Here is a 71,531-nt window from a genome sequence, read left to right as displayed (position 1 = left end):
AACGCTTTTCCCTCTAAAAACCTAGACAAGGGTAAAGAAAAGGAAAAAGAGAAAAAAACAAACACTTTACACACTAGCACTAAGACTAGTCACATAAAGTGCTTTAAGTGTCTTGCGAGAGGCCACATTGCTTCTCAATGCCCTACTAAGAAAGTTATGATTTTAAGGGGCCAAGACATTTATAGTAGCCAAGATGAAGCTACTGCTTCTTCATCTTCAAGTGAGGATGAAGAAGAAGCAAGTGAAGGAGAATCATGTGAGGTCACTTATCCTTATAATGGGGAACTTCTTATGATGAGAAGGGTCCTCAATAACCAACCTAGTGATACACAATCCCAAAGAGAGAACATCTTTCATACAAGATGTAACATTTCAAACAAAGCTTGTTCTCTCATAGTGGATAGTGGATCTTGGTGCAATTGTTGTAGCACTAGGATGGTTGAAAAGTTGGGTTTGACTACCACTCCCCACCCAAAACCTTATCAACTTCATTGGCTTAATGATGATGGGGATATGGTGGTCAACCAACAAGTGGAAGTAGAGTTTTCTATAGGGAACTATCAAGATAAAGTTAAATGTGATGTAGTTCCTATGGAGGCTTGTCATATTTTATTGGGTAGACTATGGCAATTTGATAAACAAACTCATCATGATGGTCTAACTAATAAAATAACTTTCACACATAAGGGTAAGAAGTTTGTACTTCATCCTCTATCACCTTCACAAGTGATGGAAGATCAAGTTCAAATGAAGACCAAACGTGAGCAGAAAAACAAAAAAAAAATTGAAAAAAAAAAGTTCTAAAAAATAGTGGAAAAGAGGATTCTAGAGAGACCAGTGTTCCCTCTCTAGAGATAGTTCAAGAAGAGAGTTTTCAACCAAAACCTTTACACAAAAATTCTCTCTTTATTGAACCATCTTCTCATATCCTCATGTGTAGAGGAACATTAACTTGCACTGCCACATCTTCTTTGAAAACTTCTCTACCTCTTGTGGTTAAAAATATTTTAAAAGAATTTGATGATATATTTCCCAAGGAAGGCCCAATTGGACTTCCTCCTTTTAGGGGAATAGAACATCAAATAGATCTTGTGCCTGGGGCTAGTCTTCCAAATAGACCAGCCTATAGGACTAATCCACAAGAAACCAAGGAGATAGAGAAGCAAGTCCAAGAGTTGTTGGAGAAGGGCTGGATTCAAAAGAGTCTAAGTCCTTGTGCTGTACCTGTCATCTTGGTGCCAAAAAAAGATGGAAAATGGAGGATGTGTTGTGACTGTAGAGCCATCAACAACATCACCATCAAATATAGGCACCCAATTCCTAGGCTTGATGACATGCTTGACGAATTGCATGGGTCATCCATATTTTCCAAGGTAGATCTTAAGAGTGGATATCACCAAATTAGAATCAAAGAAGGTGATGAGTGGAAAACCGCTTTTAAGACTAAGTTTGGATTATATGAATGGTTAGTAATGCCATTTGGGCTTACTAATGCACCTAGCACATTCATGAGGTTGATGAATCATGTCCTTAGGGATTGCATTGGTAGGTTTGTAGTTGTTTATTTCGATGATATCTTAATCTATAGCAAATGTCTAAGTGATCATGTGGATCACCTAAGGCAAGTCTTTCTTGTCCGTAGAGACAATCACTTGTTTGCCAATGTGGACAAGTGCACTTTTTGTGTAGATAATGTTATTTTTCTAGGGTTTGTGGTAAGCAAAAATGGGGTTCATGTCGACCCCGAGAAAATCAAAGCCATCCAAGAATGGCCTATTCCTACTAATGTAAGTGAAGTTAGGAGCTTCCATGGTTTGGCAAGCTTTTATAGGAGATTTGTTCCTAACTTCTCTACATTAGCTTCACCTCTCAATGAGTTGGTGAAGAAGGATGTGGTCTTTGAATGGAAGGAAAAACATAACTTAGCTTTTCAAGATCTAAAGCATAAACTTACTCAAGCACTTGTTCTAGCTCTGCCTGATTTTTCTAAAACCTTTGAGCTAGAATGTGATGCTTCAGGACTTGGCATAGGAGCTGTGTTGTTACAAGGTGGCCACCCCATAGCTTATTTCAGTGAAAAACTTCATGGGGCTGCCTTGAACTACCCTACCTATGACAAAGAGTTATATGCTTTAGTTCGTGCTCTTCAAACTTGGGAACATTATCTTGTGACCAAGGAATTTTTCATACATAGTGATCATGAATCACTTAAATATTTGAAGGGTCAACATAAATTAAATAAGAGGCATGCAAAATGGGTTGAGTATTTAGAACAATTTCCTTATGTCATCAAATATAAAAAGGGCTCTACAAATGTAGTAGCTGATGCTTTGTCAAGAAGACATGTGTTATTGAACACCCTAGGTTCTCAAATACTAGGGTTTGATGACATCAAGGAGTTGTATGAGAAAGACCTTGATTTTGCTAACTTTTATTCTTTATGTATTCAAAAACCTTACCAAGGTTACTATATTTCTGAGGGGTTTCTTTTTAAAGAAAACAAACTTTGTATATCCCAAGGATCTATTAGAAAACTTTTGGTTAGGGAGAGCCATGAGGGTGGACTCATGGGGCATTTTGGAATTGAGAAGACTCTTTCACTTTTGAGAGAGAAATTCTTTTGGCCTCATATGAAGAGAGATGTCCAAAGGTTTTGTAGTTGCATTGCTTGTTTACAAGCAAAGTCTACCACTAAACCTCATGGGCTATATACCCCCTTGCCTATATCCTCTTCTCCTTGGGTAGATATTTCCATGGATTTTATCCTTGGAATTGCCTAGAACCCAAAGAGGAAAGGATTCCATATTTGTGGTAGTGGACCGTTTTAGCAAAATGGCACATTTTATTCCATGCCACAAAGTGGATGATGCAAGTCACATTGCTAAATTATTCTTTCAAGAAATTGTGAGACTACATGGGTTACCTAAGACTATAGTCTCAGATAGAGATGTTAAGTTCCTAAGCCACTTTTGGAAAACTCTTTGGGCACGGTTAGGAACTAAACTTCTATTTTCTACCACATGTCATCCCCAAACTGATGGGCAAACTGAGGTAGTCAATAGGTCTCTAGGGACTATGTTGAGGGCAATCCTCAAAGGCAATAAAAAGTCATGGGATGACTATCTCCCTCATGTGGAGTTTGCCTATAATAGGGTGGTTCACAAGACCACTAACATGTCTCCTTTTGAGATTGTTTATGGCTTTAATCCTCTTACCCCTTTGGATTTATTACCTCTCCCTGATGTGGCTTCTTTTATTCATAAAGAAGGTACATCTAGAGCTGAGTTTGTTAGGAAATTACATGAGAGGGTTAGAGATCATATTCAATCCCAAACAGAAAAATACCAAAAATACAATAATACGGGTAGGAAGGAAGTTATCTTCAAGGAAGGTGACTGGGTTTGGCTACACCTTAGGAAGGATAGGTTTCCTTCCAAAAGAAAGTCAAAGCTTAGTCCTAGAGGAGATGAACCCTTCCAAATCCTTAAGAAAATCAATAACAATGCCTATGTCCTAGATCTCCCTTCTTAGTATGGTGTTAGTTCTAGTTTCAATGTTTCTGATCTCTCTTTGTTTACAAGACTAGCTACCCATGAGGAGGATGCGTTGGATTTGAGGACAAATCCTCTTCAAGAGGGAGGGGATGATGGAGGAGGCCCATGGGCTAAGGGCCCAACTATTAGGGCAATGGCAAGAAGGATGCATGAAGAGTGGGCCCAAGCCCAAGAAAGGCCCATCACTTTATTTTGTTGGGCTTTAGTTCAAGCCCAAGTAGCTTAGAGTAGTATAGGATTTGGGCCTTAGTGCCTTGTATTTTGTTTGGGCCTTGTATTTCCGGCCTTGTAGCATAGGATGTGCATTTAAAGGTCATTAGAATTTAGGGTTAATTAAGGTTGCATGTTCATTGTCATTAGCATGTAATTAGCTTTGCATTTGACTAGCATTTCGGCCATGTGCACACATGCACATGGTGTGACCTAAATGCAATTCAAATGAGAAGCTAATCACATGCCAAATGACAAGCACATGGGCGGTTCCGGACTTGGCTCCCAAAATTTGAATTTGAATTCAAATTTTGGGCGCCTAAGGTTAAGTAACCATACCATGGTTTTACTTAACCTTAGGCTAACCCAAGTAATCCTTTAACCTAATTTTCCCTATATATTTTAGATGGCCGAGAGTTTGTAGTCACTTTTGGAAAATAATTGAATGAGTTTCTTCTCTCTAGAAAACTCCCTCCAAAAGTCACCTTCCCTAACCTCTACCCTACTTGAGCTCCTCTCTTTGTAGAGTTAGGATTCTCTAATCTTCTCCGAATTTAGCTAGAAGCACTCCTAGGTCACATTGGTTCTTCTTGGAGCATCCGCCCTTGACATTCTTCCAAGGATCCAAGGAGAATTTGAAGGTGTTCATGAGGATTCACAAGGTGGAACCTCATCACAAAATGTTTGCTATGCCAATTGACAGTCCTTACAAGCCCACGAGTCCATGTCTAAGTATTGTTGGCAGAGTCGTCGGCAAGTCTCCCTTGAGGTTAACAACAATAGCTCCTTCCCTATGATGCACGGATACGATACGCGTATCGGATATGATACGTATCCGATACGGCGATACGTCAAATTTTGAAAATATAAGATACGATACGTTTAGGATACGTATTAAAAATAAATAAATTAATATATATAAAATAATAATTGCAAATAAATATCATTCAAAAATCAAAATTAAGAATTCAAAAATCAAAATTAAGAATACATTTCTTGCTTTTTAATTTTTAAACATTACTAAAAAAATTATAAATCATTTTTTTATTGTCGAGAAATAGGAATAGTATCAATTTCATCCCCTCCTTGACCATCATCTGTAAATAAGACAGCTTCCATTTCTGGTTCATCAAGAGATAATGACGCCACTTCAAGATTTTCAACACCATCAAAGCTACCCCATGCATCTCCACCAATGTCCCACATTCTAGTACTCCCTTGCATATATTCTTCACTTTTCCTAGATAAGAGTCGCAAATTAGTATGTACATAAACCAAGTCTTCTACTCTTTTAGGATTCAACTTATTTCTTTTCAAGGAGTGAATGAAGGAATAAGTACTCCAATTCCTTTCGCAACAAGATGAAGAACTAGGTTGTACAAGAAGCTTTAAAGAAAGCTTTTGAAGGAGAGGGGTAGAAAAACCATGCATTACCCACCAGGATTTAGCATCTAATGTCCATCTATCTTCAATTGAGTCAAAAGAAGCAAAATTATGAGCTTTTGATGAAAAATCAGCATATTCAAGAGAAACCTTTCTTCTTTCTTCAGCTGTTGTGAAAAACTTTTTTAAACATTTCTTTCTTTCCATAGAAATTTCTTCATCCTCATGTGGGGAAATTCTATTTTGAGCCGCTTGAAGCCATTCATCACTGTAGTACCTGTGAATAAATAAAAAAATTAATAAATAAAAAAAATTAGTAACTATCAAATTATTTATAAATAAATACTAAAAACAAATAAATATTTAATAGGCTAATTTTACCTAGGATTCAAAGAATGAGCCATGCAGTGGAGAGGGGTGCAACTCTTAGTCCACCTATCAATTAGTATAGAATAAACAACTTCATAAAATGTTGATGTATCATTTAACTCTTTTCCTTCATATCTATATATAGACGTCTTTACTTTTTCTATCATACTATCCCACATCTCATAGACTAAATGAAGCGTGGGACTATCTGTGTCACAAACTCTAAGCATACTATAAATAGGCTCGGTGAAATTAAGAATATATGTAATTTTGTCCCACCACACATCATTCAAAATAAATTCTTTTGCAGCTTGGGCCTTACCCACATCATCTTCTCTATAAGAATTCCATTCTTCACTAATAACCATCGATTGCAAAGCACCTTTCAAAAGTTTAAATCTCTTTAACATCACTAGAATAGATGCAAAGTGTGTTTCAGCTATAACAAGTAATTTTAGAGGTGAAAAGTGATTAAAAGTTGCCAATCTCATTGAGTGATTCATGATAAAGTTCCTAACAAAAGAAACATCATCAACAACTTGAGTAATCCAATTACATTCAACATAAGCTACCTCATTCCTTTCAGTGTTTTTGGCAGCACATATATTCTTCAACGCAAGGATCAGTGTGTGAACAACACAAGGAGTCCAAAAAATTTTAGGAAAAGAAATTTCAACAATCATTCCAACACCTTTGCATACAGGAGCATTATCTGTTATAATTTGAACAACATTTTGTTCTCCTACTTCTTTTATAACTTCTATCATCTTATCAGCCATATAATGTTTGTTTTTAATCTCATCAGAAGCATTAATAGCTTTTAAAAATATTGGACCCCCTTCACTTGTAGCCATAAAATTAATTAAAGGTCTTCTTTGGACATCTGTCCATCCATCAGATACTATGCTAACACCTTTTGCATTCCAAGTCGATTTAATAGGTTTAAGCAACCTCTCAACATGTGCCTTCTCTTGTTGTAAGAGAGTTGTCCTCAAGGCATTGTATCCAGGAGGGAGAAAACCATTAAGCATGTAATTTGCAGCAAATGAATAAGAATTCACATAATAGGGATTTCTAGCAAGGTTGAAGGGCAATCCAAAAGAATAAAACATTCTAGCAATAAGAGCTTTGAGATTATCTCTATTTTATAAATTAAATGCTTTCTCCAAAGGACCAACTTTTCTCTTTTTCAATAAAGAACTCTAATGCATTTTCTCTGTAGGCAATGGGACATGCTTAGCTTTCACTTTATTTTCAGCCAATTCAACAATTGATTTCAATTCAACCAAATATTGATCATTTACACTTGGACACACAGAAATTCCAGTTCCATAAATCCTCAACAAATGAGCTTTAACTCTTGAATAAGAACTTCTATAAACCTTTTGACAAAAATTACAAGACCAACTCTTATTTCCTCCCCCTTCTGAATTTTTATCTAATATGCTAACATAACACCAAAGAGGAGCATGATCATCTTGTACAACATCATCAGAAACGAACTTACTTGAAATTTTAGAATTGATATTAGAATCAGAACCAGAAACATTTGCTGTTGACATTATAAATAAATAATTTTTATGCTTCTGCAAAAAAAGTATATCTATGTTAAATTGCTAATTGTTAAATAAATTATACAACTTAAAAATTTTAATCACTCTAAATCATAAAAATATAAACTATAAAAAAAAGTATATCTATGTTAAATTGTTAATTGTTACAATTTTTTTTATACATTTTACTATTTTAGAGATGCTAAAAAAAATTAAAAAAATTATAATTATTATTAATTTACAATTTACATAAAGTTAAAAACTTTTTAAATAAATCATAAAATTAAATAAAAAAAACAGAAAGTAATTATTCTAAATGTTTAAAGCTGCAAGAATAATTATATTTTTAATAATTATAAAATTATCATAAAATTATAATTTTATATTAACGGTTAATAAAAGCCTTGTCATTTAAAAAAAATAATGAAAAAACGGACTGCATGAATAAGAATAATGAAGAATAATTTGAGATTAACGGTTAATAATTAACCCCTTTTACAATTTAAATAAAAAGAAAATAAAAGCCTTGTCATTTAAAAAAGAAAAAGTTTCCCATCCCTGCAAAAGACATACACTCGCTGCAGAAAAGACACTTCGCGAAGACGCGGGACTCCAGCCCCTTCTCACTCACTGCCCAGCCCCTTCTCACTCACTACGGGGAAGAATAATGAAGAAACAGAGTTACCTGGATGAGTGGGTCTGGTGCTCGCTGCTTGGAAACTCTGTTGTTTGACTGGGTCGGAAACTCTGGTGTTTGGCAGCGCAACACATCAACACATCTCTGTATTCTATTCTTCGTCTCAAATTTCTTAATTTTTCTGCTTATTTATGGTTGATGTTTGATCAATGGAATCATATAATAATAAATCTGCAAAAATATTTTTTCTTTTTTTCTTTTTTTAACAAAATCATTCTAAATATGTTTGAGATACGTATCCTAGGCGTATCAAAACGTATCCGTATCGGATACGTATCCGATACGGATACGGGATAGAAATTGGCGTATCCGTGCTTCCGAGATCCTCCCAAAGAGTTTAACAAGAAAATTATGACGGTGCAATTAGGTGGCAAAATTATTGCACAATACCATTATTTTTCATAAAAAGCCAATGGTTATAATTAGTTGTTATAAAATCATTAAAATACTTAACTGTTAAATTTTTAATCAACTATGTAATTTATCCTATAAAATTACATTCTATACCTTAGGGTAAATTTTATCCATAATGGTTGACACAAGTGGTAGTAATTTGTATCTCATTAGTCAAGTTGTCAAAAATTTGAATATTGAATTTGAGTATGAAATAAATTATGTTGAAAGAGGTGTAATGATCCATTATGATCCTTACATTAAATTTGACTTATTAACTAGCAACAAAAAATGACTAATTACTTAGAATTATATGTTAACAAACACATGGATATGTACTATATAGCATGCATATAAATGTAAAACAACTATACAAATATATTTCTATATAAATACAGTAATCCAATCAATGTTAAATATACAACCTAAGTTGCAGGTCAAACAACATCTAAACAAAAGCTACACAATAGTAAAACCAAAAGATCTCAACTTTGCACCTGCTAGATGGCCTCCAATGCTCACCTCCACAAACCTACCCTTACTCTGCTCTCATACCAACTAAGATTATCACAGTACAACCACATGGAAACAAATAAGGGTAAGATAGAGTTCAAAGAAATCAACATATACAACAATTGAACTGTGAGCAACAAGGTATATTAGCACATCTTACATTTAGTTGACATTCCACGTCGCAACATAATCAATACTATCAACATTTCATATGGCCAACATAACTAAATCAACACAAAATATGCACAACCATCAACTAATGTATCGTCACGCATTTCAACTATAGAGATTTCTTATAATACATGTGAGTAGTTTAAGTGGTTTCACTCTATGAACCAACAACATAGGGTGAACTTTTTGGACATGTTAGATCAACAACAAATTTGGATATAAATCCACAACACAATATGGTTTCTCAGATGTTGCCACTTAATTTAGGAAGTTTAGTATTCTTGTCAAGTTATAATAATTTGGGTATGAACCTACCACGACATTAACTAGCTTAACTAAGTCTCCTATAGGATTAGCCCACTGACTATTCTTCTCCAAATATTATGTCTCTCCGATACTCAGTTAGGGATTAAGCCATTGACTTTGTATTTTACTCATGTTGGTCACTTGTAATCAGTATAACTCGACTTTACTCCTACATTGTAGTTGCTTTATACACATATATCTTGACTTTTTCCACATATGATACCACCTAAGGTCCTAGAGGAGAATCAACTATCCTCTTCAAAGGTCAGCTTCCTAAGAAGGGTTTTTCTAACAAATTGGGATCTTGGAGCACCACAACATAATATCCTTATAATGGGATATAAAACTTTTAAAACAATCTCTCTTCTTGTTCTAAGTTGATCAACACAACTTTCTTCACCATGTCTTAAGCATTATAAACTTCACCATCTCAACAACATATAACAAAATGCATCAAGCATATTCAACAAAGCTACTCAACTGAATAACATACAACTCAACTCAACTTTCAACTATTCATCATCTATAAATATCATCCTAGATCAATGTATATAGCATGAACGACATTTATCAACTTAAAACATTCTATAGATTAATCTATTACTCATGTTCACCATTTGTGAAATTAAAAATAAGTTTTTATCAAACAATCAACGCCCAATGCCACTCTTCCAACGCTTAGTATCATTAAGGTAGGGAACTCTCTACCTCACTCATTCCTAACACTACATAACTCGCGCCCCATATGGATAAGGTAAAGGCCTTTGAGACCTCACGCTTGGCATGACAAAGCCCAACATTCAACCTTATTTTAGGCAGAGTCATTGTTTGAATCACACTCGACATCACCATATTGGTGCCCAACGTCGTCTAGATAAAGTTCTAGCTTGGCCATGCTGGGTGCCACTCAATCAGGGGCCCGACATCACCAAGTTAGAGACCTTCAAGTGCTCTAACACCTGACACCATCCCAACCCATTAAGAGTCTCTCTCCTCACGCTTAGCATCACCAATCATGCGTCCAACGTGGATCAAGACATAAACCTCTAGTTAGAGAAGCGTCTAACTCCATAAAGGCGTGCTCGACACGACGCGAGTTTTACACTTATGCAAATCACGAGTTTTGCTCAATCTACTTGAAACTCAGTCAAAACCAAACATGTAACACAAAATATTGTTCCTACTCAACACAAACAACTCATTTTTAGCAAGAAATTTGACATGTAACTAGAAATCACCGCAAGTCATCAAATTCACCTTCATGAACCCAAAACCCTAAGTTCAACTACAACCATCAAATTCATGCAATTTCACCATGTAAGTGCAACCATTTAACATCACCAACATAAAAATCAATCCACTAACAATCCAACAATTCAACAAACTCAAAATCTAACTTTCCTTACCCCGAAAGTCTCCAAGTTGAGAAGAAGAGGAGAAGGAAGAAGAAGAAGAAAATAACTCAGAGCGAATCGACAAGCTTGGTTCGAGGTTCTACAAACCAAAAATCAACAAACAACATAACTTAGAATGAGATTTTTGGAGAAAAATCACCTTACAAGAGAAGAATTAGGGAATAAGAGAACTCATAAACTAGAGTTTCTCTCTCTAAGTTTTTGAAAAATGGAACGTATGAAACTCAATTCTAAATAAAAACCTTATATATCCCCCTCAGAGTCTAACTGGACCTTTACCCAAAGAAACATTCAACTACCTCAAAACTCATAACAAAATTTCTGAATTCTAAAGCTTCTCCACACAAAACAAAAACTAAAAACAACATATTGATTTAAATAAAATAAACTACAAATTCTAAGACTCTTAATATTACAAGGAATAATCACCTTGAGTGTAGTCACTCCCAAACTGTGAATATCAATATACCATGTTAAAAAAAAAAGTGAATTCTCATTTGATAGGTATATTTAAATGTGACAAGATATAAATTCAATTGTGTATTTCATTTCATATATTAAAAATATAATTTAACATTATGTTGATATATTTTGGTTTTATTGTATTTTATTTTTATAGGAAAGAGCTACATTTTATCCTAGCTGTATGTCAAATACTATCATAGAACTGTACAAATTTGTTTTAGTACAAATATATAATGGGTTTCGGCAGCTATAGTTTTTAAATTTTAATATTCAAATATCAAATTTCTGAATGCCTGCCTACACCATGCATAAAATGTTAAAATATCTAGCATTAGTGTAGTTTTAATTTATGTTTTTTGTTCCCTTGTGATTATTTTAAACACAAGCCCAAGTTTCATTCAATTTGATGAGCTGTGAACATGAAACTTGTTTTCAACTATACGAAAAAACATGAAAGCGACAAGATCTTCAAAATTTTATTTGTAGGATCAGAGCTAAGTCGAATTTTTGGTAGCAAGGCATTCGACCCTAAAAGTAAAATATCATGTATAAAAATAAATTACTCCATCTTTTATGACAATTGCTTTAACATAAATTTTCATTTTTTTTAATATATTCTATTATGCTGTTAATTTTGAAAGAGAAAAATGTGATTTCAGTTCTTATAGTTCTTATATTTTCGGTTAAATGCAATCAACTTCTTTAAACATAAAATTTCATTTTTTTTTATAAATTCTATTATGTTGTTAATTTTGAATGAGAAAAATGTAATTTTAGTTCTTATATTTTCAGTTAAATGCAATGATGGTGTTTAAACTTTTATATTGATGAATTTAATTTTTAAATTAAATATAAATATAAAGATTCATTCTCTCCTAACTTTAAAAATCATATTATTTTGTTAAATTTATTGGGTCACTTGTTATTGAATTGTTATTGAACTATCCATATATGTTATGGAGACAATCTTCATTTCTTGAGCTAGCTTTTGACATTGAGTTAGACTCTTTCATTTTTTTTAAAATACAATGATTTAGTTAAACTACTCGCACACATTACTTATATAATAACAATTTAAACATTTTTCTTTTGTTTTTCGACTTAAGTTGGACCTTAATTCAAACTCTAAGTAATATCAAAGTTCATTCTTACAATTATTGTTTGACTTTATTGAACCATTCACATATATTGTCAAGAACAATCTTAATATTAAGGTCCAATTAGCCTCAAATCCAAGTTTTTAAGTCAGTCTAGTTACAAACATTAATAATAACATATATATTGAATCAATTCATTTAGAGAGTTAACATATCTCAATATCTCAATAGATATTTTTTTATATACATAGATTTATTGTTTGAATATCTAATAACATGCTCAAATATCAATATTATTTGTTTATCACGCTAGATTTTATATAATAAAAATTGTTAAATTACTTAAATTTAAACATAAAAACGTATTTTAAAAATATTCAGACATCTTATTAAATCCATATAAATTAAAATATCAATAATAAGATTCAAATTTAAAACACTCTACATACTACTTTAATTCTCTATCACTAAACTTATTTTAGTGATTGTATGATATTCCTTAAGGAAAATAATTCACCCAATACTCGATTAAAAACAATATGAAGATGCATGTACATGTTAGATTTTGCACTTTAATTTTCCATAAAAAAAGTGAAAGATAAAGTGTGAAGCTTTTGCTATGGAGAATGTTACCTTGAATAAGGCAATGGATAGGGTGGTTTAGGTTTAGGTGATGTATTAAAGAAAGCAAGTGGCTATTGAGAGAATGGAACAAGACAGAATGGGTCTCATATCAGCATGGAACTCAAACCCCTCTTGTCGGTTTACTCGCAACATCGCACGCTCTTACCTTTGCCACCTTCGCACGCCTTACCATTACATATTTTTAATACTAACCCTTTTTAGATACTCCTTTGTGTTTTTTGCTACACATTTATATAAAATATTAATATCACTTACCTCATCTTTCCACACATTTAATAAAAGCTAAAGTGTTATTTTAGTTCCCAAAGTATGTAATATCATATTAGTTCTACAATTTAAAAAAATTTAAAAAGTTTGAAAGTATCAATCATATCATAATAGATATTTCTACCGATACCGGTACTTTAAAAAAAAATATTAATCAAATACATTCATGACAGGTAATATGTGACTTAAGTGATAATATAAATAACATTATTTATTATTAAATGAAATTCATTGATAATTATAGATTCTTGTGTCGCATTTTATATTTAATGATTCTTTATTTGAATTTTTTAATTTTTAGTAAATTTTAATCAATAATAAAATATATTTTTTGAAAAAGTATTGTGTTATCATCACTTTACATATATTTATCAAGAGAATTTAATTCAGTTAACTAAGAAAGATACGTGAGTATATTATTTACCATATTCAATTATTGGATAAAAAATACTATAATATATTTAACTGTTTAGAAACCAAAAAAGACGGTAAACAATTAAATTTAAGAAATTAAACAAAATAATTGAAACTTTCATAAAAAAATATTTAAATTTTATTAATTTTAAAGAGTTTAACACTTTTAGGAATAAAAAACTGATTTATACTATAACAATTATTGGATCATAAATACATTTCTTTTTTGTTTTGCACGAGTATTTCCCAACCTGCCGCCCAGACACTAATTCATCATAAATACATTTCCAATACACTATTTAATTAATTAATATTTAATATTTACTTACAAATAAAAAGTTGTGAACATTTTACATCTAAAAGAGCTTAATCCTCTATAAACGAAGACATTTGAGATTGATATATATTGTGCCTGTTACTAAAAAAATCAATAATTTAATTTCCATAAATATTATATGACTTGCAATAGTTTGTGATTGAAGTTATAAAAGCATCATCAAAACAAGAAAATGGAAAAGAATTGAAATAATATTATATATATCCTCTTATAATTTCCCACCCAAATTTTTAACTCTTAATTTACAAACAAAATATGAAATAAAAAAAATACATTTAAAGTTTGACAAACTTGTAAAATATTCTATATGTAACGACTCAGTAGATCCATACCTTTATTATTAACATCTAATCAGTGGAATTAAACAAAATAATTAAACTATAATATATTATTTAACATCTAATCGGTGAAATTAAACAAAATAATTAAACTATATTAGATTATCACGTGACAATACTTAGATATTCATACAATAAATATATGTAAAATGTACATAAATCATAAAAATTATTATAGCTCTTATAACTTGTAAACATAAAGCCCCTTAATGAGTTACAAAATCCTTGTACAAATATACAACATACATGAAGTACAATACAATATTGAAAACATAATCTTAATATTGGTCAAGCAACTAATCTACATTATGCAAGTTACATTAGGGTAGCATCCAACAAAAAGAGCATTATTTCTCGCATGACACTTAGGTAGAAAAGATATTAACTAATAAGGATTTAGAGGATACTCAACACTTTACTTCAAGAGACAACTATATATACTTAAGAAGGATTTTTCAACCGCTAGATTCTTATAGCACTACAACACCACATCGTCATAATGGGATATTCATCTTTTAAACAACACCTCTCTTCTATTCCTAAGTCAACAATACAACACAACTTATCACTTTGATTCTGAGCTCGAGAAGCTTTGAATCTTGACATGGCTTCTCCATTAACTCTAAGAAAGAATCTATAATGCTCTCATAGAATCAAAAGAAGAAGAAAATCTTTCTAATGCCATATCTTCTCTCTCTAACTTCTCCCCAATTTTCTTAAGAAAATAAATTTATCAAATTCAAGTCTTAAGAAAACATTAATATATATCTTTCCCTAAATTATGTTAACTTTAACTTCAACTTAAAACAACTCCTAATCAATTAAATTGTTACAAATTTCTTAATCTTTAAAGTTTTATAATAATAAAACAATTAAATACATAATTAATTAAATTAATAAATATTAATAAAATTTCATATTGTTACACAATAGTTTTTAATTTAGAAAAAGGAAGACTAGTAAAATAGTATTTTATATGAAAAATTAGATTAATCGAAACAAGTGAAATTAATTAATGTGTGACTATAGCTGAGAGAACAGCCTACCGCCTCCGAATTGATTGGAATTAGTTGGATTTCCCTATGTGGACGACCATCTCCCTTTCTTCATAATTGTGGTTAGCACTAATTAATCATAGCAAGACACACTAATTGGTTTGTGCATAATAAATAGAGTTTTCATGCACAGAACAGAAAACTACCCTTCATAACATGATACCTTGCGTTGGAAGAGTCAAATGTTGAGATTGGTCGACTTAGTTACACATGTAAGATGGAAAGCCCCTAATGTTAGGTAATGTCGGAAAGGCACTCATCATTGCATAATTATAATAATTTGCATCACAAATATTGTCCATTCACTTGAAACTCACAACATTTCTTTTCCAATCTTTTCAACCTTCATATCATAAAATATGCACCATGTCTTTTTAATTTTCAAATTAAATTACCGGTCCACCAATACCAATGATAAGATACATACACAACTTACACATTTATATCTTCTATTTATGTAACTTTTATTTTATTATTACTGCCTATCTCGTTTATTTTTTTTTTCTACCAACTTGTATGATTGTCAACCTTACTCTGAATGTAAAAGTAATGAACATTTAAAGATGTGTAATAATTGTTTTGCCAACATAGTGATTTTGCTCTATCTTATAAAATCTCAACATTTAAAATTCTATTTTCATGCATAAATGAACCCTCAATCATACAGTGTGTATCTTTTAAAATGAGAAGCAAAACATGCATAAGAGAGGTTTGCATAATTATCCCTTTTTTAAATCGTGTGACGTATCCACGTTTCAAAATAAAATATTTCAATTGAATTTTTCGGTTAGTATAATGTCCAATTAAGAAAACGCCAGAATATTTCGTAATGTGAACTGTTGCTAATTGATATTATTTAGGCCTTTTATGAAACTACCTTAATAGTGATTAGTGAATCTAAATGAGTGTCGGAATGAAATAAGGTTATCCACTTAATTATTTAGGTCAATTATACTTTATTAGACCATCAATATGTGAAATACTCAAAGTGGAAGTGGTTTTAGCGTTGAATCATTTCTTAGGATAAATAACTATAATTACTAGATAGGTTTTTTTTTCTAGCTTTAACCAGGGTACTTAATTTACTCATCAAGAACCACATTCCATGATTAAAACTTATGCAAATTCGTTACTTTAATTTTAATTATACGCAAGCTTTCGTTACACTTCTCTTATCACACTATTTTTCTTACTTAAATATAATATGTCAGTTACCAATAGTTGAGTTTTTTTTTTAAAATAATTAAATAGATTATATTATCCCAAAAACAAAAGTTTAATAGTTGCTGAAAAAACAAAAGGGCAAAATACTAGAATCATTATATTATTTTGGCTCTTTGTTATTATACCAACTCTATAAGTTTAATAGTTGGATGGAGATTTGATTTTTAGATTATACACATATAATAAAAAATTATTTAGCGAGAGAAAACTCACTTTAGATATATGTACATTTTGAAAGGAATTAATTTTTAACTATAAAACAACTGAATTAAAAAACCAAACTATAAAAGTCAGTGAATTTACTCTTTAACAATTATTTTATATATGTGGTGTAAAAAAAAAATTTATCTATTAAATTTGGTTAATTTAAATTAAAATATGGGCCTTGATTTTTTCACTTATTTTTCTCTTTACACTTTAAAAAAATATTTTTTATTTATAAGAATTACAATAATTGTAACAAAATTCAAATTTAGAACTTTATGTATATTACTTTGACCTTCTACTATATTAGATTGACCCTAGTGGTTGATTAAAATTTTCTACTTTATTATTCCCTTCACACACCCTTTCCCTTTTGCACCCATAGGATCTCCTCCCTTCCAACTTACTCTTTTTCTATACTCTTGTTTTATCCTTTTTCTTCCTCACTAAAGCACCTTTGCCTCTTCAAGTCTTCCTTCACCTCTAGACTCAATCTTTTTAAGAAAAGTTTTAAACCAATGTTTTATGAATAGAAAAAGACAAAAATATAACATAATTGAAATTAAAGATTTTACACACACACACATATATATATATATATATATATATATATATATATATATATATATATATATATATATCACTAGCTACTATTAAAGTAGTCCAAAATAGAAATTGTTATCTTTTAGTATAACCCTAAAAAATGTGTTCATCCTCCAACTTATTCATGTCATGCTTCTATAACAAGTATAATCATCGTAGTCCAACAATTAAAAAATGTAAGGGTAAACTTAAATTCAAAAGAAACAACATAGCATAGAAGTAATAAACTAACTATACAACAACATCTCAACATTTCATAACAGCCCATAGCTCAACTTAACAACATAGATCAACATGGCGACATGTTTTACAACTTAATAACATGACAATGCTTCAGCTTAAAACACAACTATATAACATATTAGCTTAGCATATGCACAACACAACTTATCAACCACAACATAGTCATGCATTTAAATTAAAAGATATTTTACAACATAGATGAATAGTCTAAGTAGCTTAATTCTACCGAACCAACTTAACAATATTATCTTTTTGGACTTATTAGATCAACAACAAATTTGATAACAATCAACAGCACAACATGATTTCTCGGATTTTATCAATTTAACTAAGGAAGTCTAGTATTCCTATTAGCGATAAAACAACTTGAGTGTGAGTTTATCATTACCTTGGCATGCATAACTAAGCTTATATGGGATTAATTTGTCGACTCACATTAGTCGCCATTCAGCCTGCGTTAATGTCGTCTAGACAGAGAGCTACTACCTTAATCACGCTTGATACTACTCAAACTAGGGTTTAACATCACCAAGTTAGAGAACTCACGCTTGTCACCCCTAAAATCATGTTCAGCATGACCAAGTCAAAAAGTTTCCTTCTAACTCAATCCTTTTTGGAGATATACTAGAAAAGGATGAAAAAAAAGCTTAAAAGGAAGCATCACCCTTTTTGAGGGAGCTAATTTTTTAAAATAGGACTTTTAATTGTAATTTTTTAGTTTTGTTTGACTCAAATTAGGCCAATAATTTAACTCCCAACATAATATATTAAGGTAGAGACATTTTTAGATAATTGTTGACTTTGAGTCAATTTAGACTTGTTCAAAGTTGGGCCTTAATTGGTACACTTAAGTCCAACATACAAATAAATATTTATTGATTTTGTATCTAGTTTTGACTCATTTGTGTAAAATATAAAATTGTGTGAAAATTTTTTTCTTTATATTCTTGAAGGTATTTTGATTTCTATCTTAAACATTTATACTATATTAAGGATGAATCTTTCTTAAATCATCAATTCATTGTGAATTGTAGTGTTAATCTTCCATTTATACATATATTTTTTTTTTCTTTTTTTCAGATTGAATGAATTCTAAAATTGTCTAAATTCATTGATTTTGTGATTTCGTTAGATTTGGATCCACACTGCGAGGAAATGCATGATATAATTGGTGATCAACATAATTTTATAGAATGATGTAATTTTTTTTATAGAACTAATAATGATTAAAACTAATTTTGAAGTAATATTACTTCCATTCGGATACATTTAATAAAAACGTGTTTTAGAAAATATTTTTCGGATACACTAAATCATAAGTGATTTTGTGTTTGTAATTACTAAAATTAATTTTAATGTGCCTGTATACTTTTTTTTTCTGTTACAATTAGCTATTCTGGTACATATATAATATTAAATAATAATTGAATTGACAAGTAGTAATTTTTACTTTTGAAGCAGAACTCATAATATAACCCTTATAAAATATCAAAATCAAAATGTGACAATTTAAGGTTTTCATGAAAGTAAAAAGGTTTGGTGTACTAACCATTCCCAAAAAGTATTGTTGAGTCTATTTTTTCCTTCATAAGATTTAAAATTGAAATATTATTTGAAAAAAAAAACAAATTTCTTACAGCTTAAACACACAAATGTTGAAATTAATTAAAAAGGATGTTATCATGATTTCTGGAAGAAAAAAAAAAGAATAAATAATTGATGAAATAATGAAAGACAAGATAGGCAGAGAAATTGGTTGGTGGAGATCCTTGTATAATTTATTTTGATGAAATAGGGTAAACGCATCGTAAGGGTGAAGTTTTCCATTCATGTTTGCCACTAATCTGAAACCGCTTGAAAATATTCCTCCACGCCCCATTATGTACACCTAAATAAAAAACAATACTTTTCACTTATGTTTATGTCTGTCACTAATCTCGATATTACCTCAATAAGTGAAAAGCCAAACCCGGGAATTAGACCACTTTCAGACATATACTATATCATATTACCAAGAAACCATTGCTGTTTAAGAAATACATAAATTAGTGGGACCAAACATATATAAGAAAGTCGTGTCCCCACAAGACCCACTCCAGAATCAATTCTCATATAAACTAGTAATTAAGTTCAACAGTGCTTATGATTACCAAGGGTTTATATATTTGATTATTACTATGGATTATTTGGTCGGATCGATAAAAAAATAACACTTGATTAATCATTACCCGGACCGCGAGAACTATATGTTTGAAGATATATGAAGGAAATTTATTTTGCAAGTACTAAAAAAATATAAAATCACTAATTATTTGATTAAAAGAAAAAAGGGTGAATGAATGGAAATGGTGGAAAATGGGTTTCGTCGTTTAGCTAGTTCCCATTATTCGTAGAGACTAGAGAGGCCTTATCTTTCTTCTTCCACCTCCATACTCTTCCCTACAAAAATTAAGTTCTAAAAAAACAAATCTTCATTTATTATGCTGCAATAGTAAGTTCTCCTCTTCTGCTTCTTCACTTGCTATTACCTCTTCTCTATTTTTAAATTTTAAATTAATTAATTAATTTTAATAATGTTTGAGCTGAACAGAGGCAGAATGAACGACTGTGTTCCAGATTTCGAAATCCAAATGGAGGAAGAGGAAGAAAACCCAATTCCTGTCTCAAAGAAAGCTTCTACGTAACTCTCTTATCTCTTCTCTTCACTCTTGGTTAAAAAGTACCTTGTATTTTTGTGTGTATTCAGAAACGAAACTCAAAACGACAATTAAAACAGGCAAAACGACGACATCATGGAACTCTTGTGGCAAAACGGCCAGGTCGTCATGCAAAGCCAAAACCAACGACCCATCAGAAAACCGCCGAGGGAGATTCGATCCTCCGAGCCACAAAACTACGCTAATAACCAACACCTGTTCATGCAAGAAGACGAAATGGCTTCGTGGCTCCACTATCCAATCCACCAAGATCCTCCTCCCTTAGATCACCACAATTTTTCCGCCGACATCTTCTACCCGCCGCCAAACGCCGCCCTGCAATGCTCCGTTCGCGCCGACCACCTCCGCCATCCGCCTCCTCGGCCTCCGATTCCGCCGCCGAGCAGGATGCACAATTTCGTGCACTTCTCCAAGCACGCCAATGCGTCGCTCAGTTCGAAGGTCGCGGCGGCGCAGCCCACGGTGGTGGATTCGTGCGACACGCCGGTTGCCACGGCGGACCGCGTGGAAACCGCCCGAGCGAGCGGCGGTAAACCGGCGGCGCCTGGCGGAGGAAGGGAGACGGCGACGTGCGACATGACGGTGACGTCGTCGCCCGGCGGTTCGAGCGGGAGCGCCGAACCGGATCAGAGAGAAGCGGCGGTGGACCGCAAGAGGAAGGGAAGGGAAGCGGAGGAATCGGAGTTTCAGAGCGAGGTGAGTGAGTCGACTCGTTTTTTGTTTTTTATTTTTTTGTTTACGCTGTGGCTGTGTGTGACAGACACGTTCCATATGCGTTGGTGTTGGCTATCGTGCGCCGGGGGAGTGACGTAGGTTTACGTGAGCACCCTCCTCTCTGCATTCAATTCAACGTCTATCTAATCGTTAATCATGCAACTTTCGGTGTGGACATGTCTTGGTTGTCGTTTCTCTATATCGAAACCATTAAACGCGACGCGGTTGCATGCCTTGATGCCACGTGTACAGTGTTAGATTAATTCAAAACTTGGTAACCGAGTAGCATGGTGTGGATTTCATGGACGAAGTGGCTCATGTGCATATGTTTGCAATTTTACCCTGTGGCCTTTAGTTTTGGTATTTTGTGAACTGACCCAAAATGAATTTTCTATTAGGATTCAGTTGGTTTAGCCTAGGAATGCCATAAAGGTGAGGTATGGGTGTGAGAATACAACGATTCTGCGTTTCTGACTGAACGTGAGTTGTGTCTAAATCTGTCTTTGCATAACAGTTACGCAGGGAAGTTTGGTAAATGACCTAGCACATGTGAAAAGTGTGCATTTTCTGCTCTCTAGAATGAAAACCTTTATCAATTAGTTCAAATGGGTAGACATCACCAAGCTATGGCAATGTTCATACAGCCACCCAGTTATTATTGTCTGTTGTCTGTTCGAGTTTGTCATGGGTTAATATATTAGTTTATATAATCTCTAAATGTAATTAAGATGCTATTACTAGCTGCTACTCTTACGTACGTATATTGGGTGTTAATTAGACGAACTTTTTCATATATTTGGTGGTAGGATGATTACTGGTTCCTCATTCATTACTTACATGTCAGATCCTTTTGAAAAGTCATAAATATTTTTAGAATTAAATATGTTTTTAATCTCTCAAAATTTAAATATATTCTTTTTAACTCCCCAAATTTAAAGTTAATTATTTTAGTGTTGTAAATTCAAAAATGTATGTTTTAGTCTCTCAAAATTATACATGTAATATTACAGATGTTGATAGATAACATTAAACAAGTTTAATATGATACTTTTATGAGTTAATCATCCATACATTGTCAATGTAAAGTTTTTTACATTGACAATCAATCATATCTTTTAAATTATTTTATTTTATTAAATAAGTAACTAAAATGACACTATTAAAAGATATGATTGGTTGTCAATGTAAAAAAACTTATACTGACAGTGTATAGGTGATTAACTCTATTTTTATTGTGTTGTAACATGAGTCTTGTGTGAAAAATTTATTGATGAAATTTAGGTAGTGACCAAAATAAACTTTTTTTCAAATTACGGAAATTGAAAAAATTAATTTTAAAATTTAAAGGATAAAATTTATCTCATGTTGAAGAATCAAGTAAAAGCATATTTAACTCATTTTTATTTCAATTGATCTTATTAAGCAAGAATTATGTTCATCTTGCACACGATGCTCATAATAATTAGGATTTGCCAAAATATATTCCATGGTAAAGTGCCCACAAAATGATTAAAAGAATGACTTGGACTTAGTTGTGAAGTTTGATGGGCCAGGGAAATAGGTAGATATCTTGGATTTAAGTTGTCGTACTTTTCTATTTACCAAACACAAGGGGATGGGACTTTGTAGTTGTACAAAAGATTATAGTTGATGGCTTCCCATGGAAACAGACTACCAGACATATACGTTGGAACAGATGGGACTGATCAATAGTTGAATAGACAATGACATATTTGTTGTCTCTTTTTTGGATTTTGCAATCTGCATAAGTTTATGTTATATGCTGCTTCTATATTCTTATCTCCGTTGGTCTCACTGCAAAAGGATGTCGATTTTGAATCTCCGGAAGCTAAAAAACAAGTCCGTGGTTCTACATCTACAAAGAGATCTCGTGCTGCTGAGGTCCATAATCTCTCAGAGAGGGTCTGTATTTACATTATAACTTTGATGAGTCTATAAATTTTATGCTGTTTTCTCATTTTCAACAAGTTTCATATTGCATTTGCATGCAGAGGCGACGAGATAGAATTAATGAAAAGATGAAAGCTTTGCAAGAACTTATACCTCGGTGCAACAAGGTCAACAGAATTATTAAATTTCTCAGTACCTATTTTCCCTTTCAAGCTCGAGAGTATTCTGGATTTTACTTCCTTCCTCGTAGCTCTCTCTAATTTTGATTCCTTTTCTGAATTATACAGTCTGACAAAGCTTCGATGCTGGATGAAGCAATTGAGTACTTGAAGTCACTGCAATTACAAGTGCAGGTAAACCTTTTATAGGTCAGTTAAGTTAACTGATGGAGATTAATTATCGGGCCAGTAGATACTTCACACCAATAAATTATTCATCTTCCAACGGTGGAACATTAAACAATGAATCTACTTGATTATGGTTAATTTACCAGCATTAATAATTTATAAAATGTCTTCGAGCTTCTAAAATGTTTAAGGAGGAAAGGCGAGAAAAATAAGGATGGCAAAACATAGTAGTAAGCTGTTACATATACATTCTTATTGAAAGGTTTCGTTAGTGGAAACTCCACATGCTTTAAGTGAAAGAGACAGGGTGACAGAGCCAAAGAGATTGTATTTGGCACAATGTGATTTAAATGAAAGATTTTAGTATTGTTTAGTGAAGTGTACGCTTGCTCTAAAATTGTGACTCTATTTATCATCCATATTATGTATATTGGTCATATACTATCATGTGTATTGTGTATATATTATTTACACTCCTTGGTAATATACTATGATCGATATGTAACGAGAAGAGAATGCAATTTATTTATGCAGATGATGTCCATGGGATGTGGCATGGTGCCTATGATGTTTCCTGGAATCCAGCAGTATATGCCGCCAATGGGAATGGGCATTGGCATGGGGATGGGCATGGAAATGGGAATGGGAATGAACAGACCTGTAATGACATTTCCAAATATGTTAGCTAGTTCGACTTTGCCAGCGGCAACTGCAGCTGCTCATTTGGGACCAAGGTTCCCCATGCCTCCTTTCCATATGCCTCATGTTGCCGCACCCGATTCATCCAGAGTGCAAGCAGCAAATCACTCAGACAATACTATGCTTAACTCACATGGTACACTAGATCCAGATCAATCACGTATCCCAAACTTCACCGATCCTTATCACCAATACCTACAATTAATGCAGGTAAATTTATCCCTAATGTTATATCTCATATATTTTTTCTTCTTTCGGTTGGGGGACAATCTAAGCCTATGAAACAAGGACACCTCTATGTAACGCTGTGTCAGCATATCTGACACATTTCAGACACAACATATGTCAGATATATCATAGGAAAAATGTTTCATCTTCCGAAAGCTTGTTCCGAAATTTGATCCGAATAAATAAAAAATTAATTTAATAATAAAATATTAAATTAAACAATTATTTTATAATAAATTTATTTAAAAATATTAATTTATTCGGACGCTGATTCGAAATTTGGTTCAGAATATATAGGAATGCTCATATCTTAGATACACACCTCCAACTTTTCGACCATACCACAATTAATTTTTTTATTGATTGGACCTTTCTGACATAGCTTTGACACTGGCTTCTTTATCACAACTCGAACACTTAATCGTTAGGACTTTGACATAAACAAAGAGAATGAATGAGCCGACTTCTACTATTAACTAATCATTTATTTAATATTTTTATTATAACTTTTTTTATAAAAAAAACAACTTATTTGTAAGTATTGCAAAACTTATATTTTTTATTTTATTTTTTGTGTGAGATTCATTTTTATAAGAATTACTATTTATTTTAATTTTTAAGAGATGTGATTTATTGTTTAATGGTTATTGTCTTATTAAAAATTGTAAAGTTCAACAACTTTTAAGATTAACATATATATATATATATATATATATATATCTTAATTTTCAAATTAGATTTTTGTGGGGTTGTGTTGGTGTATGTATCCGTGTTGGAATTAGTGTTTCATAAATTTAACCATCGAGAAGTTGAAACAAGAAAAAATCGAATTTTGGAGTAATACTTGGTATATCTCTTTCATCTTATTTGGGCAAGTCTTTTTTTTTTTTTTTTTTTTTTTTTTTTTTTTTTTTAATTTGGCACAAAGATGCAAACATTTATGAAATTCATTTGCATGTGTGGAAATCAGGCAATGAACCAACCAAATGTCAGCAAGCCTAGTACCAGTAGGGGTCAAGAGAATCCAGAAAAGCATCAGTCAGGTAAAGTTCCAGTGTAGTCTTCTAATTGAACTGTATTTATGAAAATATACATGCTATTTTTCAAATCCAACTGAACTGCACTTGTCTTTAGATCAACTTGGTAGTGGGATTTTAAGTATAAACGAGAAAACAAATTTTCTTCATATTTTATATAGTCCTAATTCCTTATGATATTTGTTAATAAATTACTTCCTCCTCCATTGGAAAAATATTTAAATTACACTTTCTTCCCTTCTTATTTTAAAACATACACTCCCCAAAGAGACAAATAAGAGATACACGTTAGTCATTTTCAATATAAAAAAAAAATCTTAAAAAGTGATGAACAATTATAAATTTATCTCCCAATAATATTTTGTCTTTTTCTTCAACTTTCTATGTCATTATTAATTTTAGTATTTTAGGTGTAATGAAATTTTAAATACTTTTACTATCGACCGTGAAGTTTCATCTAAAATCTTTATTTCATTTTCTAAGATTACAAAATTGATAGTAGATGTTCAAAATTAATTATTAATCATGTAAAAAATCACTACAAGAGAAAAAAAAAAATCTTTAAAAATTAATTCACATTATAATAGACCCAAATGCAACGTTTTTTTAAGGGAGAAAAGTGAGTATCTTAAAATAAAGGAGGAGGGGAATTTAATAGAAGTATCTGTATGTAGAAGGAGATGTAATTTACTCTATTTGTTAGCTAATTCAATTTAATCTTGCTTATAAACTAGTAATGGCTAAGGTATATCGATTTGTTTCTTGATATTCAGACGAAACATGATTGGTTGATATGTACAATCTAGCGTTGACAATTCAAATGGTGCTGCTTACTTATGGATCGCTGGTAGCAGTAACTCTCACATCAGGATCAGGGGATTGTAAGTCTTTCTAGTGATAGTGCACAAAACAAGGATATCTATCATTAACAATGGCTTGTGCACTTTGCAGGTTAGCTTTTCCGGCATCTTCTTAGCGGTGTAATATACGAGAACTAACCTTTTAGCAGTTCTCAGTAACAAGCTAATCTGTAAACGTACGGCTAACATGTAAATTATTTTCACCCTTGGACTATTTCTGTCCCCTTCGTTTTGCCCTGCCCTTTTTACCCCCACTTAAAAGTTCATACTATTTTAGAGATTATTTGTTATGGGAAGTGTAGTTCTCTATACAGTCTACAATAAACGTAGAAGATCCTCTCTGTTTACTCTTGGATTGGATTCAGATTCATCTTCTGCTAGTGCTCCCTATTTACTATTGTACAATCAATTTTTTACTGCTAGACATTACAGCAGCGTATGGATGTTGATTATTTATAAAGAAAAAAAAAGTGAAACAACCCCTCATTTACATGGCTCTTGGCACTATTAACCAGACAAGGATACAACGCAATAATGAATACATGAATAGTAAACGCAACAAATTCTAAAAATTATAACATGAGCTATAACATAAAAATTTAGATAAAACATTAGACTTGTATAAATTAAAATTGATTATAAATATAATAAAATATTAACGTTTGTTTAATTATTGTAATGCTTTATTTGTATTAGTACAAATTTTTTTAAAAATAATTAAAATTCTGAGGTAAAAGGAAGTATATGGGGGATAAAAGGAAGAGAAAGATAAAAAGGAAAAAATAGAAAGTGCCAAAAATAAAATGTGATATGATGTTATGAGAATGAAAGAAAGAAAGAACGACAATCATAAAAAATATAGAATAGGAAGAAAAAAAAATATGGAAGAAAAAGTAAGTTTATATTAAATATTTTTCTTGAAGCATACGTTTAATAACCATATAACCACCCTTTTAAAGTACAAGTATTTCTTGGAGATTAGTCGATTAAAATATAATATAATCAAGTGTGTAATGTGAAAACTACACACATACAATAAAATTGTAAAAGTTATAATATATATGTAATCATGTTAGTTAAACTCTCGAATTAACTCTTAAACTCTCACGATGTTATAATTCTAAATGGACAAAAGGCGTTAACTTATTATCAAACTATATTTTAGATAAACTCTCAATCTAAAAAGAGTGAGTAAATGAGTTTGAAATCAAATAATTTTTACCCCTCATTGACCTATGGTGACAATTTTATCATAACTAAAATAATTTGAATAATTTTTTTTTGAATGTTTTCACTTCAGTAACTTTTGTTTTTATAAATTTATTTACAATTTGGTCATCTGTATAGTTTAATCTTATTTATTACTACTAGTCTAGAGTCACAATTCATTATTGTACTTTACTATTTTACTTTATTACCACATTGAAATGTTGAATTATTGTTGAGTATTGCGTCATACATATCTGTCACTAGTAATTTTTTAATATTATTTTTTATATTAAATAAACATACTTAGACTCGAATTTAGCAATTTAACAAGCTTGTATATAATATTACTTGTGCGACAAATGATGGCATAAATCAAATGTTATGTATTGATCAAGAAAAACGTTCATTATAATTTTTCATACATGGTCCACAACTGAAATAGGATTGGGTTGCGCTGCAGCTTCACAAGAGATTTATAAATCAACCTGAACTTCTGAAGTTTATAGCCGGACCATTCATCGATTGATTACCAAAATTATCTAAAGCTTTATAATTAATTTACAATAAAATTTGATTGATGTGTTATAATAATTGCATTTTCTCTATCTCCAATAATTGAACAACCAAGTTAGTTCACGCTACATATGCCATTATCAATATAAACATCAATACACCATGACTTCTCATCCAGTTGAATGAAAATGTAACCCGATAATTCAAGAGAGTCAAAACTCAAAGGCAACACTGGACAGTTTGAGATTTACTAGCAAAATCTAGGTATCAAATCAATCTCTTTACCAATACAATGCCTCAATCAAGATACAAAATTTATCATACATCAAAAGCTGAATCACAGGTAAATTAAAGCTGTACAAATGAAAAAGAAATATTAACCAAAACTTGCAAAATTCGGAGGCTTATCGGGTGTTCCTTTTATATTCCACAAAATCTTCTTTCAGCAACCAGTGCTAGCAGTTAGGGGTTGATGGTTGATAAAATCTGGAAACCAATGGAACAAAAGGAAAAAGCAAGGCTTAAGGTACTTGACAACTTGAATCTATCCAATGTGATTCAACCCTATTAAGGCTTCACATGCAGTGGGAAAGAATGCACATCAGAATCAACATATAGCATTACCTTGTCAGTGAACAACCGAAATGCCTCCTCTGCCATAGCTTTATCAAGTTCCTAACAGAGAAACACAAAATTTCTCAGTAAATTACGCTCTATGACTCTGAGTATTAAAACTAATAATAATAAATAAATAAATAAATATCAGTCTATATATGATTGCAAGACAAGCAGCTACAAGTGGAAAAAAGAAAGCACTTACATTGTCTGCATTTGAGGAACAATCAATATGGCAAATTAGTTCTTGAAGAGACTTATCATTCAAAGCATCACGAATCTCACTGGAAGAGGCTACAACAAAAATACAATCATTCTAAAAAAATTAACCGATATCCTGGCTTCACCACTGGAGTTTCTGTACTGTGATGTTGCATGTAGGGCATTCTTATATACAAATAAAGCATACCTATGGCCTCCAGTTGGAATTTTTGCAACACATGACTTGTTTCATTGACAACTAATGGCTTTTCTACAATTGATTCTGAAACAGCAGCTGACGAACAAAAGAGAAACATCAATATTAGAAAACCAATGTGCTCAAGAGCAATGGATTATTACATGGACCGTAGTTGCCAAAAACCACAAGTTTATTTCATGCTTGAACATTGTTGATTGAGTTAGTTTGACAGAAAATTACAGTGCGCTACCAAGACCATATCACAAGCTTTTCTAAAAATAATAATTAGACAGGAAAACTACAAGAAGAAAGATTTGTACATGCCACTTTAAGTTTCAGCCAAATGTAAAACCAATTTTTTGCATAATACTCTGTAGTGAAAGGTTAGCTTGTGGTGGAATCAGCCTCTAACTAATACAAGATAAGGCTGCCTAGCATGGACCCTTATGGTGGGTTCAACCTTTCCCTAAACTCCATGTGTCGAAAGGGCATTACAGCACAAGGTTGTGCTTCTCTTCAGCATACACAATCGATGAGGCAGATTAGGAGATAAAGGAAAAGACTCAAAAGATAAACCTCATCTTAAAAAGATGTAATGAAATGACATTAGTCTATTATTATAAAACTACAAAGTCCAATATCTACCATGGGAGAGTGGGCAACGAAAAAAATCAATCATCATGTAGACTACCTAAGAAAGGTGAACAAAACTCTTACTTGTTTTGGCCTCTGATGGTTGCGGCTTGACACATGGAGATTCTGCAACAACACATTGAAGTATTTCCGATCAATTCAAGAATCAGGTAGGAAATTCCGAGAAAGATTAACGGTCACAGCATCATGTCTCCATGGTGAAAATTTCATTTGCCCCATGATGAAGAAGATAACATGAAATACCTCCCAATTTTGATTGGTATGACCAAGTAAAAGTCAATAGCATAGCTCAACGCTCAAGCAGCACAAAAAAATAAAATATTTCCCATCCTTTCAGGTGGAAACTTTCACCCGCATTACATCAAGCATTAAATGTGCAAACAAAAAACATAAATTAAAGAGGCGCCACACCTTTGTGTTTCTTGAAACAGACAAGGGAACAACTGCAAGCAGAATGAACAAGACAATAATTTTAAGAAGAAAAAAAAAAGTAAAAATAAAAATAAAAAAGTTGAAGAAAGGTTTGAGATTTAGCTTACTAAGGTAAGTAACATGAAGGGCACTTGTACTTGGACTGAGCTTGGTCGCAGACTTGACACTGTCGAGGACCCATTCTCAACTCAAACACAACCGTTTATGCTTTTATAACGGAATCGACTACGATGGAAAGAAAAAAAAAAAAAAAAAAAAAAAAAAACCAAACAAAGATGTTATCACTTTCACTTATGATATGAAAAGAGAGAAAAAGAATCGACGGGTTTGAATAAATATAATTACAGGAAATTCAGAATTAATCGTTGGATTTTGGTAATTGAAAGAGGGAGCTTCAACCAAAACCAAAAACCTCAAAACCCTTTGGCAATCTCACCCGGGTAATCTCATAAACGTACGGTATCGCCGATTATTTCTATCCTAAATATAATTAAGTACTCCGAAATTTTTTCCAATTCATCCTCCGAACGATTAAAATAATAATATTTTTTAATAAATTTATTATAAAATAATTATTTTATAATAAATTTATTAAAAAATATTATTATTTTAATTATTTGGACAAAAATTTGGACTCACGATTCAGAGGCTAAATCATTAGTCAATATAATTACATTTGTTTTTATCAAATTTAATATAAATATATTTTTATTCATTAAATTTGAAATTGTTATTTTTAGTTCTTGAAATTTTTAAAAATTTTATTTTAATCTTTTAGATCACTAATAACATATCTGAAAGTGATAAATTAAGATAATTAAACAATATTAGTTTGATTAAATTTTGAACACTAATTCTTCTACTTAAGGAATCATTCTATAAAGACTTATGCAAACAAAATATGACATCTTTAAACACATTGAAGAAGTCTCTTTAAACATCTTTATGCTTATAGAACTTATGATTCTTAATGTTCTTGTAATAAACAACCCATATTGAATAATTCTCATTATAATTATGCAATCCAAAATGATGCGTTACATTTTCAATCCTCCAAAACTTTGTTTCATTGTCTAAAAATAAGTCATGCAAATCATATATTATAAAAAAAAATGAATATAACACACCCAAAAATAAAATAAAATAACTAACACATGTCATGCATGCCATTTTTTACCATCAATCTCTAAGTAAAACATGCGATATATATGTTATTAAAAAAAAGTTTGCTATGTCTACCAAAATACTTCTAAAACAAGCACCATGAAATATGAATATTGTTTTTCAAGTATTGACACATTAATTGCAACTGCAAGATAGGATGTGAATACAAACCTCTTCATCAGGATCAAGATCAAACTTATATAAGAATGAAATAAAAGGACTCCTGATAATAGTTTATACAAAAGGAAAACATAAAAATTTGTTAGGATTTATATATATATATATATATATATATATATATATATATATATATAGATATATGTTCTTACCGGAAATCTGCTGTAGAGCTGATCCGCCAGGTAAGATCGGTGAGCCTCCTTCGCTGGTACGCTTGATGCTCCAAGATGGGGGTGGTACCTGCAAAAGAGACTCCGATGCTAAAGTTAGTGTTTGTGGGAGTATTAGTCTCGTATAAATAATGCACGTACCTTAGTATGAATTAGGGTTTTATTGGGCCTTGGGCCCGAGATCAGTTATGACCTATTTGGGCGACGAGCTGACGTCACATAGCATGTGTCCGAGGTCGTCTTGCGCTGTGATACCGAGCTGGGAGCTCGGCTTCGCAGTACGGATAGTACACTAGCCCCCCGAGCTCCGAAGACCGTAGGTTAAGGAGTTAAGACCGAGTTCGTCAGGGAACAGTGACCTTTCACGTATGCCTGCCTACCATGATGCCATGTGTCATGGCCGAGCTGAAGAGCTCGGCAACAATGAGTTTACTGCTTGTTTAGGCTGGTAAACCTTTGACCGAGTCAGCAGATTGGTGAGGGACAAGTCGGCAACTCGGCTGGCCAGTACACTTGCCCCCCAAGCACTGAGTGATGTAAGAGCAAATGGGCTTTTGAGGAGCTCCCAAATTTGTTGTTTGGAGGTTCAAATTTGACCTTGTGATCTTCAAGGTTCGACCTCGACATCGGTTAAGAAAATGTGAGCTCAAGGTTCGGACTCGACCTCGGTATATCAAGATTCGACCTCGACCTCGGTTAAGAAAATGTAGTCTCAAGGTTCGGACTCGACCTTGGTTAAGAAAATGTGTTCTTAAGGTTCGGACTCGACCTTGGCATATCAAGGTTCGAACTCGACCTTGGTTAAGAAAATGTGATCTCAAGGTTCAGACTCGACCTTGGCATATCAAGGTTCGAACTCGACCTTGGTTAAGAAAATGTGATCTCAAGGTTCGGACTCGACCTTGACATATCAAGGTTCGAATTCGACCTTGGTTAAGAAAATGCAGTCTCAAGGTTCAGACTCGACCTTGGCATATCAAGGTTCGAACTCGACCTTGTTTAAGAAAATGTGATCTCAAGGTTCGGACTCGACCTTGGCATATCAAGGTTCAAACTCGACCTTGGTTAAGAAAATGTGTTCTCAAGGTTCGGACTCGACCTTGGCATATCAAGGTTCGAACTCGACCTTGGTTAAGAAAATGTGATCTCAATGTTCGGACTCGACCTTGGCATATCAAGGTTCGGACTCGACCTTGGCATATCAAGGTTCGAATTCGACCTTGGTTAAGAAAATGTAGTCTCAAGGTTTGGACTCGACCTTGGCATATCAAGGTTCGAACTCGACCTTGGTTAAGAAAATGTGATCTCAAGGTTCGGACTCGACCTTGGCATATCAAGGTTCGAACTCGACCTTGGTTAAGAAAATGTGATCTCAAGGTTCGGACTCGACTTTGGCATATCAAGGTTCGAACTCGACCTCGGTTAAGAAAATGCAGTCTCAAGGTTCAGACTCGACCTTGGCATATCAAGGTTCGAACTCGACCTTGTTTAAGAAAATGTGATCTCAAGGTTCGGACTCGACCTTGGCATATCAAGGTTCGAACTTGACCTTGGTTAAGAAAATGTGTTCTTTTATTCTAGAATAATAATCTTTTATGGTCTCAGATTCTTTCATTTTTTTTTAATTCAAACTCGCATCTTAGGAAATAAAGTTTAACATTGTGTACTTCATCACTTCCTTGAAAATCCTCTTATATTGTGCTCCAAGTTTCCTTTGCACTTAAGGCACTCATTATTCTTGGAAAAATTGTGTCATCAACTGCTTGTTGAAGAATAAATAATGTCTCTGAATCCTTTTACTTGTTTTCCTTCAACTCCTTCTTTTGAATTGCAGTAAGAGTTTACGTGTCTTTTGAAATAATAAACTCATATTCTATAACATCCCATAAATCTTGAGAGCAAAAAAATGTCTTCGTTTTGACGCTCCAAAAATCAGTTTTCTTTGGTGAAAATAAAAATCGGACTAGATGATGATTGATTGGTAGTGATTATGGGTTGAGAAAATATTTTAAAAGTAGTATAGAATATAGTTGGATTTTTTTATTAGAAGTAGTTGAGAAATTCATCTACCTCTAGTAGATGACTAAATGTAACTTTAGTACCACCGATAGAATTTAGAAGTATCAAAAATAAATTAATTTTATTTGTTGGAAGAATGATAGCAACATGAGTAGTTTTGAGAAATGGTGTATGATAATTGAATAGTAGTTGATAATGAATAATGAAAGCCTATTTAATTTGTGAGAGTAGAGCATGAAATTCCAATTTGCTTATAAAAATGATGCACCACCTTTGGATGATGATGGAAATTTCTAGCATTTTTTGACTTTTCAAGTTCCTAGTTAACTATACTCTTTTTAGTTTTTTCTAAAAACTTTTAGCTGTATCTTATGATTTTTAAATTTTTCTTTTTCTTTTTTAGTTTTGCATCATAATTGAACAGTCTTTGACTGACTTGCCGCACAGTGTCAACATCGGAGCAGTTTGGGGACTTTTCCTACTTTTAGACTTGTAGTCATGTCTCCATTGGGTTGGTTTTCTTCTGTTAGCTTCATCTTAGTTTTACATATTTATCAATAAATTATTGAGTTTCCGAAAATAAAAGAAATTGATCTGATTAGCTGTTCCAGCAATGGAGGTGAAGGCAACTCCAACTCTAGAAGATAACACAATAGCAACACTCTACGAAGCATCACTAGATGGCAGTGTAAGTACCTTAAACACCCTGATCCAAAGGAACCCTCTTATTCTGAATAGAGTTTCACTCTCTCCCTTCAGTGAAACCCCATTACACATAGCCTCTTTGCTTGGCCATTTGAACTTCTGTGAGGTTCTTCTTAAAAGAAAACCAAGTTTAGCTAGTGAAGCTGACTCTGAAGGACGTTTCCCTCTTCATTTGGCTTGTGCTGAAGGCCACACTGAGGTTGTGAAAGCTCTTTTGCTCACAAATTCAGATGCTTGCTTTGCTCTGGACAAAGATGACATGCTTCCTCTCCACTTGGCTGCAATGAGAGGACGCATAGGAGCAATTCAGGAGTTGACCAGAGCCAGACCTGACTCCATTCATCAGATCTTTGATGATGGCTCTGTTCTGCACTTGTGTGTTAGGTATAATCATTTGGACGCCTTGAAATTCTTTGTACAATCAGCAACAAGTGAACAACAGTTTCTGCTTGCCAAAGACAAAGAAGGTAACACAATTCTGCATTTAGCAGTGAGGCTCAAACAAATTAAGGTACCATTTAGTATCTAAGCCTGTTTTTTTTTTTTTAGAAACTACATGTCGCGGTAACAATTCTATTCAAACCATTTAGGATTATTATGAAGATGAAAGCTCTTTCTTCGAGTATTTAATGTAAATCAATGTACTCGGGCATCCAACTTGAAATCACTTATTAGAATAGAATAAGTTTACTCCAAGTTATCCATGTGTTCAGTTCAGATATGTAATTTAATTATCCACATGTTCAACAAATTCCTATTACAAAAGAGTTCATTCATGAGCTTGACCAAAAGGGGACGAACTATCTTCATGTAATGAAATAAGCTCCTCCAAATATCTCATTAGACATCAGCGTTTACCAACTTCTATGATTAGACTTCTCTCTTGAATACTTGAGCTTCAAGTAATTTAAGTATGTTATCAGTGGAACATAATAACTCTAAAATAACTCACACACACACAAAGGAAGAGAGGAGAAAAACTGATTTCATCATTTCATCTATTTCATTTCATAACACACACAAAATTAATACGTACAGCATATGGCCTTTTATAGGCAGATGATACATCAAACAAAATAGTATAATATTATATTTAGAAAACTTCATTTGGAAGGAACAAGAATACAAATTGGCTTTGTCCTCTTCGATGTCAAATTTTGCTACTTTCAATTTCAGATGTGCAGCCTTTGTTGAATTCCAAATTTCAATTTGAGACGGTGCAGTAATTTTTGAATAGTCAAAATTAAAAGTTCCTGTTGCAGCAATTTAAAATTGTTGGCTTGATTTAATTTTCTGACATTGCCTCCCTTAAATCAAGTTTGTATCATTCCAAACATTCTTTTTAACTTATAAAATAACTCGACTTTTAATGGCTTCGTGAAAATATCTGCAACTTGTTCTTCAGTTGAACAATATTCAATTGCTACTTCTTTCTCAGCTACCAGTTCTCGGATTTTATGAAATCGAATATCTATGTGCTTGGATCGTCCATGAAATACTGGATTTTTGCATAATGCAATTGTTGACTTATTATCACAAAATATCACTGTGGGAGTATTTTGCTTTTGATGCATCACTTCAAGCATTCTTCTCAGCCACACAGCTTGGGTTGCACAACTTGCTGCTGCTATATATTCTGCTTCGGCTGTTGAGAGTGCCACCACTTGTTGCTTCTTTGATGACCATGATATAGTACCACTTCCAAGATTGAATGCATATCCTGACGTGCTCTTTCTCGTCTCTATATCTCCTGCCCAATCACTATCTGTATATCCAACAAGATTCACATCAATGTCTTTATCATAGAAAATTCCTTCTGTCAGAGTACCTTTGATGTATCTGAGAATTCTTTTAGCTGCCTGCTAATGAGAATCTCGAGGCTTTTCCATGAATCTGCTGAGTAGTCCAACTCCATAGACAATATCTGGCCTGGTTGCAGTTAAATAACTAAGGCTTCCAATCAAACTTTTATAGAGAGTTGGATTGACTTTCTTGCCTTCAATGTCACTTGTCAGCTTCAATTTTCTTCAACAGGTGTTGAAATTGGCTTTAAATTCTCCATCTTGAATTTCTTTAAAATATCACCTGCAAATTTCTTTTGAGAAATGAAAATTCCATCATCTTGCTGATCAACCTCGATGCCCAAAAAATAAGACATTAGACCCAGATCCGTCATTTCAAAACATTTAACCATAGCCTCCCTGAATTCTGCAAACATTTTTGGATTATTGCCAGTAAAAATTAGATCATCAACATAGAGGCACACAATAAGAATATTGTCAGGATCAACAGATTTGATATACAAAGTGTGTTCAAATGGGCATTTCTGAAAACCATTATCCACAAAGTAAGAATCAATCTTCTTATACCACGCCCTGGGTGCCTGCTTAAGACCATACAATGTCTTCTTCAATTTGTAGACTTTATCTTCTTTTCCTTTAACTTCATATCCTGCAGGCTGCTCAACATATACTTCTTCTTCCAAAGTGCCATTCAGAAAAGCAGATTTAACATCCATTTGATGAATTTTCCAATTATTTTGAGCTGATATAGAGATAAGCATACGAATTGTATCTAATCTCGCTACAGGAGCAAATACCTCAAAATAATCAATACTTGGCTTTTGTTTGTACCCTTTTGCTACCAACCTTGCTTTAAAGCGATCAATTTCTCCACTGGACTTGTACTTAGTTTTATACACCCACTTTACTCCAATTGGCCTTTTATCTGCTGGTAAGTCTGTCAACTCCCATGTTTGATTCTTCTCAATGGCATGAATTTCTTCATCCATTGCTTTTCTCCAATGTTGATTATTTGAAGCTTCTTCAAAAGTTACAGGCTCACAATCTGCAAATAAGGCAAAATTGATAATTTCTTCATCAGATGGATCATTATCATTACCCACAACATAATCCTCCAATCTGGCTGGTAGTCTCCTTTGCCTTTGTGGTCTGCTTGATGTTTCTGGTTCATCAGGTGTTGGATCTACATGTCCATTCTCTTCTTCATAGTTTTCTGGGTTTATTACAGGCTCCTTTTGTGCTTTGAAAGACCAATCCCACATTCCTTCTTCATCAAAGGTCACATCTCTGCTGATAATAACCTTCTTTGTCACTGGATTGAAAAGCTTATACGCTTTTGAGTTGGTGCTGTAACCAATGAAGATGCACTTCTCTCCTTTGTCATCAAGCTTCTTTCTGAGTTGATCTGGTACATGTGCATATGCTATACATCCAAAAATTCTGAGATGCCGGATTGAGGGCTTCCTTCCACTCCAAGCTTCTTCTGGTGTTTTATCACAAACACTCTTTGTTGGACACCTGTTCAAAATATACACAGCAGTAGAAACTGCTTCTGCCCAGAATTCTCTAGGCATTTGTTTTGCCTTTAGCATGCATCTCACCATATCCATGATTGTTCTGTTCTTCCTTTCTGCTACTCCATTTTGTTGAGGAGTGTATCTGGTTGTCTTTTGATGCTGAATTCCATGGTGGTCAAAGAAATCTGCATAGGCAAGGTATTCTTGACCTCTATCTGTCCTCAATGCTTTAATCTTGCAGCCACTTTGTTTCTCCACAAATGCCTTAAATGACTTAAAGGCATCACAAGCTTCTGATTTTTGTTTCAAAAAATACACCCAAGCTTTTCTGCTAAAGTCATCAATAAAAGTAATGAAATACCTGCTACTGCCATGTGATGGTATCTCAACCATGCATAAATCTGAATGCACAATTTCCAATGGCTTTCTTGCTCTCTAGGACTTTCCAGTTGGAAAGGATTCTCTGTGTTTCTTTCCAATTTCACAAGTCTCACATATACCTTCAGGAATGTTTATAACAGGCAAACCAGATACATACTCTTTTCTAGATAAAAAATTTAATCCAGAAAAGTGATAATGTCCAAAACGCATGTGCCACAGCCAATCATCATTTTGTATAATGGAGCTCAAGCAAGGAATTTTATCGTATTGAACATTCAAAGGAAATAGTCGATTAGGAGACATTTTTACCTTGGCTATCAATCTCCTATTTTTGTCAATCAACATACAGTAGCCATCATGAATCTGTATGTTGTAGCCTTTCTCTGATAATTGTCCCAAGCTCAACAGGTTATGGTGAAGACCAGGAGCATAGAAAACATCAGAGATGAAATTTTGAGTACCATCCTTTAATCTAATTGCAACTCGACCTTTTCCCAAAATCGGAATGTTTGAGTTATTTCCAAATTTCACAGTAGTTTTTACTGTTTCATTTAGTGAAGAAAATAACTCCTTTTTCCCACACATGTGGTTGCTGCAACCAGTATCTAGGTACCAAATAGCTTCATCGCCTAAAAAATTATTTGTTGCTAGAAGTAAGGTTTGTGGATTATCAGAAACCTCACCAGTTTGCTCATATTGATTTTCTGCTATATTTGCTTGTTGTTTGAATCTACAATCTGCAGCTCTGTGCCCGAACTTTTCACAGTGATAGCAATTGAAATTTGTCCTCTCCTGGTTGGTGAAACTGCCTCTTCCTCTTCCACGGTTGATAGATCTAACATTGTATCCACCTCTTCCTTGATTAGGTGGCCTGAAATTGTTGTCTCTCCATTGTTGATTAAAATTACAACGACCTCTTCCTCTGAAACTACCACGACCTCTACCTCTGAAATTTATATTTTCACCTTCACGACCTCTACTGTCTTCACTTCGGCTGGGTTCTGTTATGTTGGTAAAATTCACCTGGCTTTTCAATGCTTCTTCATTTACTTTTTCAGTTTTCTCCAAGATTCTGCTCACATGGCTTTCAATGCTACCTTGCAATTCTGCATCTGTCATGATTTCTATGTTGTGGGACTCAATTATTGTAGTCACCACATGATCAAACTTCATCGGCATGGTGCGTAGAATTTTCTCCACCACCTTGCTTTCAGGGATATCTTCTCCATATACTCTCATTTTGTTGACGAGATCTGTTACCCGTGAAAAATATTGTTCAACGGATTCAGAATTCGACATTTCATATCTTTCATATTCCCTTCGCAAAGATTGCAACTTGGATTTTTGAGCTTTCTCTACACCTTTATATGACAAATTCAAAATGTCCCACGCTTCTTTGGCTATTTTGGGATTTGCTATTTTGCAAAAAATTGAATAATCTACTCCTTGATGAGTTTGTGATAGCGCCAACTGGTCCTTCCTTTGAGTTGCATCATCAACTCCTTGTTGTAAGCCTGGTTCAATAAAGCTCCAAATATTGTGAGCTTTCAAATGGGTAGACATCAACAATGTCCAATAATTGTAATCTAGTTTCCCATCTAATTTGGGACCGGACCAAACAATATTGTAGTTGGTGGCCATATCTCTCTCTCAAATAGACTCTGAAAATTTTGATAAAGTGAGAACTCTCTTGTTCCTCACTAATTCTCTCACAAACTCACAAAAAAACAATGTTGGATCTATCCAGCTCTGATACTAATTTGTTATCAATGGAACATAATAACTCTAAAATAACTCACACACACAAAGGAAGAGAGGAGAAAAACTGATTTCATCATTTCATCTATTTCATTTCATAACACACACAAAATTAATACGTACAGCATATGGCCTTTTATAGGCAGATGATACATCAAACAAAATAGTATAATATTATATTTAGAAAACTTCATTTGGAAGGAACAAGAATACAAATTGGCTTTGTCCTCTTCGATGTCAAATTTTGCTACTTTCAATTTCAGATGTGCAGCCTCTGTTGAATTCCAAATTTCAATTTGAGACGGTGCAGTAATTTTTAAATAGTCAAAATTAAAAGTTCCTGTTGCAGCAATTTAAAATTGTTGGCTTGATTTAATTTTCTGACAAAGTAAAACACGATTTGAGACTATAATATCTTGTTGCTTGAATGGTATTATGGGGGAAACAAAGAATAGTAATTAGTTTTCTATAATTTTGCAGACCATAAAATACTTACTTATGCTACCCGAAATTAGAACAGCAGCTAATACTCTAAACGAGGCAGGTTTGACAGCTTTAGAGGTGTTGGAGGGTTGTCCAAGAGATTTTCTTAGCCTTAAAATTGAAGACATGTTGATTGAAGCTGGGGTTAAAAGATGTGCACACCAACAAGGGTCATCACCATTTCAAGCAGAATCAGCATCACTAGGATCCAAGAGAGAGAAGTTCTGGGAGACATTATGGTTGAAGTACCTGAAACTGAAATACCGAACTAATTGGATAGAAGAGAAACGAGGGACATTGATGGTAGTGACCACTGTAATTGCCACCATGACTTTTGAATCATCAATAAGTCCACCAGGTGGGGTGTGGCAAGAAGATTCAATCACCGGTTCCTGCACAACTTATGGCATCTGCAAAGCTGGCACTGCAGTTTTAGCTTATGCTTCGCCACATGACTACAAGAAGTTCATAATGTACGACACTATTTCTTTCGTTTCGTCTCTTTGTGTGGTGGTGCTGCTCATTAGCTTGATAATAATCCCGTGGTTTGGATGTTGACCATTGCTATGTTCTCGGCACTTGCATCCATGGGGAACACATACTTTTTGGCACAGTACATGGTGACCCCCGATCACATGGTTCATAAAGTTTATTGGATGCGCATTCCTTTGTATGTAGTTTGGTCAATCATACTTGTAGTCATTGTTTTGTTTCACCTGCTTTTCTTAGTCTTCTGGTTAAAGAAGTGGAAAAACAAGCTACTGCATGGCCCAGACCGCTTCCCTTAAGAATTGGTCCACTGAATTAGAATGATTACAAATTATTATCACCGTAAGTATGTAGACATCATTAATAATATTGTTCGTTTTGACATTCTTGAACTGTCATGATTTTGTTTATGAAAAGAAATAATAAATAAAAATTTAAACGCTTGTGAGATAGTGTTAGAAGATAAAGGGTTGTGAGCTAAAATAATATATACACAAAGAGTTTACTTGTCTTTTTTCCTTAAAATCATTTTGCTACTAAATTTTTTGGAACGGTATTTTGTTTAAGATCTTTCATTGTATTTGAACAGTTTAATAGATTGATGTATCTTAGGAGAGAGACACATTATAAATTTAAATTATTAGTGTAATGGGAGCTTTTCTCTCTAAAAATAATATATACACAAGAGTTTACTATTGTCTCTCTCCCTTAAAATCATTTCTACTATTAAATATTTTGGTTTGAGATCTTTCATTGTACTCAAATGGTGCAACATGTTGATGTATCTTAAGAGAAGAGCACACTATAAATTCAAAATATCAGTGCAATGAGAGCGTTTTTTTTCTAAGAACAACGCTTGATATACTTCAACTTAGGCACTCTAATCTTATTATTTCTTATTTTAATTTAATTTGTTTTGTGTTTAATTGGTTGTTATTAATTGTTCTATTTTTAATTTTGAAATATTTATTGTATTGTTGATATTGGCTTTCTTGATAAATTTATTTATTTATTTATTTTTGCTTTTTATTATTTCCAAAAATCTTAGAGAGAAATGTTCTTTTATTGTTCAATATCAACATGTCTACAATGAATGTTTTAGAGTCTTGAGTTGTAAGCTAGAAAAATTCAATGGTGAAAATTTGTTGGCAACAACAAATGAAATTTTGGCTTACATAGTTGGTTTAATCTTTATTATTTTAAATGGAAAAATGGGAAAAAGTTTTTATGGTGCTTTGGGTTAAAGTTAGCTCTTCTATCTAGTCATAGTTCTAGTGATAAATATATTATGTCAATCATATTTTGAGTGCTCTATCCGATAATATTTATAAAATATTTTTTCATACAAAAATTATTGTAGAGTTATGGGATGCCCTTTAACTGAAATACGATTCTATTGAAAAAGGTTTAAGATGATACCCTTGTGAAAGAATGATTTATTTTCAAATGGAAGATGGAAAAGCTTTTTTAAACCAAGTTATTGAATTTGAAAATATTATTTATGACATGAAGATGAAATAAATTACTTTGTTTAACATTATGCTTGTTAGTCTTTTCATTTTTAAATTACCTCCTTTTTGGTCTGAATTTGCAAGAAGCCTTAAGCATAAACTTGATTATTTCACTTTAGATGACTTATTGGTTTCTTTGAAAATTGAAAATAAGCACCACCTTTCACTAAAGGATTCTCATAAAGTTCATTTTCAAGTTAAGGCTCATTTAATGGAGAATTATAATCAACCAAAACAAAAGTTTTTTAAAAACTCTGGTTTTTCTAAAACTAAGTTTGGTCTAGAGCTTCCATTTCTCCCAAAACTAAAAACCAAGCTTTTAAAAACAATTACATAGCAAAGAGTAAAACTCAAAGAAATGAGTGATTTTGTTTTGTTTGTGAGAGAAATAATCATTTTGCTAAGAGTTGTTTTCATCGTTGTCATCAGGCAAAAGATATTACATCTGATATGAAATCATCTTCCTAGCCTTAGGCTAATGTTATTATCGCTAATGCTAGCTCGGATTCCACATCTAACAACTATCATGTCACTAGCCCATGGTTAAATTTTATTTATAACTCAAATAATTGGTGGATTGACTATGAAGCTAATGTTCATGTGTGCGCTGATAAAAAAAAATATTCTTTTCATATCAAGCATGTGATACACGGACTGTGAGCATGGGGAATCGGAGCCTAACACACATTATTGGTCAAGGCGGAGTATAATTAAAATTATCTTCTGAAAATCATCTTGTCTTAGATGAAGTTTTTCATGTTTCTAAAATTTGAAAAAAATTGATTAGTTTTGCTTTATTAGTTCAATGAGATTTTAAAATTATTTTTGAATCCAATAGAGTTGTAATTTCTCAACATAGTTCCTTTGTTAGCAAAGGATATATTTGTATGATTTGTTTAAACTTAATTTCATATCGTCTTTTATTAAAACATTCTAGCATTTCTTCATCATTTGTTTCAAATGTTGAATGTTGTGATACTTGGCTTGGTAGACTTGAGCATGTTAACTTGAAATCTATTAAAAGAATGATGAATCATAATCTTATTTCTAAATCTTCTAGTGAATTGAAACAAAAATGTGAAGTTTGTGTTCATGCTAAACAACCTAGAAAATCTAAAGTTTTGTTTAAAAGGAAACTTGTTTACTTGAGTTCATTCATAATGATATATATGATAGCAATGGTGTGATTACTCATGGTGTAAAGAGACATTTTATTACTTTCATTGATGACTTCTCAAAATATTGTTATGTATTTAATAATTCATAAAAATAAGTTATTTGATAAATTCAAAGTTTATAAAGAGGTTGAAAATCAATTAGAAAGGAAAATTAAATTCCTTCAATATGGTATAGGAGGAGAATATGTCTCTAATGAAATTGGTGAATATTTTGAAACACATGGTATTATTTATGAAGTTACTTTAGCCTATGCTCCTCAATATAATGGAATTATTGAAAGAAAAAAATTATACTTTACTAGACATGATAAATGATATGCTTATAAGTCCTTGTTTGCCTGATAATTTGTGGGGATGAGCTTTGTTTACTAGATGTCATATTTTGAATAGAATTCTTTATAAAAAAATTATGATAAAACTCCTTATGAATTTTAGGAAAATAGAAAACCAAATTTGAAATATCTCAAAGTGTGGGGATATCTTGCAAAGGTGAATATTCCTATTAATAAGAAAAGGAAATTGGTCACAAGACCATTGGTTGTGTTTTTCTTGGATATTCTTTGCATAATACTACTTGTAGATTTTTAATTATTAATTCTAAAGTTTCTAAAAATTCTAATAATATAACTATGGAAACTAGAGTTGTTGTTTTCTTTTAAAATATTTTTCCTTTGAAGAATAAATGTTAACAAGGATGTTGAACCTCAAATAAGTAAAAGAATTAGAAAAGCTAAAGATTTTGATCCTAAATTTTATTCTTTTTTACTTGAAGATGATACTAAAAACTTATAGTGAGGTCATGAGATTTGTTGATGCACCTTTTTGGAAAGAAACCATTAATGATGAAATGGATTCTCTTAAAGCCAATAAAACTTATTTTTGACTGACCCTCCTCGTAGTTGTAAAAATATAGGTTGTAAATGGATTTTTGGGGAAAAAATGAAGGATAGATGGATCTATAGATAAGTTTAAGGCAAAACTTGTTATTATTGGTTATAAACAAGTAAAAGGTGTAGATTTCTTTGATACATATTCTCTTATTTTTAAATTTACTACTATTAGAGTTTGAATTGCTCTTTCTTGTATTTTTAATTTGAAAATGCACAAATTGATGTAAAAACTGCTTTCTCAAATGACAACTTGGAAGAAGAAATTTACATGAATAAACTTGAGGATTTTATAGAACCTAGAATGGAAAACAAAGTTTTCAAGCTTGTTAAATCTTTATAAAGTTTAAAACAAAGGCCTAAATAATGGCATGATAAATTTGATCAAGTTGTTTTGTCATATGTTTTCAGTTTAAAAATAGTGTAAATATATTTATGTGAAACAATTTGATGATAATTCGTATGTTATTTTATGTCTCTATGTGGACGATATTTTAATCTTTGACAACAATTTGCGTGTTATAAATAATGATAAGTTTTTCTTATCTAGTAATTTTGAAATGAAGGATTTGGTCGTATCGATGTTATTTTAGACATTAAATTAATAAAGAATCGTGATGACATTGTTTTGACACAATCACAATCACACTTTATACCAAATAAATTTTTTGATCTTTGTTCCAAACATGTGCAAAATGCCAAGATTTGTGAAGTAAGAAGAATAAAAGTATTATTCCAAAAATAAATTTTGGTCTATATTTTATATTTTGTTTTAGTAGAAATGGAAAATGTTGATAAAATAAATGAAAAAATAGTCAATAACTAATAGAAGAAGAAAAAAACACGAGACCTATGAGGTTAAGAAGAAAAATGGTTAAGAAGTCTAATATACTATTGCGGAAAGACTTAACCCTCTCATATCTCTTTATTATGATTTGCAAGTTGTAATTAGTGTAATTAATAATTAATATGATGTTTGTAATAATATGAGAAAACATACGTATAAGCATTGGGTGTTTTTAATAATCTAATTAAAAAAAATAGCGATATCTCACTAGAGCATGTAAAAAATGAGAATTTTTTTATGTTTTTCTTTTATAAAATGATTACCTAGAAAAATTGCCTTAGATTTGTTAAGGGGTGGACTTAAAGTTGAACGGAGAAAAGTATGATAGATACTTAATTAGTGATCAAATGAGATCATATGAATACTCTTATGTATTATACTTCTCATTTTATGATATTTGATAGTGTTTGATGAGGTTGAACTATGAACTCTTAATGTATTTACCTACTTAAGTGTGAAGGTACAAACAACCTTCTTTGAAAAACTTAAATAGTCTTTCTAAAGTACTCATGGGCAACTCAATGCATTATTGTGTATAATTTTAATTGTTGAAATAACATAATTTTAAAGGTAAAAATATATGTAATAAGAGTCTCATCTTAAATACATTAATTTAAAAAATAATTACTTTTGGATATAAGATATTATCTCATTTAACCGTGTTAAGTCAATCATCTAGACATTAACAATTTAGCCACAAAAACCTTTACTTTTGTTCATATATATATTTTTTTCCTCACTTTCACTTATTGGTCATTAGTGTATTTATTAATATATTAATTATTTTGTTTCTATTAATGTATTTATTATCATTATTATTAAAAGTTTTTCATAAACCTTTAATTTACCAACGAATTGATGACTTCTACACTATATAAAGAGTGACGAAGGAGTTTTAGAGTGACGTCTCTACTTTCCTATATTTTTTCTCTACTTTGTAATTTTTTTAGCATTAATTGTGAGGCTCTAACATGTTTTATCATGAATTTAAACACGTTGCTTAAATCTCGATAAATAAACCGAATATTGAGTTGCATTATATATCTACCAAATTTTTGCCTTCATGACATTGATTACTGCCTCAACACATTTTTTTTCTAGCCATAGTTTCTAACAGTGTTTAGTTGCCTGTCAAAGCTTTAGAAATTGTTGTTTCAAATGTATGGGAAGTGTGAGGATCCAAACCACAAAGCTGGCGCAACTAGTGTATAGTTGTTTTGGAAAATTAGCTTCCGAAATTCGAAAATATTCCATAATTATAACCTCAATATTCTAAAATTGTTAGCTTTTTCTCTGTATATATATATATATATATGTGTCGTAACCGGGATCACGACGGGATGACGCTAACATTTTTATATTCAATGGAGCCGCCACCAATATTTTAATTTAAGGGAAAAACATTGGAAAACCCTTTAAAGGATAATCTTTAAAATTAAAGTTGGGTTCGGGAGTCGATTACGTGTAGGGAAGGTATTAGCACCCTACAACGCCCGTAAAAACAGTACCTTTAATTAATTGCGCAAAATTATATAAATTTATAAACATTTATTTTATTCCTCGAAAGTGTGTATACATACATATATCTTTTTTTTTTTAATATGAGAGATGTTTCTTTTGTATTTTTTTTTATTAAAAAAAATCATGAGGATTTAGGTTAGCACATGGCTAATCAATAAACCCTCCCAATAACATGAAAGATAGAATTACTATTCAATCAATGTTATTGATTTTTATTTGTTGATAATAAAATAGGCTTAAAGGAGAGTTTAAGCTAGCAAATGACTAGTCATTAAACTCTCAGGACCTAATAATGTTAAAGATAAAAATGTTATTCAATTAACATTATTATTGGTCGCATATTAAATATTTTTATAAATAACAATATTAAAGGCAACAAATCATATTTATTATGTACAAACAATAAATAAAAATAAATAAATAAACAAAAAATAAATAAACAAATAAATAAAATAAACAAATAAATAAAAGAAAAAAAAAAGTTAAGAAAAGAACGATACCAAATGAATTGAATCTTCGAATATGATGATCAAGAAGGTGCTTTTTGGCTACCTTTCACACTACAGAGGTGTCTCACAGATCTTAAGAAATACAAAAGAGAGGGGGAAGAGAGAGAGAAAAAAATTTCGAGCTCTGAAGAGTACTGGACGAAATTTTTCGGGGCCCCTAAAAACTGTGCCCCAGACGTCTATTTATAGACTTCGGGAAGGGGTCCAGAACGGCCCGTTCCAAAATCGGAACGGCCGTTCTGGACATGGCCGTTGTGTGAAAAATTCGTATACTGGAACGGCCCGTTCTGAAATCAGAACGGCCCGTTCCAGTATTGAGAATAACACCCAATTTTTTTGACCGGAACAGCCTTGGAACGCCCCGTTCCAGATGCAGGAACGGCCCGTTCCTTTTTAGGAACGGCCGTTCCAATATTGGAACGACCCGTTCCAATTTTGGAACAGCCCGTTCCAAATTAGGGTTTTTGGCCTTTTTGGAGCCTTAGAACGGCCCGTTCTGAACGGCCCGTTCTGGACCTTAGAACGGCCGTTCTGGACCTTGGAACGGCCCGTTCCGATTCTGGAACGGCCCGTTCCGGGCCCAAAAAATACTTAATTTGTGCTTTTGGGCCCTCTAAAGTCCTGTCTTCTTGTCGGCATGTTTCGGGAGCTCTTTCCCTTCATAGTAGATGTCTATTTCATCACTTTTGTGAGTCCGGATAAAATTGATTATTCACAGTTGCCCCTCTTTATTTATTTCTTATTAAATAATCTAAATAAGGTAATTTAGATCATTTATGATAAGAAAGAAATAAAGATGTGAATTAATTTTATCCAGCTATTGTTGATGAAGTAAGTTCTTGAAAGATTCAATGCTTTTGCTTGAAGCTAGTCAAATGTTAGAATGTTGTGTTGGAATCATCAAGTGCTAGTGCTGGATCATCCGAATGTTAATGTTGAATGCTTGTGCTTGATCAATCGAATGTCAATGTTTGATGGAGTGGTCGAATGCTTGTGCTGGATCGACTGAATGCTTATGCTGAAGTAGTTGAATGCTTGTGCTTGATGAAGTGGTCAACTGCTTGTGCTGCATCGACCGAATGTTGGTGCCAATTCAATCAAATGCTGGTGCTGGATTGATTGAATGTTGATGGACTGGATGCTAATGTTGGAGTGGTCGAGTGCTTGTGCTGTATCGACCGATTGTTGGTGCCAATTCAATCAAATGCTGGTGCTGGGTTGATTGAATGTTGATATTGGATCGACCAAATGCTTGTGCTGAATTGGTCGATGGATCGCGCCAGGTAAATACTGGGCTTATAAAAAGAAATTGTAACTTGTGCCAGGTAAGTACTGGACTTTATACAAAAGAAAAATGTAACTCGTGCCAGGTAGATACTGGACTTTAAAAGAAAAATATAACTGGTGCCAGGCAGATACTGGGCTTTAAAAGAAAAATGTGATTGGTGCCAGACAGATACTGGGCTTTAAAAAGAAAAATGTAATTGGTGCCAGACAGATACTGGGCTTTAAAAAGAAAAATATAATTGGTGCCAGGCAGATACTGGGCTTAAAAAGAAAAATATAACTTGTGTCAGTTAAGTATTGGATTTATACAAAAGAAAAATGCAACTTGTGCCAGGTAGATACTGGGCTTTAAAAAGGAAGTCATATATGAAGTAAGTGCTTAGCCTAAAAACTCTACATCATAAGTTCTAGGAAGCAAGGGATGCAAATGAAATGTGATGCAATAATGCAAAATGTTATGAGACACAACTTTCAAGACTTAAACTTTTGTTTATTTCCCTTTTTGTTTTTGCTTTTGCTTTATTTTTCAGAAATTCCTCATCGTGACACACAGTCAAGGATCATGGATGAGTGAGGTCTTTGGATACTTTCGTCTTGAATGATAGTTGGCAACTTCCTGTGGGTTACCCTTAAGCTGTTGTAAACACTTATGAGTTGAAACAACATTATCCTGTTGGTTGCGCTTTGTAACATTTATCAAGAAATTATCAAGCATACTGTGGCTTTTAAAACTCATAAAAATAATTTGTAATGCCTTGAATTTTTCTTTTTTAGATGTAACATGCATTTCCTTTCAGTATATTATCATAAAATGCAAAAAGAATTGGCAATAAAGAGGTAGGATAATCTTATTTAAGAGAGTAAGAATGTGTTTACAAAGGAAGTCATTGTATGACAAGAATGACAAATATGTACAAGGGTAGCAATAAGAGGTAATTGTTATGTGAATGATACTTTCTAGATGAACAATGCTAGTACTACACTTCAATAACTTTGATTGCTCGCCAATAAACTTGAGAGGATAATTCAATGTAATTGCCCCAGTTTGTTTTTCTCTGCCGTGTCTGGCCCCAATTGATACCTAGCATGTCGCTCTAAATTTGCTTAGATCGCCTTTTCAGGTTTTCAATCTAACCAGTTTTTTTTTTTTTTTTTTTTTTTTACCCTAATTTTTGCCTAGATTGCTCTTTCGAGTTTTCAACCTAGTGGGTCGCTCTAACTTTTGCCTAGATCGCCTTTTCGGGTTTTCAATCTAGCGAGCGTTTTTCTTGTGTTTTTTTTAGCCTAATTTTTGCCTAGATTGCTCTTTTGAGTTTTCAATCTAGTGAGTTGCTCTAACTTTTGCCTAGATCGCCCTTTTGGGTTTTCAATCTAGAGAGCCTCCTTTTTTTTGTTGTTGACCCTAATTTTTGCCTAGATTGCTCTTTCAAGTTTTCAATCTAGCGGGTCGCTCTAACTTTTGCCTAGATTGCCCTTTCGAGTTTTTAATCTAGCGAGCCTTTTTTTTGTATAAATGAAAATTTGCATTTAACCTTTTCTCCTCAATGAGATTTAATTTGATCCAAACGGGTTTGGACCCATTCTGCTTCTTCTAATTTGGCTTCCGTCAATACTCTTAAAGATGGAATTTCAACCTCGATTGGAAGGACTGCTTCCATTCCATAAACTAAGGAAAATGGGGTTGCCCCAATTAATGATCCTCTTGATATTCTTGTTTGCTGCTCATGTAAAGCAAATGGAAGCATCTCATCCCAATCTTTGTATGTCACCACCATTTTCTGGATGATCCTCTTGATGTTCTTGTTTGCTATTTCAACTGCCCCGTTCATCTTTGGGCGATATGGGGAATAGTTATGATGCTGAATTTTGAAGTCAACACATAAATCTGTCATCATCTTGTTGTTCAAGTTGGTTCCATTGTCAGTAATGATTTTGTTTGGCACACCATAACGACAAATTAATTTCTTTTTGATAAGTTTGCAACCACATTTTGTGTCACATGGGCATATGAAGCGGCTTCAACCCATTTGGTGAAATAGTCAATAGCAACCAGAATGAAGCGATGTCCATTTGACACTTTCAGCTCAATAGGGCCAATAAAATCCATTCCCCACATTGAAAATGGCCAAGGTGGTGACAAAACATTAAGAAAAGCATTGATGTTATCAGCATACCTCTAGTATTTAGAGCAATCATTTTCCATTTCCTCACAAGTCTGATTAACTGCACAATCAAAATTATTTGATGCAACACTAGCATTATCACTTTTGAGCACATTTTTTCGCATTCTTTAAAGTTAGAAAAAGATTGGTAAAGAGATTAGGGAGAAAGGACAAGGCAAGAGATGAAGGAAGAATGAATGCATTTTATTTAACATTTAAAAGGAAATGCATGAGCCCTTATTTAAAGAAATAAATCTTAAAGCCTTGGGCAGAGCAATAAGACTGACATTACAAGAAAATTACTAAAAATTTGAATTAAAAACCAACAGGCAGCTTGACAATCTCCCAATTGTTAAGTTCCACGTTCAGTGGACAAGCGTGAACCAGACTAGCATGTTCATTCTCGCAAGAGTCTTGCTCAACAATAGCTATTGAGTTTGGAAACTCAAACCCATCACACCAAAAGCTTTCTCACAGATCACTGAGAGGGACCCCATCTACTCTCCTCAATAGAATTAACTGTCGGCCCTCCATGACCTGGTAGAGGGTTATTCCCAATGTTAGGATTGTCCTCTTTAAAGTTTAACCACCCAGCCTTAGTCAAACTTTGTACCTTGGTTTTTAGTGCCCCGCAATTTTCAATGGAGTGACCAATAGCTCCCGCATGATAATCACATTTGGCATTAACGTCGTATCGGCTAGGATATGGTGGTTCTATGGGCTTCATCGGGCAACGTACTACTAGTGAATTTTGTAGTAGGAGAGGGAACAAGTCAGTATAGGAGATAGGGATAGGGTCAAACTCAATTGGTTTCCGATCTTGGGTATTTTGTGACCTCACATGGTTAGAATTTTGGTTCCATGGCTGGGTAGATTGAGGTGGTCGTGCGGTAGGTATTGTGGGTGAAGCTTGTAGAGCTTGATGGATAGGTTGTTGAGGATGTGGTGAGACGGTAGTGATATTTGGGTAGACCATGTGAGGGGTATAAAAATAAGGAGGTTGGTTGTTAGGTGACCTAGGGGAGTTGAATGTCACTGCATTTGTATCTCCTTCTTTTTTCTTTCCTGCACCATTTGAAAATTTTCTTAAACCAGCTATTTCAATAGAGTTAACCACAATCTTCCCACTCCTCATGCCATTCTCAATCCTTTCCCCGATGATGACTATATCAGAGAAATTTGATAAAATATTCCCAATCATTTTATCATAGAACGGTGCTTGTAAAGTATCAATGAACAGGGCTACTGCTTCTCTATCAGACAAAGGAGGTTCCACTTGTGCTGCCACTTCTTTCCATCTCTGAGCATATTCCTTAAACGTTTCACCATCTTTTTTAGACATGTTACGTAGTTCAAACCTATCTGGAACCATGTCAAGATTATACTTATATTGTTTAAGGAAAGCATCAGCTAAATCCTTCCAGGAGCGGATATAGGCCCGTTCAAGATGCATATACCAATTTAAAGCTGCCCCAGTTAAAGAATCCTGAAAACAATGAATAAGCAACTTATCATTGCGAGCATACGCTGCCATCTTTCTGCAGTACATGGTCATGTGATTCTTTGGACAACTTGTTCCTTTATATTTATCAAATTCAGGAACTTTGAACTTTGGGGGGAACTCTATGTCTGGAACCAAACAAAGATCGACAGCTTCACCAATATCATAGCTACCTCCTTCCACAACCTTTAGCCTCTCTTCTAGCATTTGTAACTTTTCGCTAGACTGAACATGCTCAAATCCTGAGGTTGGTTGATATCCCCCAGAAGTTCGGTGAGGATTCCCTTGGTCGGTGAAATTAGAATTATGGGCTTGGTAGGGAACTTGATGTTTGTAAGAGGTGGCATTCATGGGTGGAACCTCATGTTGGGTTGGTGGCATTTGTTTAGGCGGCTGGTTAACCAATGGTTGGTGCTTATCCGGAGGATCCATGATTGTTGGAGGTGTGTAGTTGGGCGGAAGGCCATATTGTGGCCATTGGACCTCTGGAGGGTCAACATGTTGGTCGGGATTGTTAAGATGTAGAGTTAATGGTTGTGCTGGGGCTGGGGTAAAGCCAGGTGGATACGCAGGAGAGGTTGATGATTCTCCTCTAGCTACTGGAGGGGTCCCTTCCATGTTTTTCACTTGTATAGATTGTAACATCTCTATAATTTGGGCCATTTGTTCCTTCAGTTGATTGATATCATTTCTCATTTCTTCGTTGCGTTCCTCCATCTCATCCATGATCTTGGCCTGAGAGCGTGTTCTATAACGATGCCGAGGAAACACTTTGTTTTTTTGCTTTATTGCAAATGAGTACAAAGTAAATTTTTATGAGTATAAAAGAAAAAAGAAGACACAAATTATTATTATTATTATTATTATTATTATTATTATTTATTTAATTTTTTTTTTGAAAATATTGGTTTTGTATTCAAATTAAAGAGTGATTCCCCATATCTTAACGCTAGAGGCAAAATCTCTTAGGTTATACAACGGTTGACACTTATTTCAAGGGAGCATTCACTCCTCAATGGATAAGGTCATCTTACTAGCAATGCAGCAGTACGAACCACATTTTCAAACAAGGATCAATCATTTCAAGATCAAAATGTGATTAACAATCACTCAAGGGAGAATTCTCTCCTCAATAAATGATGTCTAAAACAAGTTATCAAGTCAAATGTGCTATTATTTTAGCACATTTATCCTAATACTCTTGCTTAACACTGATGCATTGCTCGTATGATTTTGAATCCCCTCCATATTGAATACTATCAATTATTTTAAGGTTTAAAAGAAAAGAAAAAAATGAGATGAAGACTTAATTAAAATGTGACTTACTATGCCCCTAATATGCATGTATGCATGACTTTTTATCATCTATCCTTTATTTATTAAAAAAATTATTTTAGGCAAGAAAAACAACCTAAAAAATTGATATTGGATATAAATTTATGATGCATGAATGTATAACATATTTTTTTTGTTAGTATGAACATATATCAAAAGAGGGATAGAGAGTACTGCGATGTGACCTATTACGGTAAACCTAGGGAAGGAAAATTTCTAAGGTTAACACCCTACTTTGGAAGGTCGTTAAGTCCACCTATTAGTGCATGGTTTTGTGGGTGGATCTAAAAACTTCTCAAGAATTATTGGTCCCCAGGTTGCCCTTATCATATAAATAAGGACCTAGCGCATGAACCAATCACAAGTAGGGAACATACCCTCTCAATATGATTAACCCATGCTACTAGTAACAACCTGAGTAGTGACTCAACAACGGTCAAGTGAGCATCAAGCCCCTCAATAACAGTCATCAAGCCACTTTCTCTTCTATGCTCGCACAGGCTCGGGTATAGAGCCCAAAGTGTGTGAGGTACAAGTGTTAGTGGGAGTAGAGATGCAAATAAAATAAATAAAACTATAATTTAAACTTAAATTCAAACAACACATGCGTAGCAAACAAAAATAACAAAACAAATAAATAAATAAAAAATAAAATAAAAGGAAAGGGAAAAAAAATTAATATTTATAAATTCATAATTTTGCGCAATTAATTTAATAAGGCCTGACTCTCAAACATCCCCAGTGGAGTCGCCATCTGTCGTAACCGGGATCACGACGGGATGACGCTAACATTTTTATATTCAATGGAGCCGCCACCAATATTTTAATTTAAGGGAAAAACATTGGAAAACCCTTTAAAGGATAATCTTTAAAATTAAAGTTGGGTTCGGGAGTCGATTACGTGTAGGGAAGGTATTAGCACCCTACAACGCCCGTAAAAACAGTACCTTTAATTAATTGCGCAAAATTATATAAATTTATAAACATTTATTTTATTCCTCGAAAGTGTGTATACATACATATATCTTTTTTTTTTTAATATGAGAGATGTTTCTTTTGTATTTTTTTTTATTAAAAAAAATCATGAGGATTTAGGTTAGCACATGGCTAATCAATAAACCCTCCCAATAACATGAAAGATAGAATTACTATTCAATCAATGTTATTGATTTTTATTTGTTGATAATAAAATAGGCTTAAAGGAGAGTTTAAGCTAGCAAATGACTAGTCATTAAACTCTCAGGACCTAATAATGTTAAAGATAAAAATGTTATTCAATTAACATTATTATTGGTCGCATATTAAATATTTTTATAAATAACAATATTAAAGGCAACAAATCATATTTATTATGTACAAACAATAAATAAAAATAAATAAATAAACAAAAAATAAATAAACAAATAAATAAAATAAACAAATAAATAAAAGAAAAAAAAAAGTTAAGAAAAGAACGATACCAAATGAATTGAATCTTCGAATATGATGATCAAGAAGGTGCTTTTTGGCTACCTTTCACACTACAGAGGTGTCTCACAGATCTTAAGAAATACAAAAGAGAGGGGGAAGAGAGAGAGAAAAAAATTTCGAGCTCTGAAGAGTACTGGACGAAATTTTTCGGGGCCCCTAAAAACTGTGCCCCAGACGTCTATTTATAGACTTCGGGAAGGGGTCCAGAACGGCCCGTTCCAAAATCGGAACGGCCGTTCTGGACATGGCCGTTGTGTGAAAAATTCGTATACTGGAACGGCCCGTTCTGAAATCAGAACGGCCCGTTCCAGTATTGAGAATAACACCCAATTTTTTTGACCGGAACAGCCTTGGAACGCCCCGTTCCAGATGCAGGAACGGCCCGTTCCTTTTTAGGAACGGCCGTTCCAATATTGGAACGACCCGTTCCAATTTTGGAACAGCCCGTTCCAAATTAGGGTTTTTGGCCTTTTTGGAGCCTTAGAACGGCCCGTTCTGGACCTTAGAACGGCCGTTCTGGACCTTGGAATGGCCCGTTCCGATTCTGGAACGGCCCGTTCCGGGCCCAAAAAATACTTAATTTGTGCTTTTGGACCCTCTAAAGTCCTGTCTTCTTGTCGGCATGTTTCGGGAGCTCTTTCCCTTCATAGTAGATGTCTATTTCATCACTTTTGTGAGTCCGGATAAAATTGATTATTCACAATATGTAAGAGGGGAAGATAAGGAGGAGTATGTTAAGAAGTAATCTAACAAAAATTATAATCTCATTTTTCTTTATATAAATTAAAGATAAAACCTGCTAAGATATATTTTTTAGAAGAAAGAAAAGGACAAATTCATATATATTATAAAAATAAATAAGTGAATATAAGACACCCCAACCGACACACACGTCATGCATGCCGTTTCTGACCATCGATCTCTTTATGTAAAAGACGCGTTGCTTCCTTTTAGCACACACTTCCACCCCAAAGATCATACTTGACGTTTTTTAGCATTAATCTCCGTAATGCCGAGTAAAACACGACATTGCTTCCTTTTCCTTATCAGACAAATTTTGTTTTGTACTCCTGATATTCTTTTTTTCTTCTAAGCTCTTTGATTGAATAATAATAATAATAATAAACACGTGACGAAGGTCAACAAAAGATCCAAGTAACAACATTAATTGATTTTATGGTAAAATACATTGACTAGCCATGTTGTATATTCTAGAATTAATGTGCATGTTGTGTGTTCAAGTCTTCCATGGACTGACTCGACTCATACTGAGGAGTTTGGGGACTTTTTTCCTATTTTTACCTAGTCATGTGCTCTTGATTGTATGTTGGGTTGGTTCTATGTTTCACGTCTTATCTTATGTATTTATCAACAAATTCTTTGGAATTCACAAGAAATAAAAAAAATTGATTTAGTTAGCCGTTCTCATAATGAAGGTGAAGGCAACACCAACTCCAGAAGAGAATGACACAATAACAACACTCTATGAAGCATCAATAAATGGCTGTGTGAGTACCTTAAATTCACTGATCCAAAGGAAACCTCTTATTCTGAATAGAGTTTCACTCTCTCCCTTCAGTGAAACCCCATTACACATAGCATCTTTACTCGGACATTTGGAATTCTGTGAGGTTCTTCTTAAAAGAAAACCAAGTTTAGCTAGTGAAGCTGACTCTGAAGGACGTTTCCCTCTTCATCTGGCTTGTGCTGAAGGCAACACTGAGGTTGTGAAAGCTCTTTTGCTCACAAATTCAGATGCTTGCTTTGCTCTGGACAAAGATGACATGCTTCCTCTCCACTTGGCTGCAATGAGAGGACGCATAAGAGCTATTCAGGAGTTGTCCAGAGCCAGGCCAGAGTCCATTTATCACATCATTGATAATGATGATGGCTCTGTTCTGCACTTGTGTGTTAGGTATAACCATTTGGAGGCCTTGAAATTCCTTGTACAATCAGCAACAATGAACCAAGAGTTCCTGCTTGCCAAAGACAAAGAGGGTAACACAATTCTGCATTTAGCAGTGAAGCTCAAACAAATTAAGGTACCATATAGTATCTTAGGCGTGCTTAGATAAATTAAACACATTTCATTCATGAATTAGACTTGGAAGTTCATTAAAATAAGTTAAAACAAGCTTAAACTAATTACATATTTCAAATGGCATCTTCCAAACTACAAAGCGTGTAGATTAACCGGTGTAAAATTGTTCTAATTTAACCAGAACTTTCAAGTTCAAATTATAAATATACAACTGATTTAATTACTTGGAGAAAGAATTTTGCTGCCTATAGTAATCTTACTCTGTTCAAATAGAATCTTCTCTACGGTGGAAGATACACATCCTTAAAAAAAATGGTCTCCTCTTAATGTCTCATTAGTGTTACCTACTTCATGACTTGTTTAAGTGAAGCATGACTTGAGAGTAAAATCCAATATTTCTTTTTGTTTGAATAGTCTCGTTGTGTTGGGTGAAACTAACAATAGTAATTTTCTCCCTATATAATTTTGCAGACCATAAAATACCTACTTATGCTACCCGAAATGAGAACAGCAGTCAATGCTTTAAACAAGGCAGGTTTAACAGCTTTGGAGATGTTGGAGAGCTGTCCAAGAGATTTCATAAGCCTTAAAATTGAAGACATGTTAAATGAGGCTGGCGTACTTCAAACACACACTAGTACTGCACAACAAGGGTCATCATCAGCAACACAAAGCATAGCTACTCTAGCAGAATCACCATCACACGAATCCAAGGAAAGCAAAATCTGGAAGACACTATGGTTCAAGTACATGCAATGCCGTAGTAACTGGATAGAGGAGAAACGTGGGAGCTTGATGGTGGTGGCGACAGTAATTGCCACCATGACTTTTGAGTCAGTAGTAAGCCCACCAGGTGGGGTGTGGCAAGAAGACACCTCAACCGGTGGACTAAACTGCACCAGTTATGGCACATGCAAAGCAGGCACTGCAGTTTTAGCATATGATTCGCCACACGTGTTTCTAAAATTCACGACCTTCAACACTATCTCTTTCTTTTGCTCTCTCTGTGTGGTGGTGCTGCTTATTAGCGGACTTCGCCTCGACAACAAGCCCATGATGTGGATATTGATCATTGCTTTGTTCTCAGCACTCACGTCCATGGGGCACACGTACGTTTGGGCACAGCGCTTGGTGACCCCACATAACATTGTTCATCATGTTCGAAGGATGAGTTTACCTTTGTCCATAACTGGGGTAATCATACCTGTGGTGGTTTTTTTGTTTCACGTTCTTCACTTAGTCATCTTCTTCGTGAAGAAGTGGGAAAAGAAGTCGTTGCCCAGCTCAAAGCGCCTACCCGTCTTCATCGGTTCGGATTGACTTTAGCACCAAAAAATACATAAGCAAATTTATACCAGTGTCAAATGCTGTATAGGAGACTATTTTATTACTTTTTCTTGTCAATTGTTCCACGCTAATTTGATTCGTTAGATATTTATTTTTAGTTTGATAGATTTCTCAATCCGTCTGTATCTCAAAGAAGAATTCTCATTTTGTGCACTCCCTTTAATATTTATATAGGAAGCATACAAGATCTTGTGTTAAAAAAGTTATATATATACATACCACTGGCACTAACTTATTTTTAAGAAACTACCGCTAAAATATTGCTCCAATCCTGCTGCATACATAGCAAAGAATTAACAGAACAGTTGACAGTAAGGCAAAAAACTGCTCTGGTATGAACATTTTAAGTCAACGATAATAATTTTGCAATATCCTCCCCAAAAAGTCATACATGCCGTTTTTGACCATCGATCTCATTAATGCTAAGTAAAACACCACGTTGCTTCCTATTCCTTATCGGCCGAATTTTGTTTGGTTCTCCTGTTACTCTCTTTTTAAAATTTTCCGAGTTCTTTGATTGGATAATAAACATTTGTGGAAGATCAACAAAAGCCAAAGTATCCATATTAATTGATTTCATTAGTTGTTCCAACTATGGAGGTGAAGGCAAAACCAACTCTAGAAGATGACACAATAACAACACTCTACGAAGCATCACTGAATGGCTGTGTGAGTACCTTAAACGCAATGATCCAGAGGAACCCTTTTATTCTGAACAGAGTTTCACTCTCTTCCTTCAGTGAAACTCCATTACACATAGCATCTTTGCTTGGCCATTTGGAATTCTGTGAGGTTCTTCTTAACAGTAAACCCAGTTTAGCTAGTGAAGCTGACTCTGAAGGTCGTTTCCCTCTTCATCTGGCTTCTGCTGAAGGCCACACTGAGGTTGTGAAGGCTCTTTTGCTTACAAACCCAAATGTTTGCTTTGCTCTGGACAAAGATGACAGGATTCCTCTCCACTTAGCTGCAATGAGGGGACGAATAGGAGCTATTCAGGAGTTGACCAGAGCCAGACCTGACTCCATTCATCAGATCTTTGATGATGGTTCTGTTTTGCATTTGTGTGTTAGGTATAATCATTTGGAGGCCTTGAAATTCCTTGTGCAATCAGCAACAAGCAACCAACAGTTTCTGCTTGCCAAAGACAAAGAGGGTAACACAGTTCTGCATTTAGCAGTGAGGCTAAAACAAATTAAGGTACCATTTAGTAACTAAGGATTGTTTAGACGAGTAGTTTAATATGCATCAAAAAATGAGTAGTTTAGTTAAAACACATTCAATAAATTCTTATCATATAAGAGTTCATTCATGAGCTTGAGAAGCTTAATAGAATAAGTTAAAAGAAAGCTTAAACTAATTTCTTAACTTCAGATAAGCTCTCCCAAGTGTCTCATTAGTGTTTACTAGCTTTCTAATATTTAAGTAACTCAAGTGAAACATGATTTGAGACTATAAGATCATTTCTAAGGGAAATTGCTTACGGATTCTTAGACTTGAGAACTAGTTTTTAATTTTTATGCAATTTTTTCATTGGTACAATTGCTGTGACAGTTCTTATATAAATATAATTACTTGTATAAACATCAATTCTTATTAGTTCTTAGTTGTGAAACAGTAGTATGACTCATTTTAAGTTCTTATGGATCACATGGTTCAAGATAAAATTTGTTAAAATTCTTAAATTGCATTGTACATTGTAATGCCCATCAAAAGTGAATTAAGCAACTCCACCATGATTGTACTATTGAAGATGTTCTAAATGTCATATTTCCGGCTGTTTGAATAGTGTGACTGTGTTGGGGGAAACAATAGTAATTCGTTTTTCTGTAATTTTGCAGACCATAAAATACTTACTTATGCTACCCGAAAAGAGAATAGCAGCTACTGCTTTAAATAATGCAGGTTTGACAGCTATGGAGGTATTGGAGCGCTGTCCAAGAGATTTTATTAGCCTAAAAATTGAAGACATGTTACTTGAAGCTGGAGTTCAAACAGGAACTACACAAGGATCATCATCACCAAGCATCATTAGTCAAACAGAACCACTATCACAACAATCCAAGAGAAGCAAAATCTGGGAGACATTATGGTTAAAATACTTGCAATATCAAAGTAATTGGATAGAAGAGAAACGGGGGACATTGATGGTGGTGGCGACTGTAATTGCCACCATGACTTTTCAGTCAGCAATAAGTCCACCAGGTGGGGTTTGGCAAGAAGACACATCAAGTGGTGGACTCAACTGCACTACTTATGGCATTTGTAAAGCAGGGACTGCAATTTTAGCTTATGATTGGCCACGTGGGTTTCTAAAGTTCATGACCTTCAACACTACTTCTTTCTTTTCCTCTCTTTGTGTGGTGCTGCTGCTCATTAGCGGGTTTCGCCTTGAGAATAAGCTCATGATGTGGATCTTGACCGTGGCTATGACCTCGGCGCTCACATTCATGGGGCTCACATACTTTTGGGCACAGAGCTTGGTGACCCCCGATCACATTGTTGATGAAGTTAATAGGATGGGAGTTCCTTTGTCTATAGTTTGGGTAGTCATACTTCTAGTGGTTGGTTTGTTTCATGTGCTTCACTTAGTCTTCTGGGCAAAGAAGTGGAAGAAGAAGCTGATGCATAGCTCAAAGCGCTTGCCCGCAATAGTTGGTCCACTTTGAGTGAGATTTACCAATTTGAGTGTACGACACAGTAATTCTTGTATATTTCGTAAGAGAAATAAGATTGTGACAAATAATAATTGTGATCGGATATAATCATCACATGAAAGCTAAAAAATAGTAAACCAGCTAAGCTGTATGCGGTATGCCCATTAGATTAAACAAATCATATTTTGATCGATCATTTGTGTTAAAAAAAATATAAACAACTACGGTGGGCAGTTTGTTTGTAATTAAGCACCCTTATTGTTCAAATGAATGAAAGTCTAGCAAAAAGGTATTCCTTTATAACAAGAGATTTTGGAAAACTATTCCAGATATTTGGAATTGAAATGAAAATAAAAGGCCTTTGATCTCAGGATTATACTTCATACTTGGTCTTCACGGCTTTATTTACTATTTACAACAATCCTGTAAACAAGTTGAATACTCTAGCAGGAACAATCAAGCAAACAAAGGTACTACTTAGCAATTTTAAAAAATGTAGAGATAAATTCACTTCGAGCCAATAAATTGAGAACATTTTCAGAAAAATAAGCAACAAAAAACATTTTCTTTTGCTTCCTGACAAAAGTAGTAGGACAAATACTTTAAACAAGACGGGTCTATCTCACAACCCCCACCATCATTTCAGTGAGCCAGGGTCTCGTTCAAGGAGAAACAACTAGAGCAGCACCTGAATTCTGAGCAGGTGTCTAGTAATGCCACGTGAAGATCGAGTAAACGTTAATGGTGGTAGCTATTGTGATGGTAATTTAATTTGCTACCGTAACTACATTATAATCATCAATAAAACACCTGGTGGAGTTGGAGAACAGAGTTTTGTAATTAATTATCTAAATTGCAATGATTATAAGTTAAAACACGCACTATAGTTTTTCATAACAGCAGCCATCAGGTCTCTACGCTATACTTGGTAAAAAAAAATTAATCGATCATGTTTGTTCTACAACTAATGCAAATCAAACTGATCTCTCGAGCTATAAATTTCAGAAAATTATGATCAGATTGTCCCCCTCCAAGAGTTTAACCACCAGATTCTTATCATCAATTGTGCTAAATAATTTAACTGCAGTAGGTACTTTCTCTATAAGCATGCATACCTCTTTAACATGAATAAAAAAGGCAGAAGGCTATGAGCTCCACTATAATGGAATACGGAACAATTTCCAAAATCAATGAAACTGAAAGAAAAGATATATATTGAATTAAAATGAGTCATAGTTGAGATTCAAAGCCCCCAAAAGGCAAGTGACATTTGTTCGCGTAATATGAATGAATTCACATTTGTTTGCATAAAGAACATAAGACAGGGGGAGGGGTGGGAAAGAGAAGCGGGAATAATAGAGGATACATTTTCACATATACAGCCCTTCCGGCACCCCTTCTTTCTTCTTAAACATCACTTTATCCTTGGCTTTCTTAAAGTCGGCATGAGTCACCTGAACAAGACAAAAAAACATAGTGAGAAGATATCATAATTGGAGGGATAAATGCTATAAATGATATACAATTCAAACCAACGACAATATTGAACAAATGTATACAAAAGAAAACTTTGATAGGTGATAAACTTGGATTTACTTCAATAACATACAAATTTGACCCAAGTGTATACCATCTTACCAATGAGATGTTCTCCCATTCCATGGTCAGAACAAGCCAAATCAAGGGCTAACAAAAACACTTATGACCCAACAATGATGGACCACCTACTGGAAACAAACCCATCATCTTTTTTTTGACACTCAGATTAATCTACCAGTTGGGAAAATACTCAGTGGCAAAGTATAATCTTTCACCAAAAAAAAAAAAAAAGCTCGTTTGGTGCTTTACAGAGGTAACAAAGAGTACTTCCATAATATAACTATAAATTAAAATTTGAAACAATTTGCTAACCTAATCTAATTGATATAAATTAATTATCTGGCACTTATGTATTTCATCTGTTCAAATGTTACCAGTAAACTGATGGATTTCATTCACTAAAACACTACTTGTACGGAAAATAGTTGGACCTATAATATCTACTTTCTGTCTACATTCATACGCAAGATTTTCATTTCCTCCACAAGATTTCGTGCATTGCATCCCCCTCCACTTTATTCCTGCCACTCATCCTCTATTAGTGCATGTTTTCAAACCTATAAATGTTTAACATTGGAGAAATCCACCTATGCAATAGTTTTACTTGGATTAATATATTTGGGCCATATTAAATGAGCTTGTCAAAACTAGCATCTTCCAAACAGCAATGGAGTACTATTATATTATATAAACAATAGAGCCATGAAGAGATATCTTACCTTCATTCGGCGTTCTCTTAGAGCAAGTAAACCAGCTTCAGTACATATTGCCTTTATATCAGCTCCAGAGAATTCATCTTTAGTCATAACAAATTCTTCCAAGTTTACATCATCAGCTAATGTCATCCTCGATGTATGTATCTTAATTCCAAAGAATGAGAACAATTAGGTGGATGATTGAACAGAGTATGCATATTAAGATATCACATAGAATCAACAGAAACAACATAGTGTGATTGGATTAATTTTTTCAGGAAAATAATTGTTACTTTTAGCAGCTTCCTAATAGCACATTTTAGAAAAAAAAACAAGTATTTCCCATAATTAATCATTTGTTTAAGCTTTAAAAAAAAAAAAGTAAATCTGTGTAAATAGCCTTTTTTTATATCATTTTTTTCCCAGAATCTACCATGTGTGTTTGGATTAGCTTATTTGGAAGAAACAATAACTTATTTAGTAACAACTGAGTTTTTAAAAAAAAGTAATTGTTTCACATAATTTATGTTTCAAAGCAGGTTATATTCTTATAGATCAGAGAAAAGCAATAAAACAGCATTTTATTTATTTTTTCTTTTTTAAAAAACTACACAATTATTACAAATTTTTAAACATATTTTAATTAAAAAAATAACTTCTCAAAAAAAAAAAAAAGAGAAAAATGGACCACACTGCTAAGTTTTCCCAAACACATGCCTTCACAATAGTCATGCCTACCTGGAAAATGCGTCTCCTTGTTTTGATATCAGGAAGAGGAAATTCTATCTTCCTGTCAATTCGACCAGGTCGTAGCAAAGCTGGATCAAGACTTTCAATTCTGTTGGTTGCTAGAATCACTTTTACATCTCCTCTTGAATCAAAACCATCTAACTGGTTCAGCAACTCTAACATGGTCCTTTGAATTTCACGTTCTCCACCTGAGTGAGCATCATACCTGTAAAACACATTTACAAGTAAGCTCATGAATGTGGGAAAATAATCCTAAGAGCTCATAGAGTGATACAAGACATCACTCTTCCACAACCATCCAACCTTCATGGCTGCTAAATTTGGGGTTCAAATTACCTCTTTGTACCAACTGCATCAATTTCATCAATGAATACAATAGAAGGAGAAAGATCATCCGCAACTCTGAAAAGTTCCCTCACTAGTTTTGGGCCATCTCCCAAGTATTTTTGTATCAATTCACTACCAACGACACGTAAGAATGTTGCTGATGTTGAGTTTGCCACAGCCTGAATGTACAAAAGGCATTGTCTTAGACCTAACTGATGGTGCATATGTGATTGTGTATTACATTACGAGCAATAACAATATATAGAATTACATATATATATATATATAGAGAGAGAGAGAGAGAGGGAGCGAGAGAGAGAGAGACCATACAGTATGACACACAGTTCAGATAATGCTTATAACTAAACAAGTCAAATGTTATATCCAGTAAAGATCAAACAGGGCTGGGCATGTGTGAGGGATACACAATCTGCTGAGCTGGCCAAGTTAGTTAGGGTAGCTATCTTTATAGGAGAGTGAAGAAAGCAGGTAGAGAGTATTGGGTTTTAGTGGCAGACAAAGAGGTGTTTGGCTCAGGTAGTGGTAGTTGAATTGTAATCCTTTGGTTTTCTGAATTCCAATAATACAATCACCATCAGTAATTCTGGGTTTGCATTCTGTTTTTCCTACTGGAATCCATCAAAGCCACAGACAAATAGCTGGCAAATAACAAGAGAATTCCTGAAAGTAACATTATAAACAACGCAGACACAGACAACGATTTCCACACAGTATAGACAAGGAAATCACACAAATCTCATTTTGTCCATATACATTAGACAAGCATTCAAAACTCCATAGACCATTGACTTATCATGGGGCATTCTCAGCACTCCAGCATAAGGTGGTGTTTGGTACTGGGAATCTCTTATTCCAAAACTAAATCTCTTTCCTGGCAATGACATTCCTGGAAATGGGATTACAAGGAAAAATTATAAAATATGATTAATTATTATTCAACTTTTTTCGAATAATAACATGTTAATGGTCAATAACTAAGAGAAAGTTTAGTAACTTTACAGGCAATTACCACAAGAAAGTTTTATTCCCACTTATTCACAAGTTAACACTATCGAGAAACTTTTAAGTCTAGGAAATATATTTATTCTTTTCTACCAAAATGGGAAACTTTTATTAACATGTCACTTTCCCAGGAGTTTAAAATATTTCTTAAACCAATTGTCACCTAAAGGTAAAGGTAGTAAATAGGAGAAAATGAGATACAGTAAAGGAGTTACTAAAACTCAATTCCAACAGCCCTATAAGAAGCAAAAATAAATGCAAACCTTCGCAAGCAAGGTCTTCCCAGTTCCAGGTTCTCCATATAATATGACCCCCTTTGGAGGCTTGATACCAATGTCTTCATATAGCTCAGGATGCGTCAGGGGTAGCTCAACTGCTTCTTTAATTTCCTGTATCTGGGCATCTAAACCACCAATGTCAGCATAAGATTCCAGAGGAGCCTTCTCAACCTTCATGACAGATACCATTGGATCAACTTCATCTTGAAGAAGCCCAACAACAGAAAGAACCTGATAAAAATAAAAATAAAAATATCATTACATAACCAGCATCTAACCAAAACCACATGACCCATGCCAAGAGGTGACTAATTCAATTAAACATACAACAATTTAGTCAACCACATTCTTTTCAGGTTCAGATACATAATCTAAATCCCTCAACCAATTACCACCAAACCTACAAAAGGTTTAAAATCCAACGAGATATCCAACATACGAAACTTCATATTATAATTCCTTTGTCACAAAATTAGTGTAAGCTTCACGCACTCAGTCGAACCAGGAATTATCATCGATCAAAATACGCCAAACCCTAACCCTAGGCAAATAGGCAATTAGGTATTTCCAATAATCTCACACATTCGCTTCAGAAACCACCATGATAAAGGAGTAAAACCTTATTATGCATCAAGATAGCACAACCAGGCTCCAACTGATCCTTATCGACGAAAGACAAGATTCCAACGTAGTACTCAGGTCCCACGGAGGAGGAAACAATGGCGTGATTCTCGTCGATGAGCTCTTCGAGGTTACCGACGCTCATCGGAGAGCCTCGAAGATCATCGACCTTAGATCTATCTTCCTCGGCCTTCTCCTCCTGAGGCTTGAGGCGCTCCTGATTCGCGACGAACTCCTCCTCCATCAAGAGGTAGTCCTTGATTCGCTCCAGCTTCAGCAGCCTCAGCTTGCACTTCGTCACCGGAGTCACCGTCGGCAGACGCGCCGCCGCCTCCGGTCCCTTCTGCTTCCGCTGTTTCCGCCCCACGCGCGCCGGCGGAGCCGCCGGCTCGAACTTCTTCTCCTTCTTGTCGCCGCCATCCGGCTTCCGATCGCCCTGGCGGTTCATGCCGCCCGGAGTTCCTTGACCCATGGATTCCCAAATTCAGACGAGTAAGCCTTCGCAGTTGGCACGCAGAGAAACGATGATTTTGTGATGCTGTGTTTACCAATGTATTGTGTATATAGTCTATAGTCCACACTAATACGTCAAATTATTATTTCGTAAAATTAAGTTTTCTAAATTATAAAATGTGAAAATCTTTAAAGTCATTCTAATTTTATTATTTATTATGATTTTAATATCTCCAAATTTGAATTCTTTTGTGCATATTAATATTATTATTTTATAAAATTTAAAATAAAAATAATTAGAAAGGATATTTTTAGATCTTTTAGGCTAAAGAAAATCACACTATCACAAGTGAAATCAATATTTAATCCAATAAGATGGGGGATACTTTCACCATACTTTGGCCCACAACTCATAATTTCACCATGCAAACCACAAAAATCATACCATTCGCTAACATTAAATGCAAATAATCCAACATGAACTCAGAGTCTAACTTTCCTTACCTCGTATTTGAAGAAAATGAAGGAGATGAAGAAGAAACAACTCCAAAATAACTCTAAAAGCTCCGCACCAATTTAGATTCTCAGCTCCTCAATATTAATCTCAATTTCTACTACGCTAACTAGTGATCAAGGGAAGAAAAGGAATACTCCAGTGGAATTAGATTGACAACTAGACTCCGTTGGTCCTAGAGTACCTCTCTCTAACTTCTCTCTAAAAATTATAGAGTCATAAACTTATGAAATTTGTTTATTAGAATCCACCTTATATACCTTAACCTTCTTTAGGCCAACTCTCAAGTGCTTAAGTTATATCCTTTATGACTTATGTTTAGAGTTATCACAACTATAACTTCCACCTCACCAGACTACAACAACAGAACAACACAAGATACATTACTTAATTACATTTATCACAATAAACATAGTTAAGAAAATATGTTGTTACACCAAACATCATCAATCAACCAAAAAAAATTACAACAATGATTAAAATTTACATAGAAAGCTACACACACTTGATCAAATAATTGATATTAAGTAAAGATCTTATATTCCATTTTCCCTTATAATTATATATTCAATCAAGTTTAATTAAAAAAAGTTATAGGTAATACAATTTGATGCTAAAAAAAATACTTAAGAAACATTAGAACGACAACTATAAAATTTAAGATATTGTACATATTGATATTATTGCAACTCCACCATTAAGTTGATTATAGTTAATTTTATGAATCTCTTGATTGTTTGCTCACTTTCATAGTGCATTGCAAATTTGCAATTTACAACAAAGTTTTGGTTGATTTTTCTGTTAGAAAAGAATGGCTCAATCTAAGAGGGGAGTGAATTGGATTCAATGACACTTAAAAAAAATTTAGAGTTCAAGGACCTTTATTTCATTCAAAAATTTTCTAAGACACCTTTCAAAGAATTATATTGAACCATTTGTATATGGGAATGACTTCTATATGAGTTCTTGGTTAATCTTTATTGAATCAGCTCTCACAATAACATGTATGCAATGACAATATTCACTTTTAATCAGTTTTAACCATGCAAGCAAATTACTCAGAATCAGTCATTGTAAAATTCAATTAAAGATTAATCAATACAAGAGATAAGGATGAGAGAAGAGTGCAAAGTATTTTATCCTAGTTCAGCCACTCCACATGTGACCTACATTCAGTCCTCAATCATAACTTGATCAAGATTTATTCCACTATCTCAATGAAGAAGTTTTACAAGCATACCACACATGCACACACTTCAACACTTAAGATAGACACTTTCTTGCACCCAAGAAAGCACTTCTTGTAGAAACCCACTACAAGAATTCCTTATCACTTGAGACACCTACTCAAGATTTCTTTACACATTACACAAAGAATTAAAGAAACGAATTCACCTGGAAGCTGAACAAATCAGACTATGAATTCTTGACAAATCTCAATCCTTCTCTTCCAAGAATGTAGTGATGATGATTCTCTCAAAGCATTTCACAAAATGTTTTTCTTCATGGTTTCACAAAGAAAACACTCCAAGAAGGTCACAAAGACTTCACAAAATCAGTAGAATCCTCTTTTATGTTCTCTCTTTTTTATATATTCGTTTCAAGGTGTGAAAACTATTTATAAATTTTTCCAGACCCAGATAATCGATTATTTTTAAGGATAATCGATTATTTTGTTCTTCATGAATTCTGAAAATCACTCAAGAACAGAATAATCGATTATTTTGCAGGATAATTGATTATTCCAGAGATTACTTCTTGGAATATTTGATTATTTCACAAATAATTGATTATTACAGCAAGGTTCTCTGAACCTCTTGCTGGAATAATAGATTATTGTTAATAATAATCGATTATTTTGAGTTAGTTTTCAAAAATTTGATTTCACACTTCAAAAACTTTCCAAGTTATTTGAATCATCGTCATACTTTGATAGACCATGGGCCAAGGGCCTAGTCACTAGAGCTATGACTAGGAGAATACAAGAAGAGTTGGACCTCTTGAAGATTAGTGGGCTTTTCAAGCCCAAGGTATTCTTCACTTGGACTACTCTATCATGAAGAGAAGGCCTAGTTCTATTTGTGTATATTTTGTACATAGTTCTATTGTATAGGTCTAATTTTTGCCTTTGTATTTGTGAGACACTTTACTTGCTTTTATTAGTCTTTGTATATTGATTTTAGGGTGGGTTACTTGGAGAGTTTAACTCCATTTAACCTCCCTTGTTGATACATGCATTTTCTATTTTTTCAGTAGGGAAAAAGGGGTGATATTTAGCAATGCTTGGGAATGTGACTAGAAATTGGGCCAGAGTTAGGCCTAGGCAAAATTTTACATATTAGACTCATTTTTCTCCTAATTTTTCATAGATTTGATTTAGCTAGGTCTCATCATCATATGATGAACCTAACTAAACCAAATCAACATTTTTGAAATAAATCAAGTGAGCAAAATGGAGTCATGGCCGAATTTTTTAGTCTTCCTCTCCAAGCTTAAGAAGCTTGCCATCCAAGTTTCTAAACCTTGGTTGGTTAGGCCGACCTTACCATGGTTCCTAGTGAACCATGGTTAAGGTTAGCTTGCTCTCCAAGCTTTAGAAACCATGGATGGTTAGGCTAAACCTTACCATGGTTCCTAGTGAACCATGGCTAAGGTTAGCTTGCTCTCTAAGCTACCTCTCCCTATATATTTGTAAACCATACCTATTCTCTCACTTTTGATGAATGAATTCAGATAATTCTCTTATAATTCTCTCTTCTCTTAAGTCACAAAATCGTGGAGACTCTCATCTATGTTTTTCTCTCAAAGGAACTTCAACCTTTGAGCAAGGTTCCATAAGCTTCTCCATCTTCAAGGAGTGGCCGAACCTCCTCCATTGTTCAACCTCCATTTGAGCTTCTTCAAAGGAGTTTTCCTTCTCATTCACGTGTTCAACCTCAATAGGAAAAGGTCTTGGACGGTTCATCTTGAAGATTCAACCATCATCTCCAAGTTGTTCCATCATTTTTGGTATCTAGAGCCTAGTGCTCTTGAGGTTATGTGTTTCTAATCCTTTTTCATTGAATCTGTGTTGTTCCTTCCTTGTCTATGTCTACATTTATGGTTGTTGTATGGATCTAAGTCTAATACACATTTTGATAGATCCTATATGTCTCATATGAATTAATTGATTCATGCTTGCTTGTTCCTAATTCTTCTTGAATCAATTGTGTTTGTGCGCCTAGGTTCTCCTAAACTTGTGCGTTTTTGTGTTTTGTTTGAGTCTCTCCATTCTATAACATGTGTCCATGATTAGACAACATTCATTTAGCATTGTTTTTGTTTTTGAATCACTTGTTTTGTCATAGAAGTCATGTGTAGTCCTTTTACATTATGAAAATTCCTAGACTAGCTTGTTTGACCTAATTTTTTGTGTTGTTTGTGAATCATTGTGTGGTGCGTCTTTTGCTTTATAAATTTGTACCTACTTAAATGTTCTTTTGCTTTATATGATTGAGTTCATGATTTTCTATTAGTTCTAGCAAATTTCTTAGAGTTAGGCTTCCTTTATGTCACATTAAAAAAGTTTGTCAACAAAATTTTGTAAACACTATTCCTATTAAGTTTCCTTGAATTTTGTTGTGTTGCTGAAACTTCTAAGACTTCTTAAGGCATTAAAACAGAGAAAAATAGAGGTGTATGTGTTTCAATTGCATGAGAAAAACAAAATAAAATAGTGCTTAAAATTTGACCTAAAAATTCTACAAAATTGAGAAGCACTAGTTGAATGATGCATGTGAACACCTCTTGTTTTGTGAAAAATATTTTGGTAGCAGTTTTATTAGCTTAAGACTGAGACCTATACTTGTTTAAAAGGCATTAAACTCCTAGTTGTTAAAAGAAAAAGAAGTGAAAAATATATTGCAAAAAGAAAAGAAAGAAAATAGCAAAAGAAAAAGCCAAAAGGAGTGAAAAACTAGTTTACTAGCTCTCGATTTTTGGTGTGTGTTTGTTCTAAAACTTTCAGTCCAGCCACATACATTGTGTCTTATTTTTGTTTGTAATCTTAGCTTTTATTTCGTAATTCATTCTAGTGCCTTTGTTAGGAATTCCTTTGTGTACTAGCCTTTCAAATTGTGCCTTAATTGTTGCTTGTCTTTTGTTGGATTTCTTTCTAGTCTTGTCACATTTCTTTCCACCAATTGGTGTAGCTGTTCTTAATTGTGCATTTTCAGTTATTAGTCTTAATATTCCAGCAATGGATGTGTGTTGAGTGCTCTTTGAAGGTGTAGAAGGCCAAGCTCAAAGGAAGTCAACATTGAAGGCTTTTGGTGGTGATCTAGAGATTGCTTCTCCATTAGAATTTTGGCTTGGAGTTCTAAACACCTAGAAGTATCCAATATCAAGACTACTTCTAAAAAGTGGAGTGATACACTTGTGAGGGCAGCAACATTGGTGGCTGGAATTGGAAGAAAATGAGCAACAAAATTTTTATAAAAAAAAAATTTGTAAACCTTAGAGACTAATTTAGTGACGGAAAATTTTGTCTCAAAACCAATTTTCCTTACAAAATCCGTCTCTAAAT

At 33.6% G+C, this 71,531-nt stretch overlaps 7 protein-coding genes across 7 annotated transcripts; 4 read left to right on the top strand and 3 right to left on the bottom strand.

Moving 5' to 3' along the window:
• Positions 1–4,808: 4,808 nt before the first annotated feature.
• LOC145950006 (uncharacterized) lies at positions 4,809–6,628 on the bottom strand. The gene is made up of 3 exons (XM_083060917.1): positions 5,839–6,628; positions 5,203–5,314; positions 4,809–5,004 (listed from the first exon to the last, which is right to left on the bottom strand). The coding sequence occupies exons 1-3, from the start codon at positions 6,626–6,628 to the stop codon at positions 4,809–4,811; spliced, it is 1,098 nt and encodes a 365-aa protein (XP_082917043.1).
• Positions 6,629–19,786: 13,158 nt separating this feature from the next.
• LOC109818122 (transcription factor PIF1) lies at positions 19,787–26,395 on the top strand. Its single transcript, XM_020383526.3, has 9 exons — positions 19,787–19,947; positions 20,047–20,136; positions 20,233–20,869; positions 22,712–22,810; positions 22,900–22,965; positions 23,086–23,151; positions 23,680–24,054; positions 25,043–25,115; positions 25,883–26,395. The coding sequence occupies exons 2-9, from the start codon at positions 20,054–20,056 to the stop codon at positions 25,891–25,893; spliced, it is 1,410 nt and encodes a 469-aa protein (XP_020239115.1). The 5' UTR covers positions 19,787–19,947; positions 20,047–20,053; the 3' UTR covers positions 25,894–26,395.
• Positions 26,396–27,910: 1,515 nt separating this feature from the next.
• On the bottom strand, positions 27,911–30,297 carry LOC109818121 (HIT-type Zinc finger family protein). Its single transcript, XM_020383525.3, has 8 exons — positions 30,138–30,297; positions 29,900–30,017; positions 29,772–29,803; positions 29,424–29,465; positions 28,716–28,802; positions 28,512–28,600; positions 28,316–28,366; positions 27,911–28,177 (listed from the first exon to the last, which is right to left on the bottom strand). Exons 2-8 carry the CDS (start codon positions 29,971–29,973, stop codon positions 28,154–28,156), a joined length of 399 nt encoding a protein of 132 aa, XP_020239114.1. The 5' UTR covers positions 29,974–30,017; positions 30,138–30,297; the 3' UTR covers positions 27,911–28,153.
• Positions 30,298–33,616: 3,319 nt separating this feature from the next.
• On the top strand, positions 33,617–41,290 carry LOC109818127 (uncharacterized). Its single transcript, XM_029268767.2, has 2 exons — positions 33,617–34,538; positions 39,966–41,290. Exons 1-2 carry the CDS (start codon positions 33,936–33,938, stop codon positions 40,524–40,526), a joined length of 1,164 nt encoding a protein of 387 aa, XP_029124600.2. The 5' UTR covers positions 33,617–33,935; the 3' UTR covers positions 40,527–41,290.
• A 14,582-nt stretch (positions 41,291–55,872) lies between these two features.
• On the top strand, positions 55,873–58,273 carry LOC109818133 (uncharacterized). Its single transcript, XM_020383536.3, has 2 exons — positions 55,873–56,707; positions 57,178–58,273. The coding sequence occupies exons 1-2, from the start codon at positions 56,096–56,098 to the stop codon at positions 58,024–58,026; spliced, it is 1,461 nt and encodes a 486-aa protein (XP_020239125.1). The 5' UTR covers positions 55,873–56,095; the 3' UTR covers positions 58,027–58,273.
• A 186-nt stretch (positions 58,274–58,459) lies between these two features.
• Positions 58,460–60,805, top strand: LOC109818130 (uncharacterized). Its single transcript, XM_020383534.3, has 2 exons — positions 58,460–59,250; positions 59,892–60,805. The coding sequence occupies exons 1-2, from the start codon at positions 58,648–58,650 to the stop codon at positions 60,717–60,719; spliced, it is 1,431 nt and encodes a 476-aa protein (XP_020239123.1). The 5' UTR covers positions 58,460–58,647; the 3' UTR covers positions 60,720–60,805.
• Positions 60,806–61,898: 1,093 nt separating this feature from the next.
• On the bottom strand, positions 61,899–66,550 carry LOC109818114 (26S proteasome regulatory subunit 4 homolog A). The gene is made up of 6 exons (XM_020383516.3): positions 65,999–66,550; positions 65,365–65,610; positions 64,088–64,257; positions 63,740–63,956; positions 63,026–63,166; positions 61,899–62,161 (listed from the first exon to the last, which is right to left on the bottom strand). Exons 1-6 carry the CDS (start codon positions 66,470–66,472, stop codon positions 62,078–62,080), a joined length of 1,332 nt encoding a protein of 443 aa, XP_020239105.1. The 5' UTR covers positions 66,473–66,550; the 3' UTR covers positions 61,899–62,077.
• Between the last annotated feature and the right edge of the window lie 4,981 nt (positions 66,551–71,531).

Source organism: Cajanus cajan, chromosome 7 (assembly GCF_000230855.2).
Source record: "Cajanus cajan strain Asha chromosome 7, NIPB_CcT2T_4, whole genome shotgun sequence".
NCBI lineage: Eukaryota > Viridiplantae > Streptophyta > Magnoliopsida > Fabales > Fabaceae > Cajanus > Cajanus cajan.
This window is presented reverse-complemented; position numbering and strand designations above follow the sequence as displayed.

What these genes read in the sequence shown, in the direction of transcription:
- LOC145950006 (XM_083060917.1), bottom strand. Translation starts at nt 6,628, where the DNA reads ATGTTTTATTCTTTTGGATTGCCCTTCAACCTTGCTAGAAATCCCTAT. An exon ending in TTATAGAGAAGATGATGTGG is followed by an intron (nt 5,315 to 5,838) that starts GTAAGGCCCAAG and finishes TTTTCACAACAG; the next exon opens with CTGAAGAAAGAAGAAAGGTT. An exon ending in ACATTAGATGCTAAATCCTG is followed by an intron (nt 5,005 to 5,202) that starts GTGGGTAATGCA and finishes ACTCTTATCTAG; the next exon opens with GAAAAGTGAAGAATATATGC.
- LOC109818122 (XM_020383526.3), top strand. Translation starts at nt 20,054, where the DNA reads ATGAACGACTGTGTTCCAGATTTCGAAATCCAAATGGAGGAAGAGGAA. An exon ending in TCCATAATCTCTCAGAGAGG is followed by an intron (nt 22,811 to 22,899) that starts GTCTGTATTTAC and finishes ATTTGCATGCAG; the next exon opens with AGGCGACGAGATAGAATTAA. An exon ending in TTATACCTCGGTGCAACAAG is followed by an intron (nt 22,966 to 23,085) that starts GTCAACAGAATT and finishes TGAATTATACAG; the next exon opens with TCTGACAAAGCTTCGATGCT.
- LOC109818121 (XM_020383525.3), bottom strand. Translation starts at nt 29,973, where the DNA reads ATGGGTCCTCGACAGTGTCAAGTCTGCGACCAAGCTCAGTCCAAGTAC. An exon ending in ACCATCAGAGGCCAAAACAA is followed by an intron (nt 28,803 to 29,423) that starts GTAAGAGTTTTG and finishes TTTGTTCGTCAG; the next exon opens with CTGCTGTTTCAGAATCAATT. An exon ending in ATTCCAACTGGAGGCCATAG is followed by an intron (nt 28,601 to 28,715) that starts GTATGCTTTATT and finishes TTTTTGTTGTAG; the next exon opens with CCTCTTCCAGTGAGATTCGT.
- LOC109818127 (XM_029268767.2), top strand. Translation starts at nt 33,936, where the DNA reads ATGGAGGTGAAGGCAACTCCAACTCTAGAAGATAACACAATAGCAACA. An exon ending in TGAGGCTCAAACAAATTAAG is followed by an intron (nt 34,539 to 39,965) that starts GTACCATTTAGT and finishes ATAATTTTGCAG; the next exon opens with ACCATAAAATACTTACTTAT.
- LOC109818133 (XM_020383536.3), top strand. Translation starts at nt 56,096, where the DNA reads ATGAAGGTGAAGGCAACACCAACTCCAGAAGAGAATGACACAATAACA. An exon ending in TGAAGCTCAAACAAATTAAG is followed by an intron (nt 56,708 to 57,177) that starts GTACCATATAGT and finishes ATAATTTTGCAG; the next exon opens with ACCATAAAATACCTACTTAT.
- LOC109818130 (XM_020383534.3), top strand. Translation starts at nt 58,648, where the DNA reads ATGGAGGTGAAGGCAAAACCAACTCTAGAAGATGACACAATAACAACA. An exon ending in TGAGGCTAAAACAAATTAAG is followed by an intron (nt 59,251 to 59,891) that starts GTACCATTTAGT and finishes GTAATTTTGCAG; the next exon opens with ACCATAAAATACTTACTTAT.
- LOC109818114 (XM_020383516.3), bottom strand. Translation starts at nt 66,472, where the DNA reads ATGGGTCAAGGAACTCCGGGCGGCATGAACCGCCAGGGCGATCGGAAG. An exon ending in CTATCTTGATGCATAATAAG is followed by an intron (nt 65,611 to 65,998) that starts GTTTTACTCCTT and finishes TATTTTTATCAG; the next exon opens with GTTCTTTCTGTTGTTGGGCT. An exon ending in CAAGGAGACGCATTTTCCAG is followed by an intron (nt 63,167 to 63,739) that starts GTAGGCATGACT and finishes TTTGGAATTAAG; the next exon opens with ATACATACATCGAGGATGAC.